This window comes from Lissotriton vulgaris, unplaced genomic scaffold, assembly GCF_964263255.1.
Source record: "Lissotriton vulgaris unplaced genomic scaffold, aLisVul1.2 SCAFFOLD_359, whole genome shotgun sequence".
Classification (NCBI taxonomy): Eukaryota; Metazoa; Chordata; class Amphibia; order Caudata; family Salamandridae; genus Lissotriton; species Lissotriton vulgaris.
This window is the reverse complement of record NW_028248520.1, coordinates 1,463,986-1,536,074: the sequence shown is the minus strand read 5'-3', so window position 1 is coordinate 1,536,074 and position 72,089 is coordinate 1,463,986.

The window sequence follows — 72,089 nt, the reverse complement described above, 5'->3', positions numbered from 1 at the left end:
GGTTGTCCTAGACACCGAAGCCGTCCGCCACGCCCCGGGAGGCGGGAGGAGGCGGGTTCACGCCCACCCAGAGAAGAATAAAAGGAGTCACAAGCCAAGGAAGCATCCTCTTGTTCCTGTGCTCTGAAGCTGCACCTCCTCGCTGCACGTGAGCTCGAGACGGAACGAAGAGCCATTTTTGAACCCACCCACCATCCCCTGAAGACAGCAAGTTGTTGTAGTATAAAGTTCGTTTTTACGTAGTAGTTTTTTCTTGCAGGTTGTTTCTGAATAAAGTTTATGATTCGGTTGCAATAAAGTGGATAACTCTGTGCAGTATGCTTTATTAAAGACTTTCATCAGAGTGATTAGCAATGTTTTGATGTTTTAGGTTGAGACGTGATCTGTTTTTAGTAGGAATGTCTCTTTCTTTTAGTCACTAATCTTGTCGTATTTATTATTTGGTCGGACGGTAAGGTCATGATTGGTGAGCAGTCATTGGAAGATCCCTAGGGGGGGGCGTCACCCATTACGGATGGGAGCGCCCGGGGGGAGGTGGCCATTGGCCCCTCAATGGGGAGGCGGTCCCTTCTAAAGGACGGGACGCCTAAAGGAAAGGGAAGGCGGTCAAGGCCCCTCCCTGGATAGGAGGGGCTACGGGCCCCTCCTGGGAATTTCCCAGGGCCAGGACATCTGCGACGGCAGATGTGGTAAGTTGTGTAGGGTGGGGAGGGGGGTCTACGCTACCTTCTAGACACCTCACACGAGTCCTCGGATGACCACGTACATGGCGTCGAGTTAACAGGGGCCCCCGTCAAGACAAGGGAAATTGGTATGGCACATGAGGTGCAGTCCTCTGTGCGGCCGCCCCTCACAAGTGAGGGGGGAGTTCTGGTTTAGGGATCTGACACCGGTTACGACCTTGCCGTTGGCCCTTAACGTTAGGATGTACAATTTCAATTTGAAATGCATTTTGTAAGGATGTTAGTATCGGCTAGGAGAACCTTTGTATTAGATATATGTTAAGGTTAGCCAAACATCGTAATGTGGATATGAAATTGTACATGATATGAAACTGTTATTTTAATGTTTTGATTTTGTTTCATATTTTAATAAATACGGCCGGGAAGGGTAACTCCCTTCCCGCCTTCCAAAAGTTCAAGAACTGTTTCCGGTTTCCTAATTCTTGGGGATTGTGTTGAGAGGGGGTGGCGGGTATCTCAGCCATAAACACCCCCCCATTACGTCATGCTTCAGAAATGTGGAAAATGGTCCGTTTTCAAATGTTTTATTTTTGAACGTCAGTTCACATTTGTAAGTGGATCATCAGTGTTAGAGCAAAAATTAGCATGTTTAAAGTGATTTTCATGCTTCCAGGGGCCCTAAACACAAGATTTATGGAATGGTTAAAAGTGCATGAAAATGGCCAATTTACTCACTCTGAGTTCTCAAAAAGGGTTTCTTCACCCCGGGAAGGGAATTAAATACCATTTGGAGGCATTTAATGTTCGAGCAAAAACGGCTGATTTTCGACAAAAGAGATAACACCCCCCCATTACGTCATGCTTCAGAAATGTGGAAAATGGTCCGTTTTCAAATGTTTTATTTTTGAACGTCAGTTCACATTTGTAGGTGGATCATCAGTGTTAGAGCTAAAATTAGCATGTTTAAAGTGATTTTCATGCTTCCAGGGGCTCGGGAAGTGAATTAAATACCATTTGGAGGCATTTAATGTTCAAGCAAAAACGGCTGATTTTCGACAAAAGAGATAACACCCCCCCATTACGTCATGCTTCAGAAATGTGGAAAATGGTCCCTTTTCAAATGTTTTATTTTTGAACGTCAGTTCACATTTGTAAGTGGATCATCAGTGTTAGAGCTAAAATTAGCATGTTTAAAGTGATTTTCATGCTTCCAGGGGCCCTAAACACAAGATTTATGGAATGGTTAAAAGTGCATGAAAATGGCCAATTTACTCACTCTGAGTTCTCAAAAAGGGTTTCTTCACCCCAGGAAGTGAATTAAATACCATTTGGAGGCATTTACTGTTCGAGCAAAAACGGCTGATTTTCGACAAAAGAGATAACACCCCCCCATTACGTCATGCTTCAGAAATGTGGAAAATGGTCCGTTTTCAAATGTTTTATTTTTGAACGTCAGTTCACATTTGTAGGTGGATCATCAGTGTTAGAGCTAAAATTAGCATGTTTAAAGTGATTTTCATGCTTCCAGGGGCTCGGGAAGTGAATTAAATACCATTTGGAGGCATTTAATGTTCAAGCAAAAACAGCTGATTTTCGACAAAAGAGATAACACCCCCCCATTACGTCATGCTTCAGAAATGTGTAAAATGGTCCGTTTTCAAATGTTTTATTTTTGAACGTCAGTTCACATTTGTAGGTGGATCATCAGTGTTAGAGCTAAAATTAGCATGTTTAAAGTGATTTTCATGCTTCCAGGGGCCCTAAACACAAGATTTATGGAATGGTTAAAAGTGCATGAAAATGGCCAATTTACTCACTCTGAGTTCTCAAAAAGCGTTTCTTCACCCCGGGAAGGTAATTAAATACCATTTGGAGGCATTTAATGTTCGAGCAAAAACAGCTGATTTTCGACAAAAGAGATAACACCCCCCCATTACGTCATGCTTCAAAAATGTGGAAAATGGTCCGTTTTCAAATGTTTTATTTTTGAACGTCAGTTCACATTTGTAGGTGGATCATCAGTGTTAGAGCTAAAATTAGCATGTTTAAAGTGATTTTCATGCTTCCAGGGGCTCGGGAAGTGAATTAAATACCATTTGGAGGCATTTAATGTTGAAGCAAAAACGGCTGATTTTCGACAAAAGAGATTGGAAAGGGGCGACCAATCGGTCCCCCCGAACGTATGGTGGAGTACCCCGATCCCCCCGGGAAGCCATTTTTGGGCGGGAGGCGCGTCTCGGCTGGTATGCCCGAAGCGGCGTAGCCGGGGCGCTCTTTTTCCCGCCCAAGAGTGGGTTGTCCTAGACACCGAAGCCGTCCGCCACGCCCCGGGAGGCGGGAGGAGGCGGGTTCACGCCCACCCAGAGAAGAATAAAAGGAGTCACAAGCCAAGGAAGCATCCTCTTGTTCCTGTGCTCTGAAGCTGCACCTCCTCGCTGCAAGTGAGCTCGAGACGGAACGAAGAGCCATTTTTGAACCCACCCACCATCCCCTGAAGACAGCAAGTTGTTGTAGTATAAAGTTCGTTTTTACGTAGTAGTTTTTTCTTGCAGGTTGTTTCTGAATAAAGTTTATGATTCGGTTGCAATAAAGTGGATAACTCTGTGCAGTATGCTTTATTAAAGACTTTCATCAGAGTGATTAGCAATGTTTTGATGTTTTAGGTTGAGACGTGATCTGTTTTTAGTAGGAATGTCTCTTTCTTTTAGTCACTAATCTTGTCGTATTTATTATTTGGTCGGACGGTAAGGTCATGATTGGTGAGCAGTCATTGGAAGATCCCTAGGGGGGGGCGTCACCCATTACGGATGGGAGCGCCCGGGGGGAGGTGGCCATTGGCCCCTCAATGGGGAGGCGGTCCCTTCTAAAGGACGGGACGCCTAAAGGAAAGGGAAGGCGGTCAAGGCCCCTCCCTGGATAGGAGGGGCTACGGGCCCCTCCTGGGAATTTCCCAGGGCAAGGACATCTGCGACGGCAGATGTGGTAAGTTGTGTAGGGTGGGGAGGGGGGTCTACGCTACCTTCTAGACACCTCACACGAGTCCTCGGATGACCACGTACATGGCGTCGAGTTAACAGGGGCCCCCGTCAAGACAAGGGAAATTGGTATGGCACATGAGGTGCAGTCCTCTGTGCGGCCGCCCCTCACAAGTGAGGGGGGAGTTCTGGTTTAGGGATCTGACACCGGTTACGACCTTGCCGTTGGCCCTTAACATTAGGATGTACAATTTCAATTTGAAATGCATTTTGTAAGGATGTTAGTATCGGCTAGGAGAACCTTTGTATTAGATATATGTTAAGGTTAGCCAAACATCGTAATGTGGATATGAAATTGTACATGATATGAAACTGTTATTTTAATGTTTTGATTTTGTTTCATATTTTAATAAATACGGCCGGGAAGGGTAACTCCCTTCCCGCCTTCCAAAAGTTCAAGAACTGTTTCCGGTTTCCTAATTCTTGGGGATTGTGTTGAGAGGGGGTGGCGGGTATCTCAGCCATAAACACCCCCCCATTACGTCATGCTTCAGAAATGTGGAAAATGGTCCGTTTTCAAATGTTTTATTTTTGAACGTCAGTTCACATTTGTAAGTGGATCATCAGTGTTAGAGCTAAAATTAGCATGTTTAAAGTGATTTTCATGCTTCCAGGGGCCCTAAACACAAGATTTATGGAATGGTTAAAAGTGCATGAAAATGGCCAATTTACTCACTCTGAGTTCTCAAAAAGGGTTTCTTCACCCCGGGAAGTGAATTAAATACCATTTGGAGGCATTTAATGTTCGAGCAAAAACGGCTGATTTTCGACAAAAGAGATAACACCCCCCCATTACGTCATGCTTCAGAAATGTGGAAAATGGTCCGTTTTCAAATGTTTTATTTTTGAACGTCAGTTCACATTTGTAGGTGGATCATCAGTGTTAGAGCTAAAATTAGCATGTTTAAAGTGATTTTCATGCTTCCAGGGGCTCGGGAAGTGAATTAAATACCATTTGGAGGCATTTAATGTTCAAGCAAAAACGGCTGATTTTCGACAAAAGAGATAACACCCCCCCATTACGTCATGCTTCAGAAATGTGGAAAATGGTCCCTTTTCAAATGTTTTATTTTTGAACGTCAGTTCACATTTGTAAGTGGATCATCAGTGTTAGAGCTAAAATTAGCATGTTTAAAGTGATTTTCATGCTTCCAGGGGCCCTAAACACAAGATTTATGGAATGGTTAAAAGTGCATGAAAATGGCCAATTTACTCACTCTGAGTTCTCAAAAAGGGTTTCTTCACCCTGGGAAGTGAATTAAATACCATTTGGAGGCATTTACTGTTCGAGCAAAAACGGCTGATTTTCGACAAAAGAGATAACACCCCCCCATTACGTCATGCTTCAGAAATGTGGAAAATGGTCCGTTTTCAAATGTTTTATTTTTGAACGTCAGTTCACATTTGTAGGTGGATCATCAGTGTTAGAGCTAAAATTAGCATGTTTAAAGTGATTTTCATGCTTCCAGGGGCTCGGGAAGTGAATTAAATACCATTTGGAGGCATTTAATGTTCAAGCAAAAACAGCTGATTTTCGACAAAAGAGATAACACCCCCCCATTACGTCATGCTTCAGAAATGTGTAAAATGGTCCGTTTTCAAATGTTTTATTTTTGAACGTCAGTTCACATTTGTAGGTGGATCATCAGTGTTAGAGCTAAAATTAGCATGTTTAAAGTGATTTTCATGCTTCCAGGGGCCCTAAACACAAGATTTATGGAATGGTTAAAAGTGCATGAAAATGGCCAATTTACTCACTCTGAGTTCTCAAAAAGCGTTTCTTTACCCCGGGAAGGTAATTAAATACCATTTGGAGGCATTTAATGTTCGAGCAAAAACAGCTGATTTTCGACAAAAGAGATAACACCCCCCCATTACGTCATGCTTCAAAAATGTGGAAAATGGTCCGTTTTCAAATGTTTTATTTTTGAACGTCAGTTCACATTTGTAGGTGGATCATCAGTGTTAGAGCTAAAATTAGCATGTTTAAAGTGATTTTCATGCTTCCAGGGGCTCGGGAAGTGAATTAAATACCATTTGGAGGCATTTAATGTTCAAGCAAAAACGGCTGATTTTCGACAAAAGAGATTGGAAAGGGGCGACCAATCGGTCCCCCCGAACGTATGGTGGAGTACCCCGATCCCCCCGGGAAGCCATTTTTGGGCAGGAGGCGCGTCTCGGCTGGTATGCCCGAAGCGGCGTAGCCGGGGCGTGCTTTTTCCCGCCCAAGAGTGGGTTGTCCTAGACACCGAAGCCGTCCGCCACGCCCCGGGAGGCGGGAGGAGGCGGGTTCACGCCCACCCAGAGAAGAATAAAAGGAGTCACAAGCCAAGGAAGCATCCTCTTGTTTCTGTGCTCTGAAGCTGCACCTCCTCGCTGCACGTGAGCTCGAGACGGAACGAAGAGCCATTTTTGAACCCACCCACCATCCCCTGAAGACAGCAAGTTGTTGTAGTATAAAGTTCATTTTTACGTAGTAGTTTTTTTCTTGCAGGTTGTTTCTGAACAAAGTTTATGATTTGGTTGCAATAAAGTGGATAACTCTGTGCAGTATGCTTTATTAAAGACTTTCATCAGAGTGATTAGCAATGTTTTGATGTTTTAGGTTGAGACGTGATCTGTTTTTAGTAGGAATGTCTCTTTCTTTTAGTCACTAATCTTGTCGTATTTATTATTTGGTCGGGCGGTAAGGTCATGATTGGTGAGCAGTCATTGGAAGCTCCCTAGGGGGGGGCATCACCCATTACGGATGGGAGCGCCCGGGGGGAGGTGGCCATTGGCCCCTCAATGGGGAGGCGGTCCCTTCTAAAGGACGGGATGCCTAAAGGAAAGGGAAGGCGGTCAAGGCCCCTCCCTGGATAGGAGGGGCTACGGGCCCCTCCTGGGAATTTCCCGGGGCCAGGACATCTGCGACGGCAGATGTGGTAAGTTGTGTAGGGTGGGGAGGGGGGTCTACGCTACCTTCTAGACACCTCACACGAGTCCTCGGACGACCACGTACATGGCGTCGAGTTAACAGGGGCCCCCGTCAAGACAAGGGAAATTGGTATGGCACACGAGGTGCAGTCCTCTGTGCGGCCGCCCCTCACAAGTGATGGGGGAGTTCTGGTTTAGGGATCTGACACCGGTTACGACCTTGCCGTTGGCCCTTAACGTTAGGATGTACAATTTCAATTTGAAATGCATTTTGTAAGGATGTTAGTATCGGCTAGGAGAACCTTTGTATTAGATATATGTGAAGGTTAGCCAAACATCGTAATGTGGATATGAAATTGTACATGATATGAAACTGTTATTTTAATGTTTTGATTTTGTTTCATATTTTAATAAATACGGCCGGGAAGGGTAACTCCCTTCCCGCCTTCCAAAAGTTCAAGAACTGTTTCCGGTTTCCTAATTCTTGGGGATTGTGTTGAGAGGGGGTGGCGGGTATCTCAGCCATAAACACCCCCCCATTACGTCATGCTTCAGAAATGTGGAAAATGGTCCGTTTTCAAATGTTTTATTTTTGAACGTCAGTTCACATTTGTAAGTGGATCATCAGTGTTAGAGCTAAAATTAGCATGTTTAAAGTGATTTTCATGCTTCCAGGGGCCCTAAACACAAGATTTATGGAATGGTTAAAAGTGCATGAAAATGGCCAATTTACTCACTCTGAGTTCTCAAAAAGGGTTTCTTCACCCCGGGACGTGAATTAAATACCATTTGGAGGCATTTAATGTTCGAGCAAAAACGGCTGATTTTCGACAAAAGAGATAACACCCCCCCATTACGTCATGCTTCAGAAATGTGGAAAATGGTCCGTTTTCAAATGTTTTGTTTTTGAACGTCAGTTCACATTTGTAGGTGGATCATCAGTGTTAGAGCTAAAATTAGCGTTTTTAAAGTGATTTTCATGCTTCCACGGGCCCTAAACACAAGATTTATGGAATGGTTAAAGGTGCATGAAAATGGCCAATTTACTCACTCTGAGTTCTCAAAAAGGGTTTCTTCACCCCGGGAAGTGAATTAAATGCTATTTGGAGGCATTTAATGTTCAAGCAAAAACAGCTGATTTTCGACAAAAGAGGTAACACCCCCCCATTACGTCATGCTTCAGAAATGTGGAAAATGGTCCGTTTTCAAATGTTTTATTTTTGAACGTCAGTTCACATTTGTAGGTGGATCATCAGTGTTAGAGCTAAAATTAGCATGTTTAAAGTGATTTTCATGCTTCCAGTGGCTCGGGAAGTGAATTAAATACCATTTGGAGGCATTTAATGTTCAAGCAAAAACGGCTGATTTTCGACAAAAGAGATAACACTTCCCCCATTACGTCATGCTTCAGAAATGTGGAAAACGGTCCGTTTTCAAATGTTTTATTTTTGAACGTCAGTTCACATTTGTAGGTGGATCATCAGTGTTAGAGCTAAAATTAGCATGTTTAAAGTGATTTTCATGCTTCCAGGGGCCCTAAACACAAGATTTATGGAATGGTTAAAAGTGCATGAAAATGGCCAATTTACTCACTCTGAGTTCTCAAAAAGGGTTTCTTCACCCCGGGAAGTTAATTAAATACCATTTGGAGGCATTTAATGTTCGAGCAAAAACAGCTGATTTTCGACAAAAGAGATAACACCCCCCCATTACGTCATGCTTCAGAAATGTGGAAAATGGTCCGTTTTCAAATGTTTTATTTTTGAACGTCAGTTCACATTTGTAGGTGGATCAAATTTAGCGTGTAAAATTAGCGTGTTTAAAGTGATTTTCATGCTTCCACGGGCCCTAAACACAAGATTTATGGAATGGTTAAAAGTGCATGAAAATGGCCAAATTACTCACTCTGAGTTCTCAAAAAGGGTTTCTTCACCCCGGGAAGTGAATTAAATGCTATTTGGAGGCATTTAATGTTCAAGCAAAAACAGCTGATTTTCGACAAAAGAGATAACACCCCCCCATTACGTCATGCTTCAGAAATGTGGAAAACGGTCCGTTTTCAAATGTTTTATTTTTGAACGTCAGTTCACATTTGTAGGTGGATCATCAGTGTTAGAGCTAAAATTAGCATGTTTAAAGTGATTTTCATGCTTCCAGGGGCCCTAAACACAAGATTTATGGAATGGTTAAAAGTGCATGAAAATGGCCAATTTACTCACTCTGAGTTCTCAAAAAGGGTTTCTTCACCCCGGGAAGTTAATTAAATACCATTTGGAGGCATTTAATGTTCGAGCAAAAACAGCTGATTTTCGACAAAAGAGATAACACCCCCCCATTACGTCATGCTTCAGAAATGTGGAAAATGGTCCGTTTTCAAATGTTTTATTTTTGAACGTCAGTTCACATTTGTAGGTGGATCATCAGTGTTAGAGCTAAAATTAGCATGTTTAAAGTGATTTTCATGCTTCCAGGGGCTCTGGAAGTGAATTAAATACCATTTGGAGGAATTTAATGTTCAAGCAAAAACAGCTGATTTTCGACAAAAGAGATAACACCCCCCCATTACCTCATGCTTCAGAAATGTGTAAAATGGTCCGTTTTCAAATGTTTTATTTTTGAACGTCAGTTCACATTTGTAGGTGGATCATCAGTGTTAGAGCTAAAATTAGCATGTTTAAAGTGATTTTCATGCTTCCAGGGGCCCTAAACACAAGATTTATGGAATGGTTGAAAGTGCATGAAAATGGCCAATTTACTCACTCTGAGTTCTCAAAAAGCGTTTCTTCACCCCGGGAAGGTAATTAAATACCATTTGGAGGCATTTAATGTTCGAGCAAAAACAGCTGATTTTCGACAAAAGAGATAACACCCCCCCATTACGTCATGCTTCAAAAATGTGGAAAATGGTCCGTTTTCAAATGTTTTATTTTTGAATGTCAGTTCACATTTGTAGGTGGATCATCAGTGTTAGAGCTAAAATTAGCATGTTTAAAGTGATTTTCATGCTTCCAGGGGCTCGGGAAGTGAATTAAATACCATTTGGAGGCATTTAATGTTCAAGCAAAAACGGCTGATTTTCGACAAAAGAGATAACAGCCCCCCATTACGTCATGCTTCAGAAATGTGGAAAATGGTCCGTTTTCAAATGTTTTATTTTTGAACGTCAGTTCACATTTGTAGGTGGATCATCCGTGTTAGAGCTAAAATTAGCATGTTTAAAGTGATTTTCATGCTTCCAGGGGCCCTAAACACAAGATTTATGGAATGGTTAAAAGTGCATGAAAATGGCCAATTTACTCACTCTGAGTTCTCAAAAAGGGTTTCTTCACCCCCGGGAAGTTAATTAAATACCATTTGGAGGCATTTACTGTTCGAGCAAAAACGGCTGATTTTCGACAAAAGAGATAACACCCCCCCATTACGTCATGCTTCAGAAATGTGGAAAATGGTCCGTTTTCAAATGTTTTATTTTTGAACGTCAGTTCACATTTGTAGGTGGATCATCAGTGTTAGAGCTAAAATTAGCATGTTTAAAGTGATTTTCATGCTTCCAGGGGCTCGGGAAGTGAATTAAATACCATTTGGAGGCATTTAATGTTCAAGCAAAAACAGCTGATTTTCGACAAAAGAGATAACACCCCCATTACGTCATGCTTCAGAAATGTGTAAAATGGTCCGTTTTCAAATGTTTTATTTTTGAACATCAGTTCACATTTGTAGGTGGATCATCAGTGTTAGAGCTAAAATTAGCATGTTTAAAGTGATTTTCATGCTTCCAGGGGCCCTAAACACAAGATTTATGGAATGGTTAAAAGTGCATGAAAATGGCCAATTTACTCACTCTGAGTTCTCAAAAAGCGTTTCTTTACCCCGGGAAGGTAATTAAATACCATTTGGAGGCATTTAATGTTCGAGCAAAAACAGCTGATTTTCGACAAAAGAGATAACACCCCCCCATTACGTCATGCTTCAAAAATGTGGAAAATGGTCCGTTTTCAAATGTTTTATTTTTGAACGTCAGTTCACATTTGTAGGTGGATCATCAGTGTTAGAGCTAAAATTAGCATGTTTAAAGTGATTTTCATGCTTCCAGGGGCTCGGGAAGTGAATTAAATACCATTTGGAGGCATTTAATGTTCAAGCAAAAACGGCTGATTTTCGACAAAAGAGATTGGAAAGGGGCGACCAATCGGTCCCCCCGAACGTATGGTGGAGTACCCCGATCCCCCCGGGAAGCCATTTTTGGGCGGGAGGCGCGTTCCGGCTGGTATGCCCGAAGCGGCGTAGCCGGGGCGCTCTTTTTCCCGCCCAAGAGTGGGTTGTCCTAGACACCGAAGCCGTCCGCCACGCCCCGGGAGGCGGGAGGAGGCGGGTTCACGCCCACCCAGAGAAGAATAAAAGGAGTCACAAGCCAAGGAAGCATCCTCTTGTTCCTGTGCTCTGAAGCTGCACCTCCTCGCTGCACGTGAGCTCGAGACGGAACGAAGAGCCATTTTTGAACCCACCCACCATCCCCTGAAGACAGCAAGTTGTTGTAGTATAAAGTTTGTTTTTACGTAGTAGTTTTTTCTTGCAGGTTGTTTCTGAATAAAGTTTATGATTCGGTTGCAATAAAGTGGATAACTCTGTGCAGTATGCTTTATTAAAGACTTTCATCAGAGTGATTAGCAATGTTTTGATGTTTTAGGTTGAGACGTGATCTGTTTTTAGTAGGAATGTCTCTTTCTTTTAGTCACTAATCTTGTCGTATTTATTATTTGGTCGGACGGTAAGGTCATGATTGGTGAGCAGTCATTGGAAGATCCCTGGGGGGGGCGTCACCCATTACGGATGGGAGCGCCCGGGGGGAGGTGGCCATTGGCCCCTCAATGGGGAGGCGGTCCCTTCTAAAGGACGGGACGCCTAAAGGAAAGGGAAGGCGGTCAAGGCCCCTCCCTGGATAGGAGGGGCTACGGGCCCCTCCTGGGAATTTCCCAGGGCCAGGACATCTGCGACGGCAGATGTGGTAAGTTGTGTAGGGTGGGGAGGGGGGTCTACGCTACCTTCTAGACACCTCACACGAGTCCTCGGATGACCACGTACATGGCGTCGAGTTAACAGGGGCCCCCGTCAAGACAAGGGAAATTGGTATGGCACATGAGGTGCAGTCCTCTGTGCGGCCGCCCCTCACAAGTGAGGGGGGAGTTCTGGTTTAGGGATCTGACACCGGTTACGACCTTGCTGTTGGCCCTTAACGTTAGGATGTACAATTTCAATTTGAAATGCATTTTGTAAGGATGTTAGTATCGGCTAGGAGAACCTTTGTATTAGATATATGTTAAGGTTAGCCAAACATCGTAATGTGGATATGAAATTGTACATGATATGAAACTGTTATTTTAATGTTTTGATTTTGTTTCATATTTTAATAAATACGGCCGGGAAGGGTAACTCCCTTCCCGCCTTCCAAAAGTTCAAGAACTGTTTCCGGTTTCCTAATTCTTGGGGATTGTGTTGAGAGGGGGTGGCGGGTATCTCAGCCATAAACACCCCCCCATTACGTCATGCTTCAGAAATGTGGAAAATGGTCCGTTTTCAAATGTTTTATTTTTGAACGTCAGTTCACATTTGTAAGTGGATCATCAGTGTTAGAGCTAAAAGTAGCATGTTTAAAGTGATTTTCATGCTTCCAGGGGCCCTAAACACAAGATTTATGGAATGGTTAAAAGTGCATGAAAATGGCCAATTTACTCACTCTGAGTTCTCAAAAAGGGTTTCTTCACCCCGGGAAGTGAATTAAATACCATTTGGAGGCATTTAATGTTTGAGCAAAAACGGCTGATTTTCGACAAAAGAGATAACACCCCCCATTACGTCATGCTTCAGAAATGTGGAAAATGGTCCGTTTTCAAATGTTTTATTTTTGAACGTCAGTTCACATTTGTAGGTGGATCATCAGTGTTAGAGCTAAAATTAGCATGTTTAAAGTGATTTTCATGCTTCCAGGGGCTCGGGAAGTGAATTAAATACCATTTGGAGGCATTTAATGTTCAAGCAAAAACGGCTGATTTTCGACAAAAGAGATAACACCCCCCCATTACGTCATGCTTCAGAAATGTGGAAAATGGTCCCTTTTCAAATGTTTTATTTTTGAACGTCAGTTCACATTTGTAAGTGGATCATCAGTGTTAGAGCTAAAATTAGCATGTTTAAAGTGATTTTCATGCTTCCAGGGGCCCTAAACACAAGATTTATGGAATGGTTAAAAGTGCATGAAAATGGCCAATTTACTCACTCTGAGTTCTCAAAAAGGGTTTCTTCACCCTGGGAAGTGAATTAAATACCATTTGGAGGCATTTACTGTTCGAGCAAAAACGGCTGATTTTCGACAAAAGAGATAACACCCCCCCATTACGTCATGCTTCAGAAATGTGGAAAATGGTCCGTTTTCAAATGTTTTATTTTTGAACGTCAGTTCACATTTGTAGGTGGATCATCAGTGTTAGAGCTAAAATTAGCATGTTTAAAGTGATTTTCATGCTTCCAGGGGCTCGGGAAGTGAATTAAATACCATTTGGAGGCATTTAATGTTCAAGCAAAAACAGCTGATTTTCGACAAAAGAGATAACACCCCCCCATTACGTCATGCTTCAGAAATGTGTAAAATGGTCCGTTTTCAAATGTTTTATTTTTGAACGTCAGTTCACATTTGTAGGTGGATCATCAGTGTTAGAGCTAAAATTAGCATGTTTAAAGTGATTTTCATGCTTCCAGGGGCCCTAAACACAAGATTTATGGAATGGTTAAAAGTGCATGAAAATGGCCAATTTACTCACTCTGAGTTCTCAAAAAGCGTTTCTTTACCCCGGGAAGGTAATTAAATACCATTTGGAGGCATTTAATGTTCGAGCAAAAACAGCTGATTTTCGACAAAAGAGATAACACCCCCCCATTACGTCATGCTTCAAAAATGTGGAAAATGGTCCGTTTTCAAATGTTTTATTTTTGAACGTCAGTTCACATTTGTAGGTGGATCATCAGTGTTAGAGCTAAAATTAGCATGTTTAAAGTGATTTTCATGCTTCCAGGGGCTCGGGAAGTGAATTAAATACCATTTGGAGGCATTTAATGTTCAAGCAAAAACGGCTGATTTTCGACAAAAGAGATTGGAAAGGGGCGACCAATCGGTCCCCCCGAACGTATGGTGGAGTACCCCGATCCCCCCGGGAAGCCATTTTTGGGCAGGAGGCGCGTCTCGGCTGGTATGCCCGAAGCGGCGTAGCCGGGGCGTGCTTTTTCCCGCCCAAGAGTGGGTTGTCCTAGACACCGAAGCCGTCCGCCACGCCCCGGGAGGCGGGAGGAGGCGGGTTCACGCCCACCCAGAGAAGAATAAAAGGAGTCACAAGCCAAGGAAGCATCCTCTTGTTTCTGTGCTCTGAAGCTGCACCTCCTCGCTGCACGTGAGCTCGAGACGGAACGAAGAGCCATTTTTGAACCCACCCACCATCCCCTGAAGACAGCAAGTTGTTGTAGTATAAAGTTCATTTTTACGTAGTAGTTTTTTTCTTGCAGGTTGTTTCTGAACAAAGTTTATGATTTGGTTGCAATAAAGTGGATAACTCTGTGCAGTATGCTTTATTAAAGACTTTCATCAGAGTGATTAGCAATGTTTTGATGTTTTAGGTTGAGACGTGATCTGTTTTTAGTAGGAATGTCTCTTTCTTTTAGTCACTAATCTTGTCGTATTTATTATTTGGTCGGGCGGTAAGGTCATGATTGGTGAGCAGTCATTGGAAGCTCCCTAGGGGGGGGCATCACCCATTACGGATGGGAGCGCCCGGGGGGAGGTGGCCATTGGCCCCTCAATGGGGAGGCGGTCCCTTCTAAAGGACGGGATGCCTAAAGGAAAGGGAAGGCGGTCAAGGCCCCTCCCTGGATAGGAGGGGCTACGGGCCCCTCCTGGGAATTTCCCGGGGCCAGGACATCTGCGACGGCAGATGTGGTAAGTTGTGTAGGGTGGGGAGGGGGGTCTACGCTACCTTCTAGACACCTCACACGAGTCCTCGGACGACCACGTACATGGCGTCGAGTTAACAGGGGCCCCCGTCAAGACAAGGGAAATTGGTATGGCACACGAGGTGCAGTCCTCTGTGCGGCCGCCCCTCACAAGTGATGGGGGAGTTCTGGTTTAGGGATCTGACACCGGTTACGACCTTGCCGTTGGCCCTTAACGTTAGGATGTACAATTTCAATTTGAAATGCATTTTGTAAGGATGTTAGTATCGGCTAGGAGAACCTTTGTATTAGATATATGTGAAGGTTAGCCAAACATCGTAATGTGGATATGAAATTGTACATGATATGAAACTTATTTTAATGTTTTGATTTTGTTTCATATTTTAATAAATACGGCCGGGAAGGGTAACTCCCTTCCCGCCTTCCAAAAGTTCAAGAACTGTTTCCGGTTTCCTAATTCTTGGGGATTGTGTTGAGAGGGGGTGGCGGGTATCTCAGCCATAAACACCCCCCCATTACGTCATGCTTCAGAAATGTGGAAAATGGTCCGTTTTCAAATGTTTTATTTTTGAACGTCAGTTCACATTTGTAAGTGGATCATCAGTGTTAGAGCTAAAATTAGCATGTTTAAAGTGATTTTCATGCTTCCAGGGGCCCTAAACACAAGATTTATGGAATGGTTAAAAGTGCATGAAAATGGCCAATTTACTCACTCTGAGTTCTCAAAAAGGGTTTCTTCACCCCGGGACGTGAATTAAATACCATTTGGAGGCATTTAATGTTCGAGCAAAAACGGCTGATTTTCGACAAAAGAGATAACACCCCCCCATTACGTCATGCTTCAGAAATGTGGAAAATGGTCCGTTTTCAAATGTTTTGTTTTTGAACGTCAGTTCACATTTGTAGGTGGATCATCAGTGTTAGAGCTAAAATTAGCGTTTTTAAAGTGATTTTCATGCTTCCACGGGCCCTAAACACAAGATTTATGGAATGGTTAAAGGTGCATGAAAATGGCCAATTTACTCACTCTGAGTTCTCAAAAAGGGTTTCTTCACCCCGGGAAGTGAATTAAATGCTATTTGGAGGCATTTAATGTTCAAGCAAAAACAGCTGATTTTCGACAAAAGAGGTAACACCCCCCCATTACGTCATGCTTCAGAAATGTGGAAAATGGTCCGTTTTCAAATGTTTTATTTTTGAACGTCAGTTCACATTTGTAGGTGGATCATCAGTGTTAGAGCTAAAATTAGCATGTTTAAAGTGATTTTCATGCTTCCAGTGGCTCGGGAAGTGAATTAAATACCATTTGGAGGCATTTAATGTTCAAGCAAAAACGGCTGATTTTCGACAAAAGAGATAACACTTCCCCCATTACGTCATGCTTCAGAAATGTGGAAAACGGTCCGTTTTCAAATGTTTTATTTTTGAACGTCAGTTCACATTTGTAGGTGGATCATCAGTGTTAGAGCTAAAATTAGCATGTTTAAAGTGATTTTCATGCTTCCAGGGGCCCTAAACACAAGATTTATGGAATGGTTAAAAGTGCATGAAAATGGCCAATTTACTCACTCTGAGTTCTCAAAAAGGGTTTCTTCACCCCGGGAAGTTAATTAAATACCATTTGGAGGCATTTAATGTTCGAGCAAAAACAGCTGATTTTCGACAAAAGAGATAACACCCCCCCATTACGTCATGCTTCAGAAATGTGGAAAATGGTCCGTTTTCAAATGTTTTATTTTTGAACGTCAGTTCACATTTGTAGGTGGATCAAATTTAGCGTGTAAAATTAGCGTGTTTAAAGTGATTTTCATGCTTCCACGGGCCCTAAACACAAGATTTATGGAATGGTTAAAAGTGCATGAAAATGGCCAAATTACTCACTCTGAGTTCTCAAAAAGGGTTTCTTCACCCCGGGAAGTGAATTAAATGCTATTTGGAGGCATTTAATGTTCAAGCAAAAACAGCTGATTTTCGACAAAAGAGATAACACCCCCCCATTACGTCATGCTTCAGAAATGTGGAAAACGGTCCGTTTTCAAATGTTTTATTTTTGAACGTCAGTTCACATTTGTAGGTGGATCATCAGTGTTAGAGCTAAAATTAGCATGTTTAAAGTGATTTTCATGCTTCCAGGGGCCCTAAACACAAGATTTATGGAATGGTTAAAAGTGCATGAAAATGGCCAATTTACTCACTCTGAGTTCTCAAAAAGGGTTTCTTCACCCCGGGAAGTTAATTAAATACCATTTGGAGGCATTTAATGTTCGAGCAAAAACAGCTGATTTTCGACAAAAGAGATAACACCCCCCCATTACGTCATGCTTCAGAAATGTGGAAAATGGTCCGTTTTCAAATGTTTTATTTTTGAACGTCAGTTCACATTTGTAGGTGGATCATCAGTGTTAGAGCTAAAATTAGCATGTTTAAAGTGATTTTCATGCTTCCAGGGGCTCTGGAAGTGAATTAAATACCATTTGGAGGAATTTAATGTTCAAGCAAAAACAGCTGATTTTCGACAAAAGAGATAACACCCCCCCATTACCTCATGCTTCAGAAATGTGTAAAATGGTCCGTTTTCAAATGTTTTATTTTTGAACGTCAGTTCACATTTGTAGGTGGATCATCAGTGTTAGAGCTAAAATTAGCATGTTTAAAGTGATTTTCATGCTTCCAGGGGCCCTAAACACAAGATTTATGGAATGGTTGAAAGTGCATGAAAATGGCCAATTTACTCACTCTGAGTTCTCAAAAAGCGTTTCTTCACCCCGGGAAGGTAATTAAATACCATTTGGAGGCATTTAATGTTCGAGCAAAAACAGCTGATTTTCGACAAAAGAGATAACACCCCCCCATTACGTCATGCTTCAAAAATGTGGAAAATGGTCCGTTTTCAAATGTTTTATTTTTGAATGTCAGTTCACATTTGTAGGTGGATCATCAGTGTTAGAGCTAAAATTAGCATGTTTAAAGTGATTTTCATGCTTCCAGGGGCTCGGGAAGTGAATTAAATACCATTTGGAGGCATTTAATGTTCAAGCAAAAACGGCTGATTTTCGACAAAAGAGATAACAGCCCCCCATTACGTCATGCTTCAGAAATGTGGAAAATGGTCCGTTTTCAAATGTTTTATTTTTGAACGTCAGTTCACATTTGTAGGTGGATCATCCGTGTTAGAGCTAAAATTAGCATGTTTAAAGTGATTTTCATGCTTCCAGGGGCCCTAAACACAAGATTTATGGAATGGTTAAAAGTGCATGAAAATGGCCAATTTACTCACTCTGAGTTCTCAAAAAGGGTTTCTTCACCCCCGGGAAGTTAATTAAATACCATTTGGAGGCATTTACTGTTCGAGCAAAAACGGCTGATTTTCGACAAAAGAGATAACACCCCCCCATTACGTCATGCTTCAGAAATGTGGAAAATGGTCCGTTTTCAAATGTTTTATTTTTGAACGTCAGTTCACATTTGTAGGTGGATCATCAGTGTTAGAGCTAAAATTAGCATGTTTAAAGTGATTTTCATGCTTCCAGGGGCTCGGGAAGTGAATTAAATACCATTTGGAGGCATTTAATGTTCAAGCAAAAACAGCTGATTTTCGACAAAAGAGATAACACCCCCATTACGTCATGCTTCAGAAATGTGTAAAATGGTCCGTTTTCAAATGTTTTATTTTTGAACATCAGTTCACATTTGTAGGTGGATCATCAGTGTTAGAGCTAAAATTAGCATGTTTAAAGTGATTTTCATGCTTCCAGGGGCCCTAAACACAAGATTTATGGAATGGTTAAAAGTGCATGAAAATGGCCAATTTACTCACTCTGAGTTCTCAAAAAGCGTTTCTTTACCCCGGGAAGGTAATTAAATACCATTTGGAGGCATTTAATGTTCGAGCAAAAACAGCTGATTTTCGACAAAAGAGATAACACCCCCCCATTACGTCATGCTTCAAAAATGTGGAAAATGGTCCGTTTTCAAATGTTTTATTTTTGAACGTCAGTTCACATTTGTAGGTGGATCATCAGTGTTAGAGCTAAAATTAGCATGTTTAAAGTGATTTTCATGCTTCCAGGGGCTCGGGAAGTGAATTAAATACCATTTGGAGGCATTTAATGTTCAAGCAAAAACGGCTGATTTTCGACAAAAGAGATTGGAAAGGGGCGACCAATCGGTCCCCCCGAACGTATGGTGGAGTACCCCGATCCCCCCGGGAAGCCATTTTTGGGCGGGAGGCGCGTTCCGGCTGGTATGCCCGAAGCGGCGTAGCCGGGGCGCTCTTTTTCCCGCCCAAGAGTGGGTTGTCCTAGACACCGAAGCCGTCCGCCACGCCCCGGGAGGCGGGAGGAGGCGGGTTCACGCCCACCCAGAGAAGAATAAAAGGAGTCACAAGCCAAGGAAGCATCCTCTTGTTCCTGTGCTCTGAAGCTGCACCTCCTCGCTGCACGTGAGCTCGAGACGGAACGAAGAGCCATTTTTGAACCCACCCACCATCCCCTGAAGACAGCAAGTTGTTGTAGTATAAAGTTTGTTTTTACGTAGTAGTTTTTTCTTGCAGGTTGTTTCTGAATAAAGTTTATGATTCGGTTGCAATAAAGTGGATAACTCTGTGCAGTATGCTTTATTAAAGACTTTCATCAGAGTGATTAGCAATGTTTTGATGTTTTAGGTTGAGACGTGATCTGTTTTTAGTAGGAATGTCTCTTTCTTTTAGCCACTAATCTTGTCGTATTTATTATTTGGTCGGACGGTAAGGTCATGATTGGTGAGCAGTCATTGGAAGATCCCTGGGGGGGGCGTCACCCATTACGGATGGGAGCGCCCGGGGGGAGGTGGCCATTGGCCCCTCAATGGGGAGGCGGTCCCTTCTAAAGGACGGGACGCCTAAAGGAAAGGGAAGGCGGTCAAGGCCCCTCCCTGGATAGGAGGGGCTACGGGCCCCTCCTGGGAATTTCCCAGGGCCAGGACATCTGCGACGGCAGATGTGGTAAGTTGTGTAGGGTGGGGAGGGGGGTCTACGCTACCTTCTAGACACCTCACACGAGTCCTCGGATGACCACGTACATGGCGTCGAGTTAACAGGGGCCCCCGTCAAGACAAGGGAAATTGGTATGGCACATGAGGTGCAGTCCTCTGTGCGGCCGCCCCTCACAAGTGAGGGGGGAGTTCTGGTTTAGGGATCTGACACCGGTTACGACCTTGCTGTTGGCCCTTAACGTTAGGATGTACAATTTCAATTTGAAATGCATTTTGTAAGGATGTTAGTATCGGCTAGGAGAACCTTTGTATTAGATATATGTTAAGGTTAGCCAAACATCGTAATGTGGATATGAAATTGTACATGATATGAAACTGTTATTTTAATGTTTTGATTTTGTTTCATATTTTAATAAATACGGCCGGGAAGGGTAACTCCCTTCCCGCCTTCCAAAAGTTCAAGAACTGTTTCCGGTTTCCTAATTCTTGGGGATTGTGTGGTTTCCTAATTCTTGGGGATTGTGTTGAGAGGGGGTGGCGGGTATCTCAGCCATAAACACCCCCCCATTACGTCATGCTTCAGAAATGTGGAAAATGGTCCGTTTTCAAATGTTTTATTTTTGAACGTCAGTTCACATTTGTAAGTGGATCATCAGTGTTAGAGCTAAAAGTAGCATGTTTAAAGTGATTTTCATGCTTCCAGGGGCCCTAAACACAAGATTTATGGAATGGTTAAAAGTGCATGAAAATGGCCAATTTACTCACTCTGAGTTCTCAAAAAGGGTTTCTTCACCCCGGGAAGTGAATTAAATACCATTTGGAGGCATTTAATGTTTGAGCAAAAACGGCTGATTTTCGACAAAAGAGATAACACCCCCCATTACGTCATGCTTCAGAAATGTGGAAAATGGTCCGTTTTCAAATGTTTTATTTTTGAACGTCAGTTCACATTTGTAGGTGGATCATCAGTGTTAGAGCTAAAATTAGCATGTTTAAAGTGATTTTCATGCTTCCAGGGGCTCGGGAAGTGAATTAAATACCATTTGGAGGCATTTAATGTTCAAGCAAAAACGGCTGATTTTCGACAAAAGAGATAACACCCCCCCATTACGTCATGCTTCAGAAATGTGGAAAATGGTCCCTTTTCAAATGTTTTATTTTTGAACGTCAGTTCACATTTGTAAGTGGATCATCAGTGTTAGAGCTAAAATTAGCATGTTTAAAGTGATTTTCATGCTTCCAGGGGCCCTAAACACAAGATTTATGGAATGGTTAAAAGTGCATGAAAATGGCCAATTTACTCACTCTGAGTTCTCAAAAAGGGTTTCTTCACCCCGGGAAGTGAATGAAATACCATTTGGAGGCATTTACTGTTCTAGCAAAAACGGCTGATTTTCGACAAAAGAGATAACACCCCCCCATTACGTCATGCTTCAGAAATGTGGAAAATGGTCCGTTTTCAAATGTTTTATTTTTGAACGTCAGTTCACATTTGTAGGTGGATCATCAGTGTTAGAGCTAAAATTAGCATGTTTAAAGTGATTTTCATGCTTCCAGGGGCTCGGGAAGTGAATTAAATACCATTTGGAGGCATTTAATGTTCAAGCAAAAACAGCTGATTTTCGACAAAAGAGATAACACCCCCCCATTACGTCATGCTTCAGAAATGTGTAAAATGGTCCGTTTTCAAATGTTTTATTTTTGAACGTCAGTTCACATTTGTAGGTGGATCATCAGTGTTAGAGCTAAAATTAGCATGTTTAAAGTGATTTTCATGCTTCCAGGGGCCCTAAACACAAGATTTATGGAATGGTTAAAAGTGCATGAAAATGGCCAATTTACTCACTCTGAGTTCTCAAAAAGCGTTTCTTCACCCCGGGAAGGTAATTAAATACCATTTGGAGGCATTTAATGTTCGAGCAAAAACAGCTGATTTTCGACAAAAGAGATAACACCCCCCCCCATTACGTCATGCTTCAAAAATGTGGAAAATGGTCCGTTTTCAAATGTTTTATTTTTGAACGTCAGTTCACATTTGTAGGTGGATCATCAGTGTTAGAGCTAAAATTAGCATGTTTAAAGTGATTTTCATGCTTCCAGGGGCTCGGGAAGTGAATTAAATACCATTTGGAGGCATTTAATGTTCAAGCAAAAACGGCTGATTTTCGACAAAAGAGATTGGAAAGGGGCGACCAATCGGTCCCCCCGAACGTATGTTGGAGTACCCCGATCCCCCCGGGAAGCCATTTTTGGGCGGGAGGCGCGTCTCGGCTGGTATGCCCGAAGCGGCGTAGCCGGGGCGCTCTTTTTCCCGCCCAAGAGTGGGTTGTCCTAGACACCGAAGCCGTCCGCCACGCCCCGGGAGGCGGGTTCACGCCCACCCAGAGAAGAATAAAAGGAGTCACAAGCCAAGGAAGCATCCTCTTGTTCCTGTGCTCTGAAGCTGCACCTCCTCGCTGCACGTGAGCTCGAGACGGAACGAAGAGCCATTTTTGAACCCACCCACCATCCCCTGAAGACAGCAAGTTGTTGTAGTATAAAGTTCGTTTTTACGTAGTAGTTTTTTCTTGCAGGTTGTTTCTGAATAAAGTTTATGATTTGGTTGCAATAAAGTGGATAACTCTGTGCAGTATGCTTTATTAAAGACTTTCATCAGAGTGATTAGCAATGTTTTGATGTTTTAGGTTGAGACGTGATCTGTTTTTAGTAGGAATGTCTCTTTCTTTTAGTCACTAATCTTGTCGTATTTATTATTTGGTCGGACGGTAAGGTCATGATTGGTGAGCAGTCATTGGAAGATCCCTAGGGGGGGGCGTCACCCATTACGGATGGGAGCGCCCGGGGGGAGGTGGCCATTGGCCCCTCAATGGGGAGGCGGTCCCTTCTAAAGGACGGGACGCCTAAAGGAAAGGGAAGGCGGTCAAGGCCCCTCCCTGGATAGGAGGGGCTACGGGCCCCTCCTGGGAATTTCCCAGGGCCAGGACATCTGCGACGGCAGATGTGGTAAGTTGTGTAGGGTGGGGAGGGGGGTCTACGCTACCTTCTAGACACCTCACACGAGTCCTCGGATGACCACGTACATGGCGTCGAGTTAACAGGGGCCCCCGTCAAGACAAGGGAAATTGGTATGGCACATGAGGTGCAGTCCTCTGTGCGGCCGCCCCTCACAAGTGAGGGGGGAGTTCTGGTTTAGGGATCTGACACCGGTTACGACCTTGCCGTTGGCCCTTAACGTTAGGATGTACAATTTCAATTTGAAATGCATTTTGTAAGGATGTTAGTATCGGCTAGGAGAACCTTTGTATTAGATATATGTTAAGGTTAGCCAAACATCGTAATGTGGATATGAAATTGTACATGATATGAAACTGTTATTTTAATGTTTTGATTTTGTTTCATATTTTAATAAATACGGCCGGGAAGGGTAACTCCCTTCCCGCCTTCCAAAAGTTCAAGAACTGTTTCCGGTTTCCTAATTCTTGGGGATTGTGTTGAGAGGGGGTGGCGGGTATCTCAGCCATAAACACCCCCCCATTACGTCATGCTTCAGAAATGTGGAAAATGGTCCGTTTTCAAATGTTTTATTTTTGAACGTCAGTTCACATTTGTAAGTGGATCATCAGTGTTAGAGCTAAAATTAGCATGTTTAAAGTGATTTTCATGCTTCCAGGGGCCCTAAACACAAGATTTATGGAATGGTTAAAAGTGCATGAAAATGGCCAATTTACTCACTCTGAGTTCTCAAAAAGGGTTTCTTCACCCCGGGAAGTGAATTAAATACCATTTGGAGGCATTTAATGTTCGAGCAAAAACGGCTGATTTTCGACAAAAGAGATAACACCCCCCCATTACGTCATGCTTCAGAAATGTGGAAAATGGTCCGTTTTCAAATGTTTTATTTTTGAACGTCAGTTCACATTTGTAGGTGGATCATCAGTGTTAGAGCTAAAATTAGCATGTTTAAAGTGATTTTCATGCTTCCAGGGGCTCGGGAAGTGAATTAAATACCATTTGGAGGCATTTAATGTTCAAGCAAAAACGGCTGATTTTCGACAAAAGAGATAACACCCCCCCATTACGTCATGCTTCAGAAATGTGGAAAATGGTCCCTTTTCAAATGTTTTATTTTTGAACGTCAGTTCACATTTGTAAGTGGATCATCAGTGTTAGAGCTAAAATTAGCATGTTTAAAGTGATTTTCATGCTTCCAGGGGCCCTAAACACAAGATTTATGGAATGGTTAAAAGTGCATGAAAATGGCCAATTTACTCACTCTGAGTTCTCAAAAAGGGTTTCTTCACCCCGGGAAGTGAATTAAATACCATTTGGAGGCATTTACTGTTCGAGCAAAAACGGCTGATTTTCGACAAAAGAGATAACACCCCCCCATTACGTCATGCTTCAGAAATGTGGAAAATGGTCCGTTTTCAAATGTTTTATTTTTGAACGTCAGTTCACATTTGTAGGTGGATCATCAGTGTTAGAGCTAAAATTAGCATGTTTAAAGTGATTTTCATGCTTCCAGGGGCTCGGGAAGTGAATTAAATACCATTTGGAGGCATTTAATGTTCAAGCAAAAACAGCTGATTTTCGACAAAAGAGATAACACCCCCCCATTACGTCATGCTTCAGAAATGTGTAAAATGGTCCGTTTTCAAATGTTTTATTTTTGAACGTCAGTTCACATTTGTAGGTGGATCATCAGTGTTAGAGCTAAAATTAGCATGTTTAAAGTGATTTTCATGCTTCCAGGGGCCCTAAACACAAGATTTATGGAATGGTTAAAAGTGCATGAAAATGGCCAATTTACTCACTCTGAGTTCTCAAAAAGCGTTTCTTCACCCCGGGAAGGTAATTAAATACCATTTGGAGGCATTTAATGTTCGAGCAAAAACAGCTGATTTTCGACAAAAGAGATAACACCCCCCCATTACGTCATGCTTCAAAAATGTTCAAAATGGTCCGTTTTCAAATGTTTTATTTTTGAACGTCAGTTCACATTTGTAGATGGATCATCAGTGTTAGAGCTAAAATTAGCATGTTTAAAGTGATTTTCATGCTTCCAGGGGCTCGGGAAGTGAATTAAATACCATTTGGAGGCATTTAATGTTCAAGCAAAAACGGCTGATTTTCGACAAAAGAGATTGGAAAGGGGCGACCAATCGGTCCCCCCGAACGTATGGTGGAGTACCCCGATCCCCCCGGGAAGCCATTTTTGGGCGGGAGGCGCGTCTCGGCTGGTATGCCCGAAGCGGCGTAGCCGGGCGCTCTTTTTCCCGCCCAAGAGTGGGTTGTCCTAGACACCGAAGCCGTCCGCCACGCCCCGGGAGGCGGGAGGAGGCGGGTTCACGCCCACCCAGAGAAGAATAAAAGGAGTCACAAGCCAAGGAAGCATCCTCTTGTTCCTGTGCTCTGAAGCTGCACCTCCTCGCTGCACGTGAGCTCGAGACGGAACGAAGAGCCATTTTTGAACCCACCCACCATCCCCTGAAGACAGCAAGTTGTTGTAGTATAAAGTTCGTTATTACGTAGTAGTTTTTTCTTGCAGGTTGTTTCTGAATAAAGTTTATGATTCGGTTGCAATAAAGTGGATAACTCTGTGCAGTATGCTTTATTAAAGACTTTCATCAGAGTGATTAGCAATGTTTTGATGTTTTAGGTTGAGACGTGATCTGTTTTTAGTAGGAATGTCTCTTTCTTTTAGTCACTAATCTTGTCGTATTTATTATTTGGTCGGACGGTAAGGTCATGATTGGTGAGCAGTCATTGGAAGATCCCTAGGGGGGGCGTCACCCATTACGGATGGGAGCGCCCGGGGGGAGGTGGCCATTGGCCCCTCAATGGGGAGGCGGTCCCTTCTAAAGGACGGGACGCCTAAAGGAAAGGGAAGGCGGTCAAGGCCCCTCCCTGGATAGGAGGGGCTACGGGCCCCTCCTGGGAATTTCCCAGGGCCAGGACATCTGCGACGGCAGATGTGGTAAGTTGTGTAGGGTGGGGAGGGGGGTCTACGCTACCTTCTAGACACCTCACACGAGTCCTCGGATGACCACGTACATGGCGTCGAGTTAACAGGGGCCCCCGTCAAGACAAGGGAAATTGGTATGGCACATGAGGTGCAGTCCTCTGTGCGGCCGCCCCTCACAAGTGAGGGGGGAGTTCTGGTTTAGGGATCTGACACCGGTCACGACCTTGCCGTTGGCCCTTAACGTTAGGATGTACAATTTCAATTTGAAATGCATTTTGTAAGGATTTTAGTATCGGCTAGGAGAACCTTTGTATTAGATATATGTTAAGGTTAGCCAAACATCGTAATGTGGATATGAAATTGTACATGATATGAAACTGTTATTTTAATGTTTTGATTTTGTTTCATATTTTAATAAATACGGCCGGGAAGGGTAACTCCCTTCCCGCCTTCCAAAAGTTCAAGAACTGTTTCCGGTTTCCTAATTCTTGGGGATTGTGTTGAGAGGGGGTGGCGGGTATCTCAGCCATAAACACCCCCCCATTACGTCATGCTTCAGAAATGTGGAAAATGGTCCGTTTTCAAATGTTTTATTTTTGAACGTCAGTTCACATTTGTAAGTGGATCATCAGTGTTAGAGCTAAAATTAGCATGTTTAAAGTGATTTTCATGCTTCCAGGGGCCCTAAACACAAGATTTATGGAATGGTTAAAAGTGCATGAAAATGGCCAATTTACTCACTCTGAGTTCTCAAAAAGGGTTTCTTCACCCCGGGAAGTGAATTAAATACCATTTGGAGGCATTTAATGTTCGAGCAAAAACGGCTGATTTTCGACAAAAGAGATAACACCCCCCCATTACGTCATGCTTCAGAAATGTGGAAAATGGTCCGTTTTCAAATGTTTTATTTTTGAACGTCAGTTCACATTTGTAAGTGGATCATCAGTGTTAGAGCTAAAATTAGCATGTTTAAAGTGATTTTCATGCTTCCAGGGGCCCTAAACACAAGATTTATGGAATGGTTAAAAGTGCATGAAAATGGCCAATTTACTCACTCTGAGTTCTCAAAAAGGGTTTCTTCACCCCGGGAAGTGAATTAAATACCATTTGGAGGCATTTACTGTTCGAGCAAAAACGGCTGATTTTCGACAAAAGAGATAACACCCCCCATTACGTCATGCTTCAGAAATGTGGAAAATGGTCCGTTTTCAAATGTTTTATTTTTGAACGTCAGTTCACATTTGTAGGTGGATCATCAGTGTTAGAGCTAAAATTAGCATGTTTAAAGTGATTTTCATGCTTCCAGGGGCTCGGGAAGTGAATTAAATACCATTTAGAGGCATTTAATGTTCAAGCAAAAACAGCTGATTTTCGACAAAAGAGATAACACCCCCCCATTACGTCATGCTTCAGAAATGTGTAAAATGGTCCGTTTTCAAATGTTTTATTTTTGAACGTCAGTTCACATTTGTAGGTGGATCATCAGTGTTAGAGCTAAAATTAGCATGTTTAAAGTGATTTTCATGCTTCCAGGGGCTCGGGAAGTGAATTAAATACCATTTGGAGGCATTTAATGTTCAAGCAAAAACGGCTGATTTTCGACAAAAGAGATTGGAAAGGGGCGACCAATCGGTCCCCCCGAACGTATGGTGGAGTACCCCGATCCCCCCGGGAAGCCATTTTTGGGCAGGAGGCGCGTCTCGGCTGGTATGCCCGAAGCGGCGTAGCCGGGGCGTGCTTTTTCCCGCCCAAGAGTGGGTTGTCCTAGACACCGAAGCCGTCCGCCACGCCCCGGGAGGCGGGAGGAGGCGGGTTCACGCCCACCCAGAGAAGAATAAAAGGAGTCACAAGCCAAGGAAGCATCCTCTTGTTCCTGTGCTCTGAAGCTGCACCTCCTCGCTGCACGTGAGCTCGAGACGGAACGAAGAGCCATTTTTGAACCCACCCACCATCCCCTGAAGACAGCAAGTTGTTGTAGTATAAAGTTCATTTTTACGTAGTAGTTTTTTTCTTGCAGGTTGTTTCTGAATAAAGTTTATGATTCGGTTGCAATAAAGTGGATAACTCTGTGCAGTATGCTTTATTAAAGACTTTCATCAGAGTGATTAGCAATGTTTTGATGTTTTAGGTTGAGACGTGATCTGTTTTTAGTAGGAATGTCTCTTTCTTTTAGTCACTAATCTTGTCGTATTTATTATTTGGTCGGGCGGTAAGGTCATGATTGGTGAGCAGTCATTGGAAGATCCCTAGGGGGGGCGTCACCCATTACGGATGGGAGCGCCCGGGGGGAGGTGGCCATTGGCCCCTCAATGGGGAGGCGGTCCCTTCTAAAGGACGGGATGCCTAAAGGAAAGGGAAGGCGGTCAAGGCCCCTCCCTGGATAGGAGGGTCTACGGGCCCCTCCTGGGAATTTCCCGGGGCCAGGACATCTGCGACGGCAGATGTGGTAAGTTGTGTAGGGTGGGGAGGGGGGTCTACGCTACCTTCTAGACACCTCACACGAGTCCTCGGACGACCACGTACATGGCGTCGAGTTAACAGGGGCCCCCGTCAAGACAAGGGAAATTGGTATGGCACACGAGGTGCAGTCCTCTGTGCGGCCGCCCCTCACAAGTGATGGGGGAGTTCTGGTTTAGGGATCTGACACCGGTTACGACCTTGCCGTTGGCCCTTAACGTTAGGATGTACAATTTCAATTTGAAATGCATTTTGTAAGGATGTTAGTATCGGCTAGGAGAACCTTTGTATTAGATATATGTGAAGGTTAGCCAAACATCGTAATGTGGATATGAAATTGTACATGATATGAAACTGTTATTTTAATGTTTTGATTTTGTTTCATATTTTAATAAATACGGCCGGGAAGGGTAACTCCCTTCCCGCCTTCCAAAAGTTCAAGAACTGTTTCCGGTTTCCTAATTCTTGGGGATTGTGTTGAGAGGGGGTGGCGGGTATCTCAGCCATAAACACCCCCCCATTACGTCATGCTTCAGAAATGTGGAAAATGGTCCGTTTTCAAATGTTTTATTTTTGAACGTCAGTTCACATTTGTAAGTGGATCATCAGTGTTAGAGCTAAAATTAGCATGTTTAAAGTGATTTTCATGCTTCCAGGGGCCCTAAACACAAGATTTATGGAATGGTTAAAAGTGCATGAAAATGGCCAATTTACTCACTCTGAGTTCTCAAAAAGGGTTTCTTCACCCCGGGAAGTGAATTAAATACCATTTGGAGGCATTTAATGTTCGAGCAAAAACGGCTGATTTTCGACAAAAGAGATAACACCCCCCCATTACGTCATGCTTCAGAAATGTGGAAAATGGTCCGTTTTCAAATGTTTTGTTTTTGAACGTCAGTTCACATTTGTAGGTGGATCATCAGTGTTAGAGCTAAAATTAGCGTGTTTAAAGTGATTTTCATGCTTCCACGGGCCCTAAACACAAGATTTATGGAATGGTTAAAAGTGCATGAAAATGGCCAATTTACTCACTCTGAGTTCTCAAAAAGGGTTTCTTCACCCCGGGAAGTGAATTAAATGCTATTTGGAGGCATTTAATGTTCAAGCAAAAACAGCTGATTTTCGACAAAAGAGATAACACCCCCCCATTACGTCATGCTTCAGAAATGTGGAAAATGGTCCGTTTTCAAATGTTTTATTTTTGAACGTCAGTTCACATTTGTAGGTGGATCATCAGTGTTAGAGCTAAAATTAGCATGTTTAAAGTGATTTTCATGCTTCCAGGGGCTCTGGAAGTGAATTAAATACCATTTGGAGGCATTTACTGTTCAAGCAAAAACAGCTGATTTTCGACAAAAGAGATAACACCCCCCCATTACGTCATGCTTCAGAAATGTGGAAAACGGTCCGTTTTCAAATGATTTATTTTTGAACGTCAGTTCACATTTGTAGGTGGATCATCAGTGTTAGAGCTAAAATTAGCATGTTTAAAGTGATTTTCATGCTTCCAGGGGCCCTAAACACAAGATTTATGGAATGGTTAAAAGTGCATGAAAATGGCCAATTTACTCACTCTGAGTTCTCAAAAAGGGTTTCTTCACCCCGGGAAGTTAATTAAATACCATTTGGAGGCATTTAATGTTCGAGCAAAAACAGCTGATTTTCGACAAAAGAGATAACACCCCCCCATTATGTCATGCTTCAGAAATGTGGAAAATGGTCCGTTTTCAAATGTTTTATTTTTGAACGTCAGTTCACATTTGTAGGTGGATCATCAGTGTTAGAGCTAAAATTAGCATGTTTAAAGTGATTTTCATGCTTCCAGGGGCTCTGGAAGTGAATTAAATACCATTTGGAGGAATTTAATGTTCAAGCAAAAACAGCTGATTTTCGACAAAAGAGATAACACCCCCCCATTACCTCATGCTTCAGAAATGTGTAAAATGGTCCGTTTTCAAATGTTTTATTTTTGAACGTCAGTTCACATTTGTAGGTGGATCATCAGTGTTAGAGCTAAAATTAGCATGTTTAAAGTGATTTTCATGCTTCCAGGGGCCCTAAACACAAGATTTATGGAATGGTTGAAAGTGCATGAAAATGGCCAATTTACTCACTCTGAGTTCTCAAAAAGCGTTTCTTCACCCCGGGAAGGTAATTAAATACCATTTGGAGGCATTTAATGTTCGAGCAAAAACAGCTGATTTTCGACAAAAGAGATAACACCCCCCCATTACGTCATGCTTCAAAAATGTGGAAAATGGTCCGTTTTCAAATGTTTTATTTTTGAATGTCAGTTCACATTTGTAGGTGGATCATCAGTGTTAGAGCTAAAATTAGCATGTTTAAAGTGATTTTCATGCTTCCAGGGGCTCGGGAAGTGAATTAAATACCATTTGGAGGCATTTAATGTTCAAGCAAAAACGGCTGATTTTCGACAAAAGAGATAACACCCCCCCATTACGTCATGCTTCAGAAATGTGGAAAATGGTCCGTTTTCAAATGTTTTATTTTTGAACGTCAGTTCACATTTGTAGGTGGATCATCAGTGTTAGAGCTAAAATTAGCATGTTTAAAGTGATTTTCATGCTTCCAGGGGCCCTAAACACAAGATTTATGGAATGGTTAAAAGTGCATGAAAATGGCCAATTTACTCACTCTGAGTTCTCAAAAAGGGTTTCTTCACCCCCGGGAAGTTAATTAAATACCATTTGGAGGCATTTACTGTTCGAGCAAAAACGGCTGATTTTCGACAAAAGAGATAACACCCCCCCATTACGTCATGCTTCAGAAATGTGGAAAATGGTCCGTTTTCAAATGTTTTATTTTTGAACGTCAGTTCACATTTGTAGGTGGATCATCAGTGTTAGAGCTAAAATTAGCATGTTTAAAGTGATGTTCATGCTTCCAGGGGCTCGGGAAGTGAATTAAATACCATTTGGAGGCATTTAATGTTCAAGCAAAAACAGCTGATTTTCGACAAAAGAGATAACACCCCCCCATTACGTCATGCTTCAGAAATGTGTAAAATGGTCCGTTTTCAAATGTTTTATTTTTGAACGTCAGTTCACATTTGTAGGTGGATCATCAGTGTTAGAGCTAAAATTAGCATGTTTAAAGTGATTTTCATGCTTCCAGGGGCCCTAAACACAAGATTTATGGAATGGTTAAAAGTGCATGAAAATGGCCAATTTACTCACTCTGAGTTCTCAAAAAGCGTTTCTTCACCCCGGGAAGGTAATTAAATACCATTTGGAGGCATTTAATGTTCGAGCAAAAACAGCTGATTTTCGACAAAAGAGATAACACCCCCCCATTACGTCATGCTTCAAAAATGTGGAAAATGGTCCGTTTTCAAATGTTTTATTTTTGAACGTCAGTTCACATTTGTAGGTGGGTCATCAGTGTTAGAGCTAAAATTAGCATGTTTAAAGTGATTTTCATGCTTCCAGGGGCTCGGGAAGTGAATTAAATACCATTTGGAGGCATTTAATGTTCAAGCAAAAACGGCTGATTTTCGACAAAAGAGATAACACCCCCCCATTACGTCATGCTTCAGAAATGTGTAAAATGGTCAGTTTTCAAATGTTTTATTTTTGAACGTCAGTTCACATTTGTAGGTGGATCATCAGTGTTAGAGCTAAAATTAGCATGTTTAAAGTGATTTTCATGCTTCCAGGGGCCCTAAACACAAGATTTATGGAATGGTCAAAAGTGCATGAAAATGGCCAATTTACTCACTCTGAGTTCTCAAAAAGCGTTTCTTCACCCCGGGAAGGTAATTAAATACCATTTGGAGGCATTTAATGTTCGAGCAAAAACAGCTGATTTTCGACAAAAGAGATAACACCCCCCATTACGTCATGCTTCAAAAATGTGGAAAATGGTCCGTTTTCAAATGTTTTATTTTTGAACGTCAGTTCACATTCGTAGGTGGATCATCAGTGTTAGAGCTAAAATTAGCATGTTTAAAGTGATTTTCATGCTTCCAGGGGCTCGGGAAGTGAATTAAATACCATTTGGAGGCATTTAATGTTCAAGCAAAAACGCCTGATTTTCGACAAAAGAGATAACACCCCCCCATTACTTCATGCTTCAGAAATGTGGAAAATGGTCCGTTTTCAAATGTTTTATTTTTGAACGTCAGTTCACATTTGTAAGTGGATCATCAGTGTTAGAGCTAAAATTAGCATGTTTAAAGTGATTTTCATGCTTCCAGGGGCCCTAAACACAAGATTTATGGAATGGTTAAAAGTGCATGAAAATGGCCAATTTACTCACTCTGAGTTCTCAAAAAGGGTTTCTTCACCCCGGGAAGTGAAGTAAATACCATTTGGAGGCATTTAATGTTCGAGCAAAAACGGCTGATTTTCGACAAAAGAGATAACACCCCCCCATTACGTCATGCTTCAGAAATGTGGAAAATGGTCCGTTTTCAAATGTTTTATTTTTGAACGTCAGTTCACATTTGTAGGTGGATCATCAGTGTTAGAGCTAAAATGAGCATGTTTAAAGTGATTTTCATGCTTCCAGGGGCTCGGGAAGTGAATTAAATACCATTTGGAGGCATTTAATGTTCAAGCAAAAACGGCTGATTTTCGACAAAAGAGATAACACCCCCCCATTACGTCATGCTTCAGAAATGTGGAAAATGGTCCGTTTTCAAATGTTTTATTTTTGAACGTCAGTTCACATTTGTAGGTGGATCATCAGTGTTAGAGCTAAAATTAGCATGTTTAAAGTGATTTTCATGCTTCCAGGGGCCCTAAACACAAGATTTATGGTATGGTTAAAAGTGCATGAAAATGGCCAATTTACTCACTCTGAGTTCTCAAAAAGCGTTTCTTCACCCCGGGAAGGTAATTAAATACCATTTGGAGGCATTTAATGTTCGAGCAAAAACAGCTGATTTTCGACAAAAGAGATAACACCCCCCCATTACGTCATGCTTCAAAAATGTGGAAAATGGTCCGTTTTCAAATGTTTTATTTTTGAACGTCAGTTCACATTTGTAGGTGGATCATCAGTGTTAGAGCTAAAATTAGCATGTTTAAAGTGATTTTCATGCTTCCAGGGGCTCGGGAAGTGAATTAAATACCATTTGGAGGCATTTAATGTTCAAGCAAAAATGGCTGATTTTCGACAAAAGAGATAACACCCCCCCATTACGTCATGCTTCAGAAATGTGTAAAATGGTCCGTTTTCAAATGTTTTATTTTTGAACGTCAGTTCACATTTGTAGGTGGATCATCAGTGTTAGAGCTAAAATTAGCATGTTTAAAGTGATTTTCATGCTTCCAGGGGACCTAAACACAAGATTTATGGAATGGTTAAAAGTGCATGAAAATGGCCAATTTACTCACTCTGAGTTCTCAAAAAGCGTTTCTTCACCCCGGGAAGGTAATTAAATACCATTTGGAGGCATTTAATGTTCGAGCAAAAACAGCTGATTTTCGACAAAAGAGATAACACCCCCCCATTACGTCATGCTTCAAAAATGTGGAAAATGGTCCGTTTTCAAATGTTTTATTTTTGAACGTCAGTTCACATTTGTAGGTGGGTCATCAGTGTTAGAGCTAAAATTAGCATGTTTAAAGTGATTTTCATGCTTCCAGGGGCTCGGGAAGTGAATTAAATACCATTTGGAGGCATTTAATGTTCAAGCAAAAACGGCTGATTTTCGACAAAAGAGATAACACCCCCCCATTACGTCATGCTTCAGAAATGTGTAAAATGGTCAGTTTTCAAATGTTTTATTTTTGAACGTCAGTTCACATTTGTAGGTGGATCATCAGTGTTAGAGCTAAAATTAGCATGTTTAAAGTGATTTTCATGCTTCCAGGGGCCCTAAACACAAGATTTATGGAATGGTCAAAAGTGCATGAAAATGGCCAATTTACTCACTCTGAGTTCTCAAAAAGCGTTTCTTCACCCCGGGAAGGTAATTAAATACCATTTGGAGGCATTTAATGTTCGAGCAAAAACAGCTGATTTTCGACAAAAGAGATAACACCCCCCATTACGTCATGCTTCAAAAATGTGGAAAATGGTCCGTTTTCAAATGTTTTATTTTTGAACGTCAGTTCACATTCGTAGGTGGATCATCAGTGTTAGAGCTAAAATTAGCATGTTTAAAGTGATTTTCATGCTTCCAGGGGCTCGGGAAGTGAATTAAATACCATTTGGAGGCATTTAATGTTCAAGCAAAAACGCCTGATTTTCGACAAAAGAGATAACACCCCCCCATTACTTCATGCTTCAGAAATGTGGAAAATGGTCCGTTTTCAAATGTTTTATTTTTGAACGTCAGTTCACATTTGTAAGTGGATCATCAGTGTTAGAGCTAAAATTAGCATGTTTAAAGTGATTTTCATGCTTCCAGGGGCCCTAAACACAAGATTTATGGAATGGTTAAAAGTGCATGAAAATGGCCAATTTACTCACTCTGAGTTCTCAAAAAGGGTTTCTTCACCCCGGGAAGTGAAGTAAATACCATTTGGAGGCATTTAATGTTCGAGCAAAAACGGCTGATTTTCGACAAAAGAGATAACACCCCCCCATTACGTCATGCTTCAGAAATGTGGAAAATGGTCCGTTTTCAAATGTTTTATTTTTGAACGTCAGTTCACATTTGTAGGTGGATCATCAGTGTTAGAGCTAAAATGAGCATGTTTAAAGTGATTTTCATGCTTCCAGGGGCTCGGGAAGTGAATTAAATACCATTTGGAGGCATTTAATGTTCAAGCAAAAACGGCTGATTTTCGACAAAAGAGATAACACCCCCCCATTACGTCATGCTTCAGAAATGTGGAAAATGGTCCGTTTTCAAATGTTTTATTTTTGAACGTCAGTTCACATTTGTAGGTGGATCATCAGTGTTAGAGCTAAAATTAGCATGTTTAAAGTGATTTTCATGCTTCCAGGGGCCCTAAACACAAGATTTATGGTATGGTTAAAAGTGCATGAAAATGGCCAATTTACTCACTCTGAGTTCTCAAAAAGCGTTTCTTCACCCCGGGAAGGTAATTAAATACCATTTGGAGGCATTTAATGTTCGAGCAAAAACAGCTGATTTTCGACAAAAGAGATAACACCCCCCCATTACGTCATGCTTCAAAAATGTGGAAAATGGTCCGTTTTCAAATGTTTTATTTTTGAACGTCAGTTCACATTTGTAGGTGGGTCATCAGTGTTAGAGCTAAAATTAGCATGTTTAAAGTGATTTTCATGCTTCCAGGGGCTCGGGAAGTGAATTAAATACCATTTGGAGGCATTTAATGTTCAAGCAAAAACGGCTGATTTTCGACAAAAGAGATAACACCCCCCCATTACGTCATGCTTCAGAAATGTGTAAAATGGTCAGTTTTCAAATGTTTTATTTTTGAACGTCAGTTCACATTTGTAGGTGGATCATCAGTGTTAGAGCTAAAATTAGCATGTTTAAAGTGATTTTCATGCTTCCAGGGGCCCTAAACACAAGATTTATGGAATGGTCAAAAGTGCATGAAAATGGCCAATTTACTCACTCTGAGTTCTCAAAAAGCGTTTCTTCACCCCGGGAAGGTAATTAAATACCATTTGGAGGCATTTAATGTTCGAGCAAAAACAGCTGATTTTCGACAAAAGAGATAACACCCCCCATTACGTCATGCTTCAAAAATGTGGAAAATGGTCCGTTTTCAAATGTTTTATTTTTGAACGTCAGTTCACATTCGTAGGTGGATCATCAGTGTTAGAGCTAAAATTAGCATGTTTAAAGTGATTTTCATGCTTCCAGGGGCTCGGGAAGTGAATTAAATACCATTTGGAGGCATTTAATGTTCAAGCAAAAACGCCTGATTTTCGACAAAAGAGATAACACCCCCCCATTACTTCATGCTTCAGAAATGTGGAAAATGGTCCGTTTTCAAATGTTTTATTTTTGAACGTCAGTTCACATTTGTAAGTGGATCATCAGTGTTAGAGCTAAAATTAGCATGTTTAAAGTGATTTTCATGCTTCCAGGGGCCCTAAACACAAGATTTATGGAATGGTTAAAAGTGCATGAAAATGGCCAATTTACTCACTCTGAGTTCTCAAAAAGGGTTTCTTCACCCCGGGAAGTGAAGTAAATACCATTTGGAGGCATTTAATGTTCGAGCAAAAACGGCTGATTTTCGACAAAAGAGATAACACCCCCCCATTACGTCATGCTTCAGAAATGTGGAAAATGGTCCGTTTTCAAATGTTTTATTTTTGAACGTCAGTTCACATTTGTAGGTGGATCATCAGTGTTAGAGCTAAAATGAGCATGTTTAAAGTGATTTTCATGCTTCCAGGGGCTCGGGAAGTGAATTAAATACCATTTGGAGGCATTTAATGTTCAAGCAAAAACGGCTGATTTTCGACAAAAGAGATAACACCCCCCCATTACGTCATGCTTCAGAAATGTGGAAAATGGTCCGTTTTCAAATGTTTTATTTTTGAACGTCAGTTCACATTTGTAGGTGGATCATCAGTGTTAGAGCTAAAATTAGCATGTTTAAAGTGATTTTCATGCTTCCAGGGGCCCTAAACACAAGATTTATGGTATGGTTAAAAGTGCATGAAAATGGCCAATTTACTCACTCTGAGTTCTCAAAAAGCGTTTCTTCACCCCGGGAAGGTAATTAAATACCATTTGGAGGCATTTAATGTTCGAGCAAAAACAGCTGATTTTCGACAAAAGAGATAACACCCCCCCATTACGTCATGCTTCAAAAATGTGGAAAATGGTCCGTTTTCAAATGTTTTATTTTTGAACGTCAGTTCACATTTGTAGGTGGATCATCAGTGTTAGAGCTAAAATTAGCATGTTTAAAGTGATTTTCATGCTTCCAGGGGCTCGGGAAGTGAATTAAATACCATTTGGAGGCATTTAATGTTCAAGCAAAAATGGCTGATTTTCGACAAAAGAGATAACACCCCCCCATTACGTCATGCTTCAGAAATGTGTAAAATGGTCCGTTTTCAAATGTTTTATTTTTGAACGTCAGTTCACATTTGTAGGTGGATCATCAGTGTTAGAGCTAAAATTAGCATGTTTAAAGTGATTTTCATGCTTCCAGGGGCCCTAAACACAAGATTTATGGAATGGTTAAAAGTGCATGAAAATGGCCAATTTACTCACTCTGAGTTCTCAAAAAGGGTTTCTTCACCCCGGGAAGTGAATTAAATACCATTTGGAGGCATTTAATGTTCGAGCAAAAACGGCTGATTTTCGAAAAAAGAGATAACACCCCCCCATTACGTCATGCTTCAAAAATGTGGAAAATGGTCCGTTTTCAAATGTTTTATTTTTGAACGTCAGTTCACATTTGTAGGTGGATCATCAGTGTTAGAGCTAAAATTAGCATGTTTAAAGTGATTTTCATGCTTCCAGGGGCTCGGGAAGTGAATTAAATACCATTTGGAGGCATTTAATGTTCAAGCGAAAACGGCTGATTTTCGACAAAAGAGATAACACCCCCCCATTACGTCATGCTTCAGAAATGTGGAAAATGGTCCGTTTTCAAATGTTTTATTTTTGAACGTCAGTTCACATTTGTAGGTGGATCATCAGTGTTAGAGCTAAAATTAGCATGTTTAAAGTGATTTTCATGCTTCCAGGGGCCCTAAACACAAGAATTATGGAATGGTTAAAAGTGCATGAAAATGGCCAATTTACTCACTCTGAGTTCTCAAAAAGGGTTTCTTCACCCCGGGAAGTTAATTAAATACCATTTGGAGGCATTTAATGTTCGAGCAAAAACAGCTGATTTTCGACAAAAGAGATAACACCCCCCCATTACGTCATGCTTCGGAAATGTGGAAAATGGTCCGTTTTCAAATGTTTTATTTTTGAACGTCAGTTCACATTTGTAGGTGGATCATCAGTGTTAGAGCTAAAATTAGCATGTTTAAAGTGATTTTCATGCTTCCAGGGGCCCTAAACACAAGATTTATGGAATGGTTAAAAGTGCATGAAAATGCCCAATTTACTCACTCTGAGTTCTCAAAAAGGGTTTCTTCACCCCGGGAAGTTAATTAAATACCATTTGGAGGCATTTAATGTTCGAGCAAAAACAGCTGATTTTCGACAAAAGAGATAACACCCCCCCATTACGTCATGCTTCAGAAATGTGGAAAATGGTCCGTTTTCAAATGTTTTATTTTTGAACGTCAGTTCACATTTGTAGGTGGATCATCAGTGTTAGAGCTAAAATTAGCATGTTTAAAGTGATTTTCATGCTTCCAGGGGCTCGGGAAGTGAATTAAATACCATTTGGAGGCATTTAATGTTCAAGCAAAAACGGCTGATTTTCGACAAAAGAGATAACACCCCCCCATTACGTCATGCTTCAGAAATGTGGAAAATGGTCCGTTTTCAAATGTTTTATTTTTGAACGTCAGTTCACATTTGTAGGTGGATCATCAGTGTTAGAGCTAAAATTAGCATGTTTAAAGTGAATTTCATGCTTCCAGGGCCCCTAAACACAAGATTTATGGTATGGTTAAAAGTGCATGAAAATAGCCAATTTACTCACTCTGAGTTCTCAAAAAGCGTTTCTTCACCCCGGGAAGGTAATTAAATACCATTTGGAGGCATTTAATGTTCGAGCAAAAACAGCTGATTTTCGACAAAAGAGATAACACCCCCCCATTACGTCATGCTTCAAAAATGTGGAAAATGGTCCGTTTTCAAATGTTTTATTTTTGAACGTCAGTTCACATTTGTAGGTGGATCATCAGTGTTAGAGCTAAAATTAGCATGTTTAAAGTGATTTTCATGCTTCCAGGGGCTCGGGAAGTGAATTAAATACCATTTGGAGGCATTTAATGTTCAAGCAAAAACGGCTGATTTTCGACAAAAGAGATCACACCCCCCCATTACGTCATGCTTCAGAAATGTGGAAAATGGTCCGTTTTCAAATGTTTTATTTTTGAACGTCAGTTCACATTTGTAGGTGGATCATCAGTGTTAGAGCTAAAATTAGCATGTTTAAAGTGATTTTCATGCTTCCAGGGGCCCTAAACACAAGATTTATGGAATGGTTAAAAGTGCATGAAAATGGCCAATTTACTCACTCTGAGTTCTCAAAAAGGGTTTCTTCACCCCGGGAAGTTAATTAAATACCATTTGGAGGCATTTAATGTTCGAGCAAAAACAGCTGATTTTCGACAAAAGAGATAACACCCCCCCATTACGTCATGCTTCAGAAATGTGGAAAATGATCCGTTTTCAAATGTTTTATTTTTGAACGTCAGTTCACATTTGTAGGTGGATCATCAGTGTTAGAGCTAAAATTAGCATGTTTAAAGTGATTTTCATGCTTCCAGGGGCCCTAAACACAAGATTTATGGAATGGTTAAAAGTGCATGAAAATGGCCAATTTACTCACTCTGAGTTCTCAAAAAGGGTTTCTTCACCCCGGGAAGTTAATTAAATACCATTTGGAGGCATTTAATGTTCGAGCAAAAACAGCTGATTTTCGACAAAAGAGATAACACCCCCCCATTACGTCATGCTTCAGAAATGTGGAAAATGGTCCGTTTTCAAATGTTTTATTTTTGAACGTCAGTTCACATTTGTAGGTGGATCATCAGTGTTAGAGCTAAAATTAGCATGTTTAAAGTGATTTTCATGCTTCCAGGGGCTCTGGAAGTGAATTAAATACCATTTGGAGGCATTTAATGTTCAAGCAAAAACAGCTGATTTTCGACAAAAGAGATAACACCCCCCCATTACGTCATGCTTCAGAAATGTGGAAAACGGTCCGTTTTCAAATGTTTTATTTTTGAACGTCAGTTCACATTTGTAGGTGGATCATCAGTGTTAGAGCTAAAATTAGCATGTTTAAAGTGATTTTCATGCTTCCAGGGGCCCTAAACACAAGATTTATGGAATGGTTAAAAGTGCATGAAAATGGCCAATTTACTCACTCTGAGTTCTCAAAAAGGGTTTCTTCACCCCGGGAAGTTAATTAAATACCATTTGGAGGCATTTAATGTTCGAGCAAAAACAGCTGATTTTCGGCAAAAGAGATAACACCCCCCCATTACGTCATGCTTCAGAATTGTGGAAAATGGTCCGTTTTCAAATGTTTTATTTTTGAACGTCAGTTCACATTTGTAGGTGGATCATCAGTGTTAGAGCTAAAATTAGCATGTTTAAAGTGATTTTCATGCTTCCAGGGGCTCTGGAAGTGAATTAAATACCATTTGGAGGCATTTAATGTTCAAGCAAAAACGGCTGATTTTCGACAAAAGAGATAACACCCCCCATTACGTCATGCTTCAGAAATGTGGAAAATGGTCCGTTTTCAAATGTTTTATTTTTGAACGTCAGTTCACATTTGTAGGTGGATCATCAGTGTTAGAGCTAAAATTAGCATGTTTAAAGTGATTTTCATGCTTCCAGGGGCCCTAAACACAAGATTTATGGAATGGTTAAAAGTGCATGAAAATGGCCAATTTACTCACTCTGAGTTCTCAAAAAGGGTTTCTTCACCCCCGGGAAGTTAATTAAATACCATTTGGAGGCATTTACTGTTCGAGATAAAACGGCTGATTTTCGACAAAAGAGATAACACCCCCCCATTACGTCATGCTTCAGAAATGTGGAAAATGGTCCGTTTTCAAATGTTTTATTTTTGAACTTCAGTTCACATTTGTAGGTGGATCATCAGTGTTAGAGCTAAAATTAGCCTGTTTAAAGTGATTTTCATGCTTCCAGGGGCTCGGGAAGTGAATTAAATACCATTTGGAGGCATTTAATGTTCAAGCAAAAACAGCTGATTTTCGACAAAAGAGATAACACCCCCCCATTACGTCATGCTTCAGAAATGTGTAAAATGGTCCATTTTGAAATGTTTTATTTTTGAACGTCAGTTCACATTTGTAGGTGGATCATCAGTGTTAGAGCTAAAATTAGCATGTTTAAAGTGATTTTCATGCTTCCAGGGGCCCTAAACACAAGATTTATGGAATGGTTAAAAGTGCATGAAAATGGCCAATTTACTCACTCTGAGTTCTCAAAAAGCGTTTCTTCACCCCGGGAAGGTAATTAAATACCATTTGGAGGCATTTAATGTTCGAGCAAAAACAGCTGATTTTCGACAAAAGAGATAACACCCCCCCATTACGTCATGCTTCAAAAATGTGGAAAATGGTCCGTTTTCAAATGTTTTATTTTTGAACGTCAGTTCACATTTGTAGGTGGATCATCAGTGTTAGAGCTAAAATTAGCATGTTTAAAGTGATTTTCATGCTTCCAGGGGCTCGGGAAGTGAATTAAATACCATTTGGAGGCATTTAATGTTCAAGCAAAAACGGCTGATTTTCGACAAAAGAGATAACACCCCCCCATTACTTCATGCTTCAGAAATGTGGAAAATAGTCCGTTTTCAAATGTTTTATTTTTGAACGTCAGTTCACATTTGTAAGTGGATCAACAGTGTTAGAGCTAAAATTAGCATGTTTAAAGTGATTTTCATGCTTCCAGGGGCCCTAAACACAAGATTTATGGAATGGTTAAAAGTGCATGAAAATGGCCAATTTACTCACTCTGAGTTCTCAAAAAGCGTTTCTTCACCCCGGGAAGGTAATTAAATACCATTTGGAGGCATTTAATGTTCAGCAAAAACAGCTGATTTTCGACAAAAGAGATAACACCCCCCCATTACGTCATGCTTCAAAAATGTGGAAAATGGTCCGTTTTCAAATGTTTTATTTTTGAACGTCAGTTCACATTTGTAGGTGGATCATCAGTGTTAGAGCTAAAATTAGCATGTTTAAAGTGATTTTCATGCTTCCAGGGGCTCGGGAAGTGAATTAAATACCATTTGGAGGCATTTAATGTTCAAGCAAAAACGGCTGATTTTCGACAAAAGAGATAACACCCCCCCATTACGTCATGCTTCAGAAATGTGTAAAATGGTCCGTTTTCAAATGTTTTATTTTTGAACGTCAGTTCACATTTGTAGGTGGATCATCAGTGTTAGAGCTAAAATTAGCATGTTTAAAGTGATTTTCATGCTTCCAGGGGCCCTAAACACAAGATTTATGGAATGGTTAAAAGTGCATGAAAATGGCCAATTTACTCACTCTGAGTTCTCAAAAAGCGTTTCTTCACCCCGGGAAGGTCATTAAATACCATTTGGAGGCATTTAATGTTCGAGCAAAAACAGCTGATTTTCGACAAAAGAGATAACACCCCCCCATTACGTCATGCTTCAGAAATGTGGAAAATGATCCGTTTTCAAATGTTTTATTTTTGAACGTCAGTTCACATTTGTAGGTGGATCATCAGTGTTAGAGCTAAAATTAGCATGTTTAAAGTGATTTTCATGCTTCCAGGGGCCCTAAACACAAGATTTATGGAATGGTTAAAAGTGCATGAAAATGGCCAATTTACTCACTCTGAGTTCTCAAAAAGGGTTTCTTCACCCCGGGAAGTTAATTAAATACCATTTGGAGGCATTTAATGTTCGAGCAAAAACAGCTGATTTTCGACAAAAGAGATAACACCCCCCCATTACGTCATGCTTCAGAAATGTGGAAAATGGTCCGTTTTCAAATGTTTTATTTTTGAACGTCAGTTCACATTTGTAGGTGGATCATCAGTGTTAGAGCTAAAATTAGCATGTTTAAAGTGATTTTCATGCTTCCAGGGGCTCTGGAAGTGAATTAAATACCATTTGGAGGCATTTAATGTTCAAGCAAAAACAGCTGATTTTCGACAAAAGAGATAACACCCCCCCCATTACGTCATGCTTCAGAAATGTGGAAAACGGTCCGTTTTCAAATGTTTTATTTTTGAACGTCAGTTCACATTTGTAGGTGGATCATCAGTGTTAGAGCTAAAATTAGCATGTTTAAAGTGATTTTCATGCTTCCAGGGGCCCTAAACACAAGATTTATGGAATGGTTAAAAGTGCATGAAAATGGCCAATTTACTCACTCTGAGTTCTCAAAAAGGGTTTCTTCACCCCGGGAAGTTAATTAAATACCATTTGGAGGCATTTAATGTTCGAGCAAAAACAGCTGATTTTCGACAAAAGAGATCACACCCCCCCATTACGTCATGCTTCAGAAATGTGGAAAATGGTCCGTTTTCAAATGTTTTATTTTTGAACGTCAGTTCACATTTGTAGGTGGATCATCAGTGTTAGAGCTAAAATTAGCATGTTTAAAGTGATTTTCATGCTTCCAGGGGCTCTGGAAGTGAATTAAATACCATTTGGAGGAATTTAATGTTCAAGCAAAAACAGCTGATTTTCGACAAAAGAGATAACACCCCCCCATTACCTCATGCTTCAGAAATGTGTAAAATGGTCCGTTTTCAAATGTTTTATTTTTGAACGTCAGTTCACATTTGTAGGTGGATCATCAGTGTTAGAGCTAAAATTAGCATGTTTAAAGTGATTTTCATGCTTCCAGGGGCCCTAAACACAAGATTTATGGAATGGTTGAAAGTGCATGAAAATGGCCAATTTACTCACTCTGAGTTCTCAAAAAGCGTTTCTTCACCCCGGGAAGGTAATTAAATACCATTTGGAGGCATTTAATGTTCGAGCAAAAACAGCTGATTTTCGACAAAAGAGATAACACCCCCCCATTACGTCATGCTTCAAAAATGTGGAAAATGGTCAGTTTTCAAATGTTTTATTTTTGAATGTCAGTTCACATTTGTAGGTGGATCATCAGTGTTAGAGCTAAAATTAGCATGTTTAAAGTGATTTTCATGCTTCCAGGGGCTCGGGAAGTGAATTAAATACCATTTGGAGGCATTTAATGTTCAAGCAAAAACGGCTGATTTTCGACAAAAGAGATAACACCCCCCCATTACGTCATGCTTCAGAAATGTGGAAAATGGTCCGTTTTCAAATGTTTTATTTTTGAACGTCAGTTCACATTTGTAGGTGGATCATCAGTGTTAGAGCTAAAATTAGCATGTTTAAAGTGATTTTCATGCTTCCAGGGGCTCGGGAAGTGAATTAAATACCATTTGGAGGCATTTAATGTTCAAGCAAAAACGGCTGATTTTCGACAAAAGAGATAACACCCCCCCATTACGTCATGCTTCAGAAATGTGGAAAATGGTCCGTTTTCAAATGTTTTATTTTTGAACGTCAGTTCACATTTGTAGGTGGATCATCAGTGTTAGAGCTAAAATTAGCATGTTTAAAGTGATTTTCATGCTTCCAGGGGCCCTAAACACAAGATTTATGGAATGGTTAAAAGTGCATGAAAATGGCCAATTTACTCACTCTGAGTTCTCAAAAAGGGTTTCTTCACCCCCGGGAAGTTAATTAAATACCATTTGGAGGCATTTACTGTTCGAGCAAAAACGGCTGATTTTCGACAAAAGAGATAACACCCCCCCATTACGTCATGCTTCAGAAATGTGTAAAATGGTCCGTTTTGAAATGTTTTATTTTTGAACGTCAGTTCACATTTGTAGGTGGATCATCAGTGTTAGAGCTAAAATTAGCATGTTTAAAGTGATTTTCATGCTTCCAGGGGCTCGGGAAGTGAATTAAATACCATTTGGAGGCATTTAATGTTCAAGCAAAAACAGCTGATTTTCGACAAAAGAGATAACACCCCCCCATTACGTCATGCTTCAGAAATGTGTAAAATGGTCCGTTTTGAAATGTTTTATTTTTGAACGTCAGTTCACATTTGTAGGTGGATCATCAGTGTTAGAGCTAAAATTAGCATGTTTAAAGTGATTTTCATGCTTCCAGGGGCCCTAAACACAAGATTTATGGAATGGTTAAAAGTGCATGAAAATGGCCAATTTACTCACTCTGAGTTCTCAAAAAGCGTTTCTTCACCCCGGGAAGGTAATTAAATACCATTTGGAGGCATTTAATGTTCGAGCAAAAACAGCTGATTTTCGACAAAAGAGATAACACCCCCCCATTACGTCATGCCTCAGAAATGTGGAAAATGGTCCGTTTTCAAATGTTTTATTTTTGAACGTCAGTTCACATTTGTAGGTGGATCATCAGTGTTAGAGCTAAAATTAGCATGTTTAAAGTGATTTTCATGCTTCCAGGGGCTCTGGAAGTGAATTAAATACCATTTGGAGGCATTTAATGTTCAAGCAAAAACAGCTGATTTTCGACAAAAGAGATAACACCCCCCCATTACGTCATGCTTCAGAAATGTGGAAAACGGTCCGTTTTCAAATGTTTTATTTTTGAACGTCAGTTCACATTTGTAGGTGGATCATCAGTGTTAGAGCTAAAATTAGCATGTTTAAAGTGATTTTCATGCTTCCAGGGGCCCTAAACACAAGATTTATGGAATGGTTAAAAGTGCATGAAAATGGCCAATTTACTCACTCTGAGTTCTCAAAAAGCGTTTCTTCACCCCGGGAAGGTAATTAAATACCATTTGGAGGCATTTAATGTTCGAGCAAAAACAGCTGATTTTCGACAAAAGAGATAACACCCCCCCATTACGTCATGCTTCAAAAATGTGGAAAATGGTCCGTTTTCAAATGTTTTATTTTTGAACGTCAGTTCACATTTGTAGGTGGATCATCAGTGTTAGAGCTAAAATTAGCATGTTTAAAGTGATTTTCATGCTTCCAGGGGCTCGGGAAGTGAATTAAATACCATTTGGAGGCATTTAATGTTCAAGCAAAAACGGCTGATTTTCGACAAAAGAGATAACACCCCCCCATTACTTCATGCTTCAGAAATGTGGAAAATAGTCCGTTTTCAAATGTTTTATTTTTGAACGTCAGTTCACATTTGTAAGTGGATCAACAGTGTTAGAGCTAAAATTAGCATGTTTAAAGTGATTTTCATGCTTCCAGGGGCCCTAAACACAAGATTTATGGAATGGTTAAAAGTGCATGAAAATGGCCAATTTACTCACTCTGAGTTCTCAAAAAGCGTTTCTTCACCCCGGGAAGGTAATTAAATACCATTTGGAGGCATTTAATGTTCAGCAAAAACAGCTGATTTTCGACAAAAGAGATAACACCCCCCCATTACGTCATGCTTCAAAAATGTGGAAAATGGTCCGTTTTCAAATGTTTTATTTTTGAACGTCAGTTCACATTTGTAGGTGGATCATCAGTGTTAGAGCTAAAATTAGCATGTTTAAAGTGATTTTCATGCTTCCAGGGGCTCGGGAAGTGAATTAAATACCATTTGGAGGCATTTAATGTTCAAGCAAAAACGGCTGATTTTCGACAAAAGAGATAACACCCCCCCATTACGTCATGCTTCAGAAATGTGTAAAATGGTCCGTTTTCAAATGTTTTATTTTTGAACGTCAGTTCACATTTGTAGGTGGATCATCAGTGTTAGAGCTAAAATTAGCATGTTTAAAGTGATTTTCATGCTTCCAGGGGCCCTAAACACAAGATTTATGGAATGGTTAAAAGTGCATGAAAATGGCCAATTTACTCACTCTGAGTTCTCAAAAAGCGTTTCTTCACCCCGGGAAGGTCATTAAATACCATTTGGAGGCATTTAATGTTCTAGCAAAAACAGCTGATTTTCGACAAAAGAGATAACACCCCCCCATTACGTCATGCTTCAGAAATGTGGAAAATGATCCGTTTTCAAATGTTTTATTTTTGAACGTCAGTTCACATTTGTAGGTGGATCATCAGTGTTAGAGCTAAAATTAGCATGTTTAAAGTGATTTTCATGCTTCCAGGGGCCCTAAACACAAGATTTATGGAATGGTTAAAAGTGCATGAAAATGGCCAATTTACTCACTCTGAGTTCTCAAAAAGGGTTTCTTCACCCCGGGAAGTTAATTAAATACCATTTGGAGGCATTTAATGTTCGAGCAAAAACAGCTGATTTTCGACAAAAGAGATAACACCCCCCCATTACGTCATGCTTCAGAAATGTGGAAAATGGTCCGTTTTCAAATGTTTTATTTTTGAACGTCAGTTCACATTTGTAGGTGGATCATCAGTGTTAGAGCTAAAATTAGCATGTTTAAAGTGATTTTCATGCTTCCAGGGGCTCTGGAAGTGAATTAAATACCATTTGGAGGCATTTAATGTTCAAGCAAAAACAGCTGATTTTCGACAAAAGAGATAACACCCCCCCCATTACGTCATGCTTCAGAAATGTGGAAAACGGTCCGTTTTCAAATGTTTTATTTTTGAACGTCAGTTCACATTTGTAGGTGGATCATCAGTGTTAGAGCTAAAATTAGCATGTTTAAAGTGATTTTCATGCTTCCAGGGGCCCTAAACACAAGATTTATGGAATGGTTAAAAGTGCATGAAAATGGCCAATTTACTCACTCTGAGTTCTCAAAAAGGGTTTCTTCACCCCGGGAAGTTAATTAAATACCATTTGGAGGCATTTAATGTTCGAGCAAAAACAGCTGATTTTCGACAAAAGAGATCACACCCCCCCATTACGTCATGCTTCAGAAATGTGGAAAATGGTCCGTTTTCAAATGTTTTATTTTTGAACGTCAGTTCACATTTGTAGGTGGATCATCAGTGTTAGAGCTAAAATTAGCATGTTTAAAGTGATTTTCATGCTTCCAGGGGCTCTGGAAGTGAATTAAATACCATTTGGAGGAATTTAATGTTCAAGCAAAAACAGCTGATTTTCGACAAAAGAGATAACACCCCCCCATTACCTCATGCTTCAGAAATGTGTAAAATGGTCCGTTTTCAAATGTTTTATTTTTGAACGTCAGTTCACATTTGTAGGTGGATCATCAGTGTTAGAGCTAAAATTAGCATGTTTAAAGTGATTTTCATGCTTCCAGGGGCCCTAAACACAAGATTTATGGAATGGTTGAAAGTGCATGAAAATGGCCAATTTACTCACTCTGAGTTCTCAAAAAGCGTTTCTTCACCCCGGGAAGGTAATTAAATACCATTTGGAGGCATTTAATGTTCGAGCAAAAACAGCTGATTTTCGACAAAAGAGATAACACCCCCCCATTACGTCATGCTTCAAAAATGTGGAAAATGGTCAGTTTTCAAATGTTTTATTTTTGAATGTCAGTTCACATTTGTAGGTGGATCATCAGTGTTAGAGCTAAAATTAGCATGTTTAAAGTGATTTTCATGCTTCCAGGGGCTCGGGAAGTGAATTAAATACCATTTGGAGGCATTTAATGTTCAAGCAAAAACGGCTGATTTTCGACAAAAGAGATAACACCCCCCCATTACGTCATGCTTCAGAAATGTGGAAAATGGTCCGTTTTCAAATGTTTTATTTTTGAACGTCAGTTCACATTTGTAGGTGGATCATCAGTGTTAGAGCTAAAATTAGCATGTTTAAAGTGATTTTCATGCTTCCAGGGGCCCTAAACACAAGATTTATGGAATGGTTAAAAGTGCATGAAAATGGCCAATTTACTCACTCTGAGTTCTCAAAAAGGGTTTCTTCACCCCGGGAAGTTAATTAAATACCATTTGGAGGCATTTAATGTTCGAGCAAAAACAGCTGATTTTCGACAAAAGAGATAACACCCCCCCATTACGTCATGCTTCAGAAATGTGGAAAATGGTCCGTTTTCAAATGTTTTATTTTTGAACGTCAGTTCACATTTGTAGGTGGATCATCAGTGTTAGAGCTAAAATTAGCATGTTTAAAGTGATTTTCATGCTTCCAGGGGCTCGGGAAGTGAATTAAATACCATTTGGAGGCATTTAATGTTCAAGCAAAAACGGCTGATTTTCGACAAAAGAGATAACACCCCCCCATTACGTCATGCTTCAGAAATGTGGAAAATGGTCCGTTTTCAAATGTTTTATTTTTGAACGTCAGTTCACATTTGTAGGTGGATCATCAGTGTTAGAGCTAAAATTAGCATGTTTAAAGTGATTTTCATGCTTCCAGGGGCCCTAAACACAAGATTTATGGAATGGTTAAAAGTGCATGAAAATGGCCAATTTACTCACTCTGAGTTCTCAAAAAGGGTTTCTTCACCCCCGGGAAGTTAATTAAATACCATTTGGAGGCATTTACTGTTCGAGCAAAAACGGCTGATTTTCGACAAAAGAGATAACACCCCCCCATTACGTCATGCTTCAGAAATGTGGAAAATGGTCCGTTTTCAAATGTTTTATTTTTGAACGTCAGTTCACATTTGTAGGTGGATCATCAGTGTTAGAGCTAAAATTAGCATGTTTAAAGTGATTTTCATGCTTCCAGGGGCTCGGGAAGTGAATTAAATACCATTTGGAGGCATTTAATGTTCAAGCAAAAACAGCTGATTTTCGACAAAAGAGATAACACCCCCCCATTACGTCATGCTTCAGAAATGTGTAAAATGGTCCGTTTTGAAATGTTTTATTTTTGAACGTCAGTTCACATTTGTAGGTGGATCATCAGTGTTAGAGCTAAAATTAGCATGTTTAAAGTGATTTTCATGCTTCCAGGGGCCCTAAACACAAGATTTATGGAATGGTTAAAAGTGCATGAAAATGGCCAATTTACTCACTCTGAGTTCTCAAAAAGCGTTTCTTCACCCCGGGAAGGTAATTAAATACCATTTGGAGGCATTTAATGTTCGAGCAAAAACAGCTGATTTTCGACAAAAGAGATAACACCCCCCCATTACGTCATGCCTCAGAAATGTGGAAAATGGTCCGTTTTCAAATGTTTTATTTTTGAACGTCAGTTCACATTTGTAGGTGGATCATCAGTGTTAGAGCTAAAATTAGCATGTTTAAAGTGATTTTCATGCTTCCAGGGGCTCTGGAAGTGAATTAAATACCATTTGGAGGCATTTAATGTTCAAGCAAAAACAGCTGATTTTCGACAAAAGAGATAACACCCCCCCATTACGTCATGCTTCAGAAATGTGGAAAACGGTCCGTTTTCAAATGTTTTATTTTTGAACGTCAGTTCACATTTGTAGGTGGATCATCAGTGTTAGAGCTAAAATTAGCATGTTTAAAGTGATTTTCATGCTTCCAGGGGCCCTAAACACAAGATTTATGGAATGGTTAAAAGTGCATGAAAATGGCCAATTTACTCACTCTGAGTTCTCAAAAAGGGTTTCTTCACCCCGGGAAGTTAATTAAATACCATTTGGAGGCATTTAATGTTCGAGCAAAAACAGCTGATTTTCGGCAAAAGAGATAACACCCCCCATTACGTCATGCTTCAGAATTGTGGAAAATGGTCCGTTTTCAAATGTTTTATTTTTGAACGTCAGTTCACATTTGTAGGTGGATCATCAGTGTTAGAGCTAAAATTAGCATGTTTAAAGTGATTTTCATGCTTCCAGGGGCTCTGGAAGTGAATTAAATACCATTTGGAGGCATTTAATGTTCAAGCAAAAACGGCTGATTTTCGACAAAAGAGATAACACCCCCCCATTACGTCATGCTTCAGAAATGTGGAAAATGGTCCGTTTTCAAATGTTTTATTTTTGAACGTCAGTTCACATTTGTAGGTGGATCATCAGTGTTAGAGCTAAAATTAGCATGCTTAAAGTGATTTTCATGCTTCCAGGGGCCCTAAACACAAGATTTATGGAATGGTTAAAAGTGCATGAAAATGGCCAATTTACTCACTCTGAGTTCTCAAAAAGGGTTTCTTCACCCCCGGGAAGTTAATTAAATACCATTTGGAGGCATTTACTGTTCGAGCAAAAACGGCTGATTTTCGACAAAAGAGATAACACCCCCCCATTACGTCATGCTTCAGAAATGTGGAAAATGGTCCGTTTTCAAATGTTTTATTTTTGAACGTCAGTTCACATTTGTAGGTGGATCATCAGTGTTAGAGCTAAAATTAGCCTGTTTAAAGTGATTTTCATGCTTCCAGGGGCTCGGGAAGTGAATTAAATACCATTTGGAGGCATTTAATGTTCAAGCAAAAACAGCTGATTTTCGACAAAAGAGATAACACCCCCCCATTACGTCATGCTTCAGAAATGTGTAAAATGGTCCGTTTTGAAATGTTTTATTTTTGAACGTCAGTTCACATTTGTAGGTGGATCATCAGTGTTAGAGCTAAAATTAGCATGTTTAAAGTGATTTTCATGCTTCCAGGGGCCCTAAACACAAGATTTATGGAATGGTTAAAAGTGCATGAAAATGGCCAATTTACTCACTCTGAGTTCTCAAAAAGCGTTTCTTCACCCCGGGAAGGTAATTAAATACCATTTGGAGGCATTTAATGTTCGAGCAAAAACAGCTGATTTTCGACAAAAGAGATAACACCCCCCCATTACGTCATGCTTCAGAAATGTGGAAAATGGTCCGTTTTCAAATGTTTTATTTTTGAACGTCAGTTCACATTTGTAGGTGGATCATCAGTGTTAGAGCTAAAATTAGCATGTTTAAAGTGATTTTCATGCTTCCAGGGGCTCGGGAAGTGAATTAAATACCATTTGGAGGCATTTAATGTTCAAGCAAAAACGGCTGATTTTCGACAAAAGAGATAACACCCCCCCATTACGTCATGCTTCAGAAATGTGGAAAATGGTCCGTTTTCAAATGTTTTATTTTTGAACGTCAGTTCACATTTGTAGGTGGATCATCAGTGTTAGAGCTAAAATTAGCATGTTTAAAGTGATTTTCATGCTTCCAGGGGCCCTAAACACAAGATTTATGGAATGGTTAAAAGTGCATGAAAATGGCCAATTTACTCACTCTGAGTTCTCAAAAAGGGTTTCTTCACCCCCGGGAAGTTAATTAAATACCATTTGGAGGCATTTACTGTTCGAGCAAAAACGGCTGATTTTCGACAAAAGAGATAACACCCCCCCATTACGTCATGCTTCAGAAATGTGGAAAATGGTCCGTTTTCAAATGTTTTATTTTTGAACGTCAGTTCACATTTGTAGGTGGATCATCAGTGTTAGAGCTAAAATTAGCATGTTTAAAGTGATTTTCATGCTTCCAGGGGCTCTGGAAGTGAATTAAATACCATTTGGAGGCATTTAATGTTCAAGCAAAAACAGCTGATTTTCGACAAAAGAGATAACACCCCCCCATTACGTCATGCTTCAGAAATGTGGAAAACGGTCCGTTTTCAAATGTTTTATTTTTGAACGTCAGTTCACATTTGTAGGTGGATCATCAGTGTTAGAGCTAAAATTAGCATGTTTAAAGTGATTTTCATGCTTCCAGGGGCCCTAAACACAAGATTTATGGAATGGTTAAAAGTGCATGAAAATGGCCAATTTACTCACTCTGAGTTCTCAAAAAGGGTTTCTTCACCCCGGGAAGTTAATTAAATACCATTTGGAGGCATTTAATGTTCGAGCAAAAACAGCTGATTTTCGGCAAAAGAGATAACACCCCCCCATTACGTCATGCTTCAGAATTGTGGAAAATGGTCCGTTTTCAAATGTTTTATTTTTGAACGTCAGTTCACATTTGTAGGTGGATCATCAGTGTTAGAGCTAAAATTAGCATGTTTAAAGTGATTTTCATGCTTCCAGGGGCTCTGGAAGTGAATTAAATACCATTTGGAGGCATTTAATGTTCAAGCAAAAACGGCTGATTTTCGACAAAAGAGATAACACCCCCCCATTACGTCATGCTTCAGAAATGTGGAAAATGGTCCGTTTTCAAATGTTTTATTTTTGAACGTCAGTTCACATTTGTAGGTGGATCATCAGTGTTAGAGCTAAAATTAGCATGTTTAAAGTGATTTTCATGCTTCCAGGGGCCCTAAACACAAGATTTATGGAATGGTTAAAAGTGCATGAAAATGGCCAATTTACTCACTCTGAGTTCTCAAAAAGGGTTTCTTCACCCCCGGGAAGTTAATTAAATACCATTTGGAGGCATTTACTGTTCGAGCAAAAACGGCTGATTTTCGACAAAAGAGATAACACCCCCCCATTACGTCATGCTTCAGAAATGTGGAAAATGGTCCGTTTTCAAATGTTTTATTTTTGAACGTCAGTTCACATTTGTAGGTGGATCATCAGTGTTAGAGCTAAAATTAGCCTGTTTAAAGTGATTTTCATGCTTCCAGGGGCTCGGGAAGTGAATTAAATACCATTTGGAGGCATTTAATGTTCAAGCAAAAACAGCTGATTTTCGACAAAAGAGATAACACCCCCCCATTACGTCATGCTTCAGAAATGTGTAAAATGGTCCGTTTTGAAATGTTTTATTTTTGAACGTCAGTTCACATTTGTAGGTGGATCATCAGTGTTAGAGCTAAAATTAGCATGTTTAAAGTGATTTTCATGCTTCCAGGGGCCCTAAACACAAGATTTATGGAATGGTTAAAAGTGCATGAAAATGGCCAATTTACTCACTCTGAGTTCTCAAAAAGCGTTTCTTCACCCCGGGAAGGTAATTAAATACCATTTGGAGGCATTTAATGTTCGAGCAAAAACAGCTGATTTTCGACAAAAGAGATAACACCCCCCCATTACGTCATGCTTCAAAAATGTGGAAAATGGTCCGTTTTCAAATGTTTTATTTTTGAACGTCAGTTCACATTTGTAGGTGGATCATCAGTGTTAGAGCTAAAATTAGCATGTTTAAAGTGATTTTCATGCTTCCAGGGGCTCGGGAAGTGAATTAAATACCATTTGGAGGCATTTAATGTTCAAGCAAAAACGGCTGATTTTCGACAAAAGAGATAACACCCCCCATTACTTCATGCTTCAGAAATGTGGAAAATAGTCCGTTTTCAAATGTTTTATTTTTGAATGTCAGTTCACATTTGTAAGTGGATCAACAGTGTTAGAGCTAAAATTAGCATGTTTAAAGTGATTTTCATGCTTCCAGGGGCCCTAAACACAAGATTTATGGAATGGTTAAAAGTGCATGAAAATGGCCAATTTACTCACTCTGAGTTCTCAAAAAGCGTTTCTTCACCCCGGGAAGGTAATTAAATACCATTTGGAGGCATTTAATGTTCGAGCAAAAACAGCTGATTTTCGACAAAAGAGATAACACCCCCCCATTACGTCATGCTTCAAAAATGTGGAAAATGGTCCGTTTTCAAATGTTTTATTTTTGAACGTCAGTTCACATTTGTAGGTGGATCATCAGTGTTAGAGCTAAAATTAGCATGTTTAAAGTGATTTTCATGCTTCCAGGGGCTCGGGAAGTGAATTAAATACCATTTGGAGGCATTTAATGTTCAAGCAAAAACGGCTGATTTTCGACAAAAGAGATAACACCCTCCCATTACGTCATGCTTCAGAAATGTGTAAAATGGTCCGTTTTCAAATGTTTTATTTTTGAACGTCAGTTCACATTTGTAGGTGGATCATCAGTGTTAGAGCTAAAATTAGCATGTTTAAAGTGATTTTCATGCTTCCAGGGGCCCTAAACACAAGATTTATGGAATGGTTAAAAGTGCATGAAAATGGCCAATTTACTCACTCTGAGTTCTCAAAAAGCGTTTCTTCACCCCGGGAAGGTCATTAAATACCATTTGGAGGCATTTAATGTTCGAGCAAAAACAGCTGATTTTCGACAAAAGAGATAACACCCCCCCATTACGTCATGCTTCAGAAATGTGGAAAATGATCCGTTTTCAAATGTTTTATTTTTGAACGTCAGTTCACATTTGTAGGTGGATCATCAGTGTTAGAGCTAAAATTAGCATGTTTAAAGTGATTTTCATGCTTCCAGGGGCCCTAAACACAAGATTTATGGAATGGTTAAAAGTGCATGAAAATGGCCAATTTACTCACTCTGAGTTCTCAAAAAGGGTTTCTTCACCCCGGGAAGTTAATTAAATACCATTTGGAGGCATTTAATGTTCGAGCAAAAACAGCTGATTTTCGACAAAAGAGATAACACCCCCCCATTACGTCATGCTTCAGAAATGTGGAAAATGGTCCGTTTTCAAATGTTTTATTTTTGAACGTCAGTTCACATTTGTAGGTGGATCATCAGTGTTAGAGCTAAAATTAGCATGTTTAAAGTGATTTTCATGCTTCCAGGGGCTCTGGAAGTGAATTAAATACCATTTGGAGGCATTTAATGTTCAAGCAAAAACAGCTGATTTTCGACAAAAGAGATAACACCCCCCCCATTACGTCATGCTTCAGAAATGTGGAAAACGGTCCGTTTTCAAATGTTTTATTTTTGAACGTCAGTTCACATTTGTAGGTGGATCATCAGTGTTAGAGCTAAAATTAGCATGTTTAAAGTGATTTTCATGCTTCCAGGGGCCCTAAACACAAGATTTATGGAATGGTTAAAAGTGCATGAAAATGGCCAATTTACTCACTCTGAGTTCTCAAAAAGGGTTTCTTCACCCCGGGAAGTTAATTAAATACCATTTGGAGGCATTTAATGTTCGAGCAAAAACAGCTGATTTTCGACAAAAGAGATCACACCCCCCCATTACGTCATGCTTCAGAAATGTGGAAAATGGTCCGTTTTCAAATGTTTTATTTTTGAACGTCAGTTCACATTTGTAGGTGGATCATCAGTGTTAGAGCTAAAATTAGCATGTTTAAAGTGATTTTCATGCTTCCAGGGGCTCTGGAAGTGAATTAAATACCATTTGGAGGAATTTAATGTTCAAGCAAAAACAGCTGATTTTCGACAAAAGAGATAACACCCCCCCATTACCTCATGCTTCAGAAATGTGTAAAATGGTCCGTTTTCAAATGTTTTATTTTTGAACGTCAGTTCACATTTGTAGGTGGATCATCAGTGTTAGAGCTAAAATTAGCATGTTTAAAGTGATTTTCATGCTTCCAGGGGCCCTAAACACAAGATTTATGGAATGGTTGAAAGTGCATGAAAATGGCCAATTTACTCACTCTGAGTTCTCAAAAAGCGTTTCTTCACCCCGGGAAGGTAATTAAATACCATTTGGAGGCATTTAATGTTCGAGCAAAAACAGCTGATTTTCGACAAAAGAGATAACACCCCCCCATTACGTCATGCTTCAAAAATGTGGAAAATGGTCAGTTTTCAAATGTTTTATTTTTGAATGTCAGTTCACATTTGTAGGTGGATCATCAGTGTTAGAGCTAAAATTAGCATGTTTAAAGTGATTTTCATGCTTCCAGGGGCTCGGGAAGTGAATTAAATACCATTTGGAGGCATTTAATGTTCAAGCAAAAACGGCTGATTTTCGACAAAAGAGATAACACCCCCCCATTACGTCATGCTTCAGAAATGTGGAAAATGGTCCGTTTTCAAATGTTTTATTTTTGAACGTCAGTTCACATTTGTAGGTGGATCATCAGTGTTAGAGCTAAAATTAGCATGTTTAAAGTGATTTTCATGCTTCCAGGGGCCCTAAACACAAGATTTATGGAATGGTTAAAAGTGCATGAAAATGGCCAATTTACTCACTCTGAGTTCTCAAAAAGGGTTTCTTCACCCCGGGAAGTTAATTAAATACCATTTGGAGGCATTTAATGTTCGAGCAAAAACAGCTGATTTTCGACAAAAGAGATAACACCCCCCCATTACGTCATGCTTCAGAAATGTGGAAAATGGTCCGTTTTCAAATGTTTTATTTTTGAACGTCAGTTCACATTTGTAGGTGGATCATCAGTGTTAGAGCTAAAATTAGCATGTTTAAAGTGATTTTCATGCTTCCAGGGGCTCGGGAAGTGAATTAAATACCATTTGGAGGCATTTAATGTTCAAGCAAAAACGGCTGATTTTCGACAAAAGAGATAACACCCCCCCATTACGTCATGCTTCAGAAATGTGGAAAATGGTCCGTTTTCAAATGTTTTATTTTTGAACGTCAGTTCACATTTGTAGGTGGATCATCAGTGTTAGAGCTAAAATTAGCATGTTTAAAGTGATTTTCATGCTTCCAGGGGCCCTAAACACAAGATTTATGGAATGGTTAAAAGTGCATGAAAATGGCCAATTTACTCACTCTGAGTTCTCAAAAAGGGTTTCTTCACCCCCGGGAAGTTAATTAAATACCATTTGGAGGCATTTACTGTTCGAGCAAAAACGGCTGATTTTCGACAAAAGAGATAACACCCCCCCATTACGTCATGCTTCAGAAATGTGGAAAATGGTCCGTTTTCAAATGTTTTATTTTTGAACGTCAGTTCACATTTGTAGGTGGATCATCAGTGTTAGAGCTAAAATTAGCATGTTTAAAGTGATTTTCATGCTTCCAGGGGCTCGGGAAGTGAATTAAATACCATTTGGAGGCATTTAATGTTCAAGCAAAAACAGCTGATTTTCGACAAAAGAGATAACACCCCCCCATTACGTCATGCTTCAGAAATGTGTAAAATGGTCCGTTTTGAAATGTTTTATTTTTGAACGTCAGTTCACATTTGTAGGTGGATCATCAGTGTTAGAGCTAAAATTAGCATGTTTAAAGTGATTTTCATGCTTCCAGGGGCCCTAAACACAAGATTTATGGAATGGTTAAAAGTGCATGAAAATGGCCAATTTACTCACTCTGAGTTCTCAAAAAGCGTTTCTTCACCCCGGGAAGGTAATTAAATACCATTTGGAGGCATTTAATGTTCGAGCAAAAACAGCTGATTTTCGACAAAAGAGATAACACCCCCCCATTACGTCATGCTTCAAAAATGTGGAAAATGGTCCGTTTTCAAATGTTTTATTTTTGAACGTCAGTTCACATTTGTAGGTGGATCATCAGTGTTAGAGCTAAAATTAGCATGTTTAAAGTGATTTTCATGCTTCCAGGGGCTCGGGAAGTGAATTAAATACCATTTGGAGGCATTTAATGTTCAAGCAAAAACGGCTGATTTTCGACAAAAGAGATAACACCCCCCCATTACTTCATGCTTCAGAAATGTGGAAAATAGTCCGTTTTCAAATGTTTTATTTTTGAACGTCAGTTCACATTTGTAAGTGGATCAACAGTGTTAGAGCTAAAATTAGCATGTTTAAAGTGATTTTCATGCTTCCAGGGGCCCTAAACACAAGATTTATGGAATGGTTAAAAGTGCATGAAAATGGCCAATTTACTCACTCTGAGTTCTCAAAAAGGGTTTCTTCACCCCGGGAAGTTAATTAAATACCATTTGGAGGCATTTAATGTTCGAGCAAAAACAGCTGATTTTCGACAAAAGAGATAACACCCCCCCATTACGTCATGCTTCAGAAATGTGGAAAATGGTCCGTTTTCAAATGTTTTATTTTTGAACGTCAGTTCACATTTGTAGGTGGATCATCAGTGTTAGAGCTAAAATTAGCATGTTTAAAGTGATTTTCATGCTTCCAGGGGCTCGGGAAGTGAATTAAATACCATTTGGAGGCATTTAATGTTCAAGCAAAAACGGCTGATTTTCGACAAAAGAGATAACACCCCCCCATTACGTCATGCTTCAGAAATGTGGAAAATGGTCCGTTTTCAAATGTTTTATTTTTGAACGTCAGTTCACATTTGTAGGTGGATCATCAGTGTTAGAGCTAAAATTAGCATGTTTAAAGTGATTTTCATGCTTCCAGGGGCCCTAAACACAAGATTTATGGAATGGTTAAAAGTGCATGAAAATGGCCAATTTACTCACTCTGAGTTCTCAAAAAGGGTTTCTTCACCCCCGGGAAGTTAATTAAATACCATTTGGAGGCATTTACTGTTCGAGCAAAAACGGCTGATTTTCGACAAAAGAGATAACACCCCCCCATTACGTCATGCTTCAGAAATGTGGAAAATGGTCCGTTTTCAAATGTTTTATTTTTGAACGTCAGTTCACATTTGTAGGTGGATCATCAGTGTTAGAGCTAAAATTAGCATGTTTAAAGTGATTTTCATGCTTCCAGGGGCTCGGAAAGTGAAATAAATACCATTTGGAGGCATTTAATGTTCAAGCAAAAACAGCTGATTTTCGACAAAAGAGATAACACCCCCCCATTACGTCATGCTTCAGAAATGTGTAAAATGGTCCGTTTTGAAATGTTTTATTTTTGAACGTCAGTTCACATTTGTAGGTGGATCATCAGTGTTAGAGCTAAAATTAGCATGTTTAAAGTGATTTTCATGCTTCCAGGGGCCCTAAACACAAGATTTATGGAATGGTTAAAAGTGCATGAAAATGGCCAATTTACTCACTCTGAGTTCTCAAAAAGCGTTTCTTCACCCCGGGAAGGTAATTAAATACCATTTGGAGGCATTTAATGTTCGAGCAAAAACAGCTGATTTTCGACAAAAGAGATAACACCCCCCCATTACGTCATGCTTCAAAAATGTGGAAAATGGTCCGTTTTCAAATGTTTTATTTTTGAACGTCAGTTCACATTTGTAGGTGGATCATCAGTGTTAGAGCTAAAATTAGCATGTTTAAAGTGATTTTCATGCTTCCAGGGGCTCGGGAAGTGAATTAAATACCATTTGGAGGCATTTAATGTTCAAGCAAAAACGGCTGATTTTCGACAAAAGAGATAACACCCCCCCATTACTTCATGCTTCAGAAATGTGGAAAATGGTCCGTTTTCAAATGTTTTATTTTTGAACGTCAGTTCACATTTGTAGGTGGATCATCAGTGTTAGAGCTAAAATTAGCATGTTTAAAGTGATTTTCATGCTTCCAGGGGCTCTGGAAGTGAATTAAATACCATTTGGAGGCATTTAATGTTCAAGCAAAAACAGCTGATTTTCGACAAAAGAGATAACACCCCCCCCCATTACGTCATGCTTCAGAAATGTGGAAAACGGTCCGTTTTCAAATGTTTTATTTTTGAACGTCAGTTCACATTTGTAGGTGGATCATCAGTGTTAGAGCTAAAATTAGCATGTTTAAAGTGATTTTCATGCTTCCAGGGGCCCTAAACACAAGATTTATGGAATGGTTAAAAGTGCATGAAAATGGCCAATTTACTCACTCTGAGTTCTCAAAAAGGGTTTCTTCACCCCGGGAAGTTAATTAAATACCATTTGGAGGCATTTAATGTTCGAGCAAAAACAGCTGATTTTCGACAAAAGAGATCACACCCCCCCATTACGTCATGCTTCAGAAATGTGGAAAATGGTCCGTTTTCAAATGTTTTATTTTTGAACGTCAGTTCACATTTGTAGGTGGATCATCAGTGTTAGAGCTAAAATTAGCATGTTTAAAGTGATTTTCATGCTTCCAGGGGCTCTGGAAGTGAATTAAATACCATTTGGAGGAATTTAATGTTCAAGCAAAAACAGCTGATTTTCGACAAAAGAGATAACACCCCCCCATTACCTCATGCTTCAGAAATGTGTAAAATGGTCCGTTTTCAAATGTTTTATTTTTGAACGTCAGTTCACATTTGTAGGTGGATCATCAGTGTTAGAGCTAAAATTAGCATGTTTAAAGTGATTTTCATGCTTCCAGGGGCCCTAAACACAAGATTTATGGAATGGTTAAAAGTGCATGAAAATGGCCAATTTACTCACTCTGAGTTCTCAAAAAGGGTTTCTTCACCCCGGGAAGTTAATTAAATACCATTTGGAGGCATTTAATGTTCGAGCAAAAACAGCTGATTTTCGACAAAAGAGATAACACCCCCCCATTACGTCATGCTTCAGAAATGTGGAAAATGGTCCGTTTTCAAATGTTTTATTTTTGAACGTCAGTTCACATTTGTAGGTGGATCATCAGTGTTAGAGCTAAAATTAGCATGTTTAAAGTGATTTTCATGCTTCCAGGGGCTCGGGAAGTGAATTAAATACCATTTGGAGGCATTTAATGTTCAAGCAAAAACGGCTGATTTTCGACAAAAGAGATAACACCCCCCCATTACGTCATGCTTCAGAAATGTGGAAAATGGTCCGTTTTCAAATGTTTTATTTTTGAACGTCAGTTCACATTTGTAGGTGGATCATCAGTGTTAGAGCTAAAATTAGCATGTTTAAAGTGATTTTCATGCTTCCAGGGGCCCTAAACACAAGATTTATGGAATGGTTAAAAGTGCATGAAAATGGCCAATTTACTCACTCTGAGTTCTCAAAAAGCGTTTCTTCACCCCGGGAAGGTAATTAAATACCATTTGGAGGCATTTAATGTTCGAGCAAAAACAGCTGATTTTCGACAAAAGAGATAACACCCCCCCATTACGTCATGCTTCAGAAATGTGGAAAATGATCCGTTTTCAAATGTTTTATTTTTGAACGTCATTTCACATTTGTAGGTGGATCATCAGTGTTAGAGCTAAAATTAGCATGTTTAAAGTGATTTTCATGCTTCCAGGGGCCCTAAACACAAGATTTATGGAATGGTTAAAAGTGCATGAAAATGGCCAATTTACTCACTCTGAGTTCTCAAAAAGGGTTTCTTCACCCCGGGAAGTTAATTAAATACCATTTGGAGGCATTTAATGTTCGAGCAAAAACAGCTGATTTTCGACAAAAGAGATAACACCCCCCCATTACGTCATGCTTCAGAAATGTGGAAAATGGTCCGTTTTCAAATGTTTTATTTTTGAACGTCAGTTCACATTTGTAGGTGGATCATCAGTGTTAGAGCTAAAATTAGCATGTTTAAAGTGATTTTCATGCTTCCAGGGGCTCTGGAAGTGAATTAAATACCATTTGGAGGCATTTAATGTTCAAGCAAAAACAGCTGATTTTCGACAAAAGAGATAACACCCCCCCATTACGTCATGCTTCAGAAATGTGGAAAACGGTCCGTTTTCAAATGTTTTATTTTTGAACGTCAGTTCACATTTGTAGTTGGATCATCAGTGTTAGAGCTAAAATTAGCATGTTTAAAGTGATTTTCATGCTTCCAGGGGCCCTAAACACAAGATTTATGGAATGGTTAAAAGTGCATGAAAATGGCCAATTTACTCACTCTGAGTTCTCAAAAAGGGTTTCTTCACCCCGGGAAGTTAATTAAATACCATTTGGAGGCATTTAATGTTCGAGCAAAAACAGCTGATTTTCGACAAAAGAGATCACACACCCCCATTACGTCATGCTTCAGAAATGTGGAAAATGGTCCGTTTTCAAATGTTTTATTTTTGAACGTCAGTTCACATTTGTAGGTGGATCATCAGTGTTAGAGCTAAAATTAGCATGTTTAAAGTGATTTTCATGCTTCCAGGGGCTCTGGAAGTGAATTAAATACCATTTGGAGGAATTTAATGTTCAAGCAAAAACAGCTGATTTTCGACAAAAGAGATAACACCCCCCCATTACCTCATGCTTCAGAAATGTGTAAAATGGTCCGTTTTCAAATGTTTTATTTTTGAACGTCAGTTCACATTTGTAGGTGGATCATCAGTGTTAGAGCTAAAATTAGCATGTTTAAAGTGATTTTCATGCTTCCAGGGGCCCTAAACACAAGATTTATGGAATGGTTGAAAGTGCATGAAAATGGCCAATTTACTCACTCTGAGTTCTCAAAAAGCGTTTCTTCACCCCGGGAAGGTAATTAAATACCATTTGGAGGCATTTAATGTTCGAGCAAAAACAGCTGATTTTCGACAAAAGAGATAACACCCCCCCATTACGTCATGCTTCAAAAATGTGGAAAATGGTCCGTTTTCAAATGTTTTATTTTTGAATGTCAGTTCACATTTGTAGGTGGATCATCAGTGTTAGAGCTAAAATTAGCATGTTTAAAGTGATTTTCATGCTTCCAGGGGCTCAGGAAGTGAATTAAATACCATTTGGAGGCATTTAATGTTCAAGCAAAAACGGCTGATTTTCGACAAAAGAGATAACACCCCCCCATTACTTCATGCTTCAGAAATGTGGAAAATGGTCCGTTTTCAAATGTTTTATTTTTGAACGTCAGTTCACATTTGTAAGTGGATCAACAGTGTTAGAGCTAAAATTAGCATGTTTAAAGTGATTTACATGCTTCCAGGGGCCCTAAACACAAGATTTATGGAATGGTTAAAAGTGCATGAAAATGGCCAATTTACTCACTCTGAGTTCTCAAAAAGGGTTTCTTCACCCCGGGAAGTGAATTAAATACCATTTGGAGGCATTTAATGTTCGAGCAAAAACGGCTGATTTTCGACAAAAGAGATAACACCCCCCCATTACGTCATGCTTCAGAAATGTGGAAAATGGTCCGTTTTCAAATGTTTTATTTTTGAACGTCAGTTCACATTTGTAGGTGGATCATCAGTGTTAGAGCTAAAATTAGCATGTTTAAAGTGATTTTCATGCTTCCAGGGGCTCGGGAAGTGAATTAAATACCATTTGGAGGCATTTAATGTTCAAGCAAAAACGGCTGATTTTCGACAAAAGAGATAACACCCCCCCATTACGTCATGCTTCAGAAATGTGGAAAATGGTCCGTTTTCAAATGTTTTATTTTTGAACGTCAGTTCACATTTGTAGGTGGATCATCAGTGTTAGAGCTAAAATTAGCATGTTTAAAGTGATTTTCATGCTTCCAGGGGCCCTAAACACAAGATTTATGGAATGGTAAAAAGTGCATGAAAATGGCCAATTTACTCACTCTGAGTTCTCAAAAAGCGTTTCTTCACCCCGGGAAGGTAATTAAATACCATTTGGAGGCATTTAATGTTCGAGCAAAAACAGCTGATTTTCGACAAAAGAGATAACACCCCCCATTACGTCATGCTTCAAAAATGTGGAAAATGGTCCGTTTTCAAATGTTTTATTTTTGAACGTCAGTTCACATTTGTAGGTGGATCATCAGTGTTAGAGCTAAAATTAGCATGTTTAAAGTGATTTTCATGCTTCCAGGGGCTCGGGAAGTGAATACCATTTGGAGGCATTTAATGTTCAAGCAAAAACGGCTGATTTTCGACAAAAGAGATAACACCCCCCCATTACGTCATGCTTCAGAAATGTGTAAAATGGTCCGTTTTCAAATGTTTTATTTTTGAACGTCAGTTCACATTTGTAGGTGGATCATCAGTGTTAGAGCTAAAATTAGCATGTTTAAAGTGATTTTCATGCTTCCAGGGGCCCTAAACACAAGATTTATGGAATGGTTAAAAGTGCATGAAAATGGCCAATTTACTCACTCTGAGTTCTCAAAAAGCGTTTCTTCACCCCGGGAAGGTCATTAAATACCATTTGGAGGCATTTAATGTTCAAGCAAAAACAGCTGATTTTCGACAAAAGAGATAACACCCCCCCATTACGTCATGCTTCAAAAATGTGGAAAATGGTCCGTTTTCAAATGTTTTATTTTTGAACGTCAGTTCACATTTGTAGGTGGATCATCAGTGTTAGAGCTAAAATTAGCATGTTTAAAGTGATTTTCATGCTTCCAGGGGCTCGGGAAGTGAATTAAATACCATTTGGAGGCATTTACTGTTCAAGCAAAAACGGCTGATTTTCGACAAAAGAGATAACACCCCCCCATTACGTCATGCTTCAGAAATGTGGAAAATGGTCTGTTTTCAAATGTTTTATTTTTGAACGTCAGTTCACATTTGTAAGTGGATCATCAGTGTTAGAGCTAAAATTAGCATGTTTAAAGTGATTTTCATGCTTCCAGGGGCCCTAAACACAAGATTTATGGAATGGTTAAAAGTGCATGAAAATGGCCAATTTACTCACTCTGAGTTCTCAAAAAGCGTTTCTTCACCCCGGGAAGGTAATTAAATACCATTTGGAGGCATTTAATGTTCGAGCAAAAACAGCTGATTTTCGACAAAAGAGATAACACCCCCCCATTACGTCATGCTTCAAAAATGTGGAAAATGGTCCGTTTTCAAATGTTTTATTTTTGAACGTCAGTTCACATTTGTAGGTGGATCATCAGTGTTAGAGCTAAAATTAGCATGTTTAAAGTGATTTTCATGCTTCCAGGGGCTCGGGAAGTGAATTAAATACCATTTGGAGGCATTTAATGTTCAAGCAAAAACGGCTGATTTTCGACAAAAGAGATAACACCCCCCCTTTACTTCATGCTTCGGAAATGTGGAAAATAGTCCGTTTTCAAATGTTTTATTTTTGAACGTCAGTTCACATTTGTAAGTGGATCAACAGTGTTAGAGCTAAAATTAGCATGTTTAAAGTGATTTTCATGCTTCCAGGGGCCCTAAACACAAGATTTATGGAATGGTTAAAAGTGCATGAAAATGGCCAATTTACTCACTCTGAGTTCTCAAAAAGGGTTTCTTCACCCCGGGAAGTTAATTAAATACCATTTGGAGGCATTTAATGTTCGAGCAAAAACAGCTGATTTTCGACAAAAGAGATAACACCCCCCCATTACGTCATGCTTCAGAAATGTGGAAAATGGTCCGTTTTCAAATGTTTTATTTTTGAACGTCAGTTCACATTTGTAGGTGGATCATCAGTGTTAGAGCTAAAATTAGCATGTTTAAAGTGATTTTCATGCTTCCAGGGGCTCGGGAAGTGAATTAAATACCATTTGGAGGCATTTAATGTTCAAGCAAAAACGGCTGATTTTCGACAAAAGAGATAACACCCCCCCATTACGTCATGCTTCAGAAATGTGGAAAATGGTCCGTTTTCAAATGTTTTATTTTTGAACGTCAGTTCACATTTGTAGGTGGATCATCAGTGTTAGAGCTAAAATTAGCATGTTTAAAGTGATTTTCATGCTTCCAGGGGCCCTAAACACAAGATTTATGGAATGGTTAAAAGTGCATGAAAATGGCCAATTTACTCACTCTGAGTTCTCAAAAAGGGTTTCTTCACCCCCGGGAAGTTAATTAAATACCATTTGGAGGCATTTACTGTTCGAGCAAAAACGGCTGATTTTCGACAAAAGAGATAACACCCCCCCATTACGTCATGCTTCAGAAATGTGGAAAATGGTCCGTTTTCAAATGTTTTATTTTTGAACGTCAGTTCACATTTGTAGGTGGATCATCAGTGTTAGAGCTAAAATTAGCATGTTTAAAGTGATTTTCATGCTTCCAGGGGCTCGGAAAGTGAAATAAATACCATTTGGAGGCATTTAATGTTCAAGCAAAAACAGCTGATTTTCGACAAAAGAGATAACACCCCCCCATTACGTCATGCTTCAGAAATGTGTAAAATGGTCCGTTTTGAAATGTTTTATTTTTGAACGTCAGTTCACATTTGTAGGTGGATCATCAGTGTTAGAGCTAAAATTAGCATGTTTAAAGTGATTTTCATGCTTCCAGGGGCCCTAAACACAAGATTTATGGAATGGTTAAAAGTGCATGAAAATGGCCAATTTACTCACTCTGAGTTCTCAAAAAGCGTTTCTTCACCCCGGGAAGGTAATTAAATACCATTTGGAGGCATTTAATGTTCGAGCAAAAACAGCTGATTTTCGACAAAAGAGATAACACCCCCCCATTACGTCATGCTTCAAAAATGTGGAAAATGGTCCGTTTTCAAATGTTTTATTTTTGAACGTCAGTTCACATTTGTAGGTGGATCATCAGTGTTAGAGCTAAAATTAGCATGTTTAAAGTGATTTTCATGCTTCCAGGGGCTCGGGAAGTGAATTAAATACCATTTGGAGGCATTTATTGTTCAAGCAAAAACGGCTGATTTTCGACAAAAGAGATAACACCCCCCCATTACTTCATGCTTCAGAAATGTGGAAAATGGTCCGTTTTCAAATGTTTTATTTTTGAACGTCAGTTCACATTTGTAGGTGGATCATCAGTGTTAGAGCTAAAATTAGCATGTTTAAAGTGATTTTCATGCTTCCAGGGGCTCTGGAAGTGAATTAAATACCATTTGGAGGCATTTAATGTTCAAGCAAAAACAGCTGATTTTCGACAAAAGAGATAACACCCCCCCCCATTACGTCATGCTTCAGAAATGTGGAAAACGGTCCGTTTTCAAATGTTTTATTTTTGAACGTCAGTTCACATTTGTAGGTGGATCATCAGTGTTAGAGCTAAAATTAGCATGTTTAAAGTGATTTTCATGCTTCCAGGGGCCCTAAACACAAGATTTATGGAATGGTTAAAAGTGCATGAAAATGGCCAATTTACTCACTCTGAGTTCTCAAAAAGGGTTTCTTCACCCCGGGAAGTTAATTAAATACCATTTGGAGGCATTTAATGTTCGAGCAAAAACAGCTGATTTTCGACAAAAGAGATCACACCCCCCCATTACGTCATGCTTCAGAAATGTGGAAAATGGTCCGTTTTCAAATGTTTTATTTTTGAACGTCAGTTCACATTTGTAGGTGGATCATCAGTGTTAGAGCTAAAATTAGCATGTTTAAAGTGATTTTCATGCTTCCAGGGGCTCTGGAAGTGAATTAAATACCATTTGGAGGAATTTAATGTTCAAGCAAAAACAGCTGATTTTCGACAAAAGAGATAACACCCCCCCATTACCTCATGCTTCAGAAATGTGTAAAATGGTCCGTTTTCAAATGTTTTATTTTTGAACGTCAGTTCACATTTGTAGGTGGATCATCAGTGTTAGAGCTAAAATTAGCATGTTTAAAGTGATTTTCATGCTTCCAGGGGCCCTAAACACAAGATTTATGGAATGGTTGAAAGTGCATGAAAATGGCCAATTTACTCACTCTGAGTTCTCAAAAAGCGTTTCTTCACCCCGGGAAGGTAATTAAATACCATTTGGAGGCATTTAATGTTCGAGCAAAAACAGCTGATTTTCGACAAAAGAGATAACACCCCCCCATTACGTCATGCTTCAAAAATGTGGAAAATGGTCCGTTTTCAAATGTTTTATTTTTGAATGTCAGTTCACATTTGTAGGTGGATCATCATTGTTAGAGCTAAAATTAGCATGTTTAAAGTGATTTTCATGCTTCCAGGGGCTCGGGAAGTGAATTAAATACCATTTGGAGGCATTTAATGTTCAAGCACAAACGGCTGATTTTCGACAAAAGAGATAACACCCCCCCATTACGTCATGCTTCAGAAATGTGGAAAATGGTCCGTTTTCAAATGTTTTATTTTTGAACGTCAGTTCACATTTGTAGGTGGATCATCAGTGTTAGAGCTAAAATTAGCATGTTTAAAGTGATTTTCATGCTTCCAGGGGCCCTAAACACAAGATTTATGGAATGGTTAAAAGTGCATGAAAATGGCCAATTTACTCACTCTGAGTTCTCAAAAAGGGTTTCTTCACCCCGGGAAGTTAATTAAATACCATTTGGAGGCATTTAATGTTCGAGCAAAAACAGCTGATTTTCGACAAAAGAGATAACACCCCCCCATTACGTCATGCTTCAGAAATGTGGAAAATGGTCCGTTTTCAAATGTTTTATTTTTGAACGTCAGTTCACATTTGTAGGTGGATCATCAGTGTTAGAGCTAAAATTAGCATGTTTAAAGTGATTTTCATGCTTCCAGGGGCTCGGGAAGTGAATTAAATACCATTTGGAGGCATTTAATGTTCAAGCAAAAACGGCTGATTTTCGACAAAAGAGATAACACCCCCCCATTACGTCATGCTTCAGAAATGTGGAAAATGGTCCGTTTTCAAATGTTTTATTTTTGAACGTCAGTTCACATTTGTAGGTGGATCATCAGTGTTAGAGCTAAAATTAGCATGTTTAAAGTGATTTTCATGCTTCCAGGGGCCCTAAACACAAGATTTATGGAATGGTTAAAAGTGCATGAAAATGGCCAATTTACTCACTCTGAGTTCTCAAAAAGCGTTTCTTCACCCCGGGAAGGTAATTAAATACCATTTGGAGGCATTTAATGTTCGAGCAAAAACAGCTGATTTTCGACAAAAGAGATAACACCCCCCCATTACGTCATGCTTCAGAAATGTGGAAAATGATCCGTTTTCAAATGTTTTATTTTTGAACGTCAGTTCACATTTGTAGGTGGATCATCAGTGTTAGAGCTAAAATTAGCATGTTTAAAGTGATTTTCATGCTTCCAGGGGCCCTAAACACAAGATTTATGGAATGGTTAAAAGTGCATGAAAATGGCCAATTTACTCACTCTGAGTTCTCAAAAAGGGTTTCTTCACCCCGGGAAGTTAATTAAATACCATTTGGAGGCATTTAATGTTCGAGCAAAAACAGCTGATTTTCGACAAAAGAGATAACACCCCCCCATTACGTCATGCTTCAGAAATGTGGAAAATGGTCCGTTTTCAAATGTTTTATTTTTGAACGTCAGTTCACATTTGTAGGTGGATCATCAGTGTTAGAGCTAAAATTAGCATGTTTAAAGTGATTTTCATGCTTCCAGGGGCTCTGGAAGTGAATTAAATACCATTTGGAGGCATTTAATGTTCAAGCAAAAACAGCTGATTTTCGACAAAAGAGATAACACCCCCCCATTACGTCATGCTTCAGAAATGTGGAAAACGGTCCGTTTTCAAATGTTTTATTTTTGAACGTCAGTTCACATTTGTAGTTGGATCATCAGTGTTAGAGCTAAAATTAGCATGTTTAAAGTGATTTTCATGCTTCCAGGGGCCCTAAACACAAGATTTATGGAATGGTTAAAAGTGCATGAAAATGGCCAATTTACTCACTCTGAGTTCTCAAAAAGGGTTTCTTCACCCCGGGAAGTTAATTAAATACCATTTGGAGGCATTTAATGTTCGAGCAAAAACAGCTGATTTTCGACAAAAGAGATCACACCCCCCCATTACGTCATGCTTCAGAAATGTGGAAAATGGTCCGTTTTCAAATGTTTTATTTTTGAACGTCAGTTCACATTTGTAGGTGGATCATCAGTGTTAGAGCTAAAATTAGCATGTTTAAAGTGATTTTCATGCTTCCAGGGGCTCTGGAAGTGAATTAAATACCATTTGGAGGAATTTAATGTTCAAGCAAAAACAGCTGATTTTCGACAAAAGAGATAACACCCCCCCATTACCTCATGCTTCAGAAATGTGTAAAATGGTCCGTTTTCAAATGTTTTATTTTTGAACGTCAGTTCACATTTGTAGGTGGATCATCAGTGTTAGAGCTAAAATTAGCATGTTTAAAGTGATTTTCATGCTTCCAGGGGCCCTAAACACAAGATTTATGGAATGGTTGAAAGTGCATGAAAATGGCCAATTTACTCACTCTGAGTTCTCAAAAAGCGTTTCTTCACCCCGGGAAGGTAATTAAATACCATTTGGAGGCATTTAATGTTCGAGCAAAAACAGCTGATTTTCGACAAAAGAGATAACACCCCCCCATTACGTCATGCTTCAAAAATGTGGAAAATGGTCCGTTTTCAAATGTTTTATTTTTGAATGTCAGTTCACATTTGTAGGTGGATCATCAGTGTTAGAGCTAAAATTAGCATGTTTAAAGTGATTTTCATGCTTCCAGGGGCTCAGGAAGTGAATTAAATACCATTTGGAGGCATTTAATGTTCAAGCAAAAACGGCTGATTTTCGACAAAAGAGATAACACCCCCCCATTACTTCATGCTTCAGAAATGTGGAAAATGGTCCGTTTTCAAATGTTTTATTTTTGAACGTCAGTTCACATTTGTAAGTGGATCAACAGTGTTAGAGCTAAAATTAGCATGTTTAAAGTGATTTACATGCTTCCAGGGGCCCTAAACACAAGATTTATGGAATGGTTAAAAGTGCATGAAAATGGCCAATTTACTCACTCTGAGTTCTCAAAAAGGGTTTCTTCACCCCGGGAAGTGAATTAAATACCATTTGGAGGCATTTAATGTTCGAGCAAAAACGGCTGATTTTCGACAAAAGAGATAACACCCCCCCATTACGTCATGCTTCAGAAATGTGGAAAATGGTCCGTTTTCAAATGTTTTATTTTTGAACGTCAGTTCACATTTGTAGGTGGATCATCAGTGTTAGAGCTAAAATTAGCATGTTTAAAGTGATTTTCATGCTTCCAGGGGCTCGGGAAGTGAATTAAATACCATTTGGAGGCATTTAATGTTCAAGCAAAAACGGCTGAGTTTCGACAAAAGAGATAACACCCCCCCATTACGTCATGCTTCAGAAATGTGGAAAATGGTCCGTTTTCAAATGTTTTATTTTTGAACGTCAGTTCACATTTGTAGGTGGATCATCAGTGTTAGAGCTAAAATTAGCATGTTTAAAGTGATTTTCATGCTTCCAGGGGCCCTAAACACAAGATTTATGGAATGGTAAAAAGTGCATGAAAATGGCCAATTTACTCACTCTGAGTTCTCAAAAAGCGTTTCTTCACCCCGGGAAGGTAATTAAATACCATTTGGAGGCATTTAATGTTCGAGCAAAAACAGCTGATTTTCGACAAAAGAGATAACACCCCCCATTACGTCATGCTTCAAAAATGTGGAAAATGGTCCGTTTTCAAATGTTTTATTTTTGAACGTCAGTTCACATTTGTAGGTGGATCATCAGTGTTAGAGCTAAAATTAGCATGTTTAAAGTGATTTTCATGCTTCCAGGGGCTCGGGAAGTGAATACCATTTGGAGGCATTTAATGTTCAAGCAAAAACGGCTGATTTTCGACAAAAGAGATAACACCCCCCCATTACGTCATGCTTCAGAAATGTGTAAAATGGTCCGTTTTCAAATGTTTTATTTTTGAACGTCAGTTCACATTTGTAGGTGGATCATCAGTGTTAGAGCTAAAATTAGCATGTTTAAAGTGATTTTCATGCTTCCAGGGGCCCTAAACACAAGATTTATGGAATGGTTAAAAGTGCATGAAAATGGCCAATTTACTCACTCTGAGTTCTCAAAAAGCGTTTCTTCACCCCGGGAAGGTCATTAAATACCATTTGGAGGCATTTAATGTTCAAGCAAAAACAGCTGATTTTCGACAAAAGAGATAACACCCCCCCATTACGTCATGCTTCAAAAATGTGGAAAATGGTCCGTTTTCAAATGTTTTATTTTTGAACGTCAGTTCACATTTGTAGGTGGATCATCAGTGTTAGAGCTAAAATTAGCATGTTTAAAGTGATTTTCATGCTTCCAGGGGCTCGGGAAGTGAATTAAATACCATTTGGAGGCATTTACTGTTCAAGCAAAAACGGCTGATTTTCGACAAAAGAGATAACACCCCCCCATTACGTCATGCTTCAGAAATGTGGAAAATGGTCTGTTTTCAAATGTTTTATTTTTGAACGTCAGTTCACATTTGTAAGTGGATCATCAGTGTTAGAGCTAAAATTAGCATGTTTAAAGTGATTTTCATGCTTCCAGGGGCCCTAAACACAAGATTTATGGAATGGTTAAAAGTGCATGAAAATGGCCAATTTACTCACTCTGAGTTCTCAAAAAGGGTTTCTTCACCCCGGGAAGTGAATTAAATACCATTTGGAGGCATTTAATGTTCGAGCAAAAACAGCTGATTTTCGACAAAAGAGATAACACCCCCCCATTACATCAT